General features: G+C 48.0%; 1 protein-coding gene across 1 annotated transcript; it reads right to left on the bottom strand.

The window, feature by feature from the left end:
* Positions 1 to 3682: 3682 nt before the first annotated feature.
* Positions 3683 to 61718, bottom strand: CLCN1 (chloride voltage-gated channel 1). The gene is given in 23 exon segments (XM_043543803.1): positions 3683 to 6650; positions 7207 to 7293; positions 8448 to 8552; positions 9066 to 9104; positions 10654 to 10739; positions 13295 to 13400; positions 13800 to 14026; positions 14998 to 15131; positions 15543 to 15756; positions 15851 to 15961; positions 17490 to 17559; positions 19748 to 19897; positions 20380 to 20464; positions 22871 to 22972; positions 26435 to 26519; positions 32480 to 32605; positions 32922 to 33000; positions 38594 to 38671; positions 40269 to 40402; positions 40513 to 40641; positions 41355 to 41501; positions 43265 to 43418; positions 61530 to 61718. Coding segments are annotated over 23 exon segments (3030 nt in total). The 3' UTR covers positions 3683 to 6257.
* Positions 61719 to 62584: the final 866 nt, after the last annotated feature.

Raw genomic sequence — 62584 nt, 5'->3', positions numbered from 1 at the left:
GTCAAACTCTGAGGCTTCCTGCAGAGGTGCCAACTCATGTACCTAACTTTAACCCTCACCCTGACCCCAAGCTCCCACTCCCGCTCCACCTCTTCCCACCCCTGCTCCGCTCCTGCCCTGCCCCCACTCTACCTCTCCCCCCAAGCCCCCACCTTCACCACACCTCTTCCTGCCTCACGCCACATTCCGCTCCCTCCCCCAAGCTGCCCAGCCCTCGCTCCTCCCCCTCCCCCCCAGTGCCTTCTGCATGCTGCAGAACAGCTGATTGTGATGGGCAGGAGGCGCTGGGAGGGAAGGGGGAGCTAGCTGCTGGTGGGTGCTCAGCACCCACCATTTTTTCCCCATGGGTGCTCCAGCCCTAAAGCACCCACGGAGCTGGCATCTATGGTTTCCTGTACAGCACACAGGACCACTTCTATGCATGGAGAAAGGTATCCAGAAAAAAACAGGTCTAAGGGAGTGTGGTGCCTTTACTGTGTGTAACGGGAAGCCTGGGCAGAGTCAGAGACCAGCCCTCAGGGGAATCCTTCACTGCTCTACAGCACCTGTGGGCTGGCTACATGGCACAAAGCGGCTGCAGAGCAGCCTTCAGCATTCCTGAGGAATACCCAGGTACCCTATGAGAGCTCTGCACATGCCCTGCAGGATTTGCCAGTGCTGGGGGCATTCTGGGCCAAGGGCAGGAGGAGTCATGGACAAAGGATTCCTACACCTGATTATTCCCCAGCTTCCACAAGGTCTTTAGGCACTTCATCAGCTGAGGTACATATTGAGGTAGATCTGGGGTCTGATCTTACTAGCTCAATGACTGAACTGGCCCCCAGGATCAAGCGGACACAAGCTTCCTTCCCTTGTTCTATTTGCTGGCCTCAGTACTTCCAGATGATGAATCCCCTTTTCAGCAGGGCATAGAAATGGCTTCTTATACTTTTAAGGCCAGAAGGAGCCATTATAATCATGTAGACTGAGCTCCTGCGTAACACAGTCTTAGAGAACCCACTCAATAGTTTCTGCATCGAGCCCATAACTTCTGGATGAGCTAGAATGTACCTTTTAGAAAGACATCGAGTCTTCATTTAACAACGCCAAGTGATGGAAAACTCACCAAATCCATTGGTAAGTTACCTTCAGAGTTAAAAATGTATGCCTTAGTTCTAGCTTGAATTTGTCTATCTTCAGGTTCCAACGACTGGATCTTGTTATGCCTTCTGCAAGATCAAAAAATCTCTTCCCCGTGAATCAATCAGCTCACCTCTTAGCCTTCTCTTGGATTAACTCAACAGTTAGCTTCTTATAGCTCTTACTGTAAGGCAGGCTTTCCAGACCTCTAATTATTCTTGTAGGTCTTTTCTGAGTCCTTTCCAATTCTTCAACATTCTTTTCAAAGTGGATAATAGAACTGGAGCCAGTATTCCAGTAATGGGCTTATCAATGCTGTATCCTGGGGTATATGAATCCACAACCAGTTCTACTTTTTTGCCCAACGGTTGAAGTGGAAGTCTATTTCAGGTGTTCAAATGCATCATAGGCTACTGTATTGATATAGCTATACCAGCAAATCCTTTGACAGAGATGCAGCTTATATCGGCAAAATCACTTTTTGCTGATATAACTGCATGTACACCAGAGCTTTTGTAGCATAGCTATCATAGAAATGTAGGGCTGTAAGGGACCTCAGTAGGTCAACTAGGCCAGTCCCCTGCACTGAGGCAGGGCCAAGTATACTTAGACCATCCCTGACAGGTGTTTGTCCAGCCTATTCTTAAAACCTCCAGTGTGGGGGATTCTACAACCTCCCTTGGAAGCCTGTTCCAGAGCTTAAACTACCCCTCATAGTTAGAAAGTTTATCCTAACATCTAATTTAAATCTCCCTTGCTGCAGATTAAGCCCATTACTACTTGCCTACCTTCAGTGGACATGGAGAACAACTGATCACCATCCTCTTTAAAACAGCCCTTTACACATTTGAAGGCAGTTAGCACATTCTCCCTCATGCTTCTTTTCTAAGACAGGACATGGCCAGTTTTTCTAATCTTTCCTAAGAAGTCACGTTTTCTAAAGCTTTTATCATTTTTGTTGTTCTCCTCTGGGTTCTCTCTGATTTGTCCACATTTTTCCTAAAGTGTGGTGCCTAGAAATGGACACAAGACTCCAGTTGAGGCCTCACCAGAGCATGACAATTACTTCTTGTGTCTTACATACAACACTCCTGTAAATACACCCCAGAATGCTATTAGCCATTTTCACAACTGCATCACATTGTTGACTCGTATTCAATTTGTGATCCAATATAATCCCCAGACCTTTCCAGCAGTACTAACATCTAGACAGTTAGCTATTTAAGGGCGTGAGTTTTTCACACTCCTAACCCACAGACAAAAACTCTTTAGTGTATACGAGGCCTTATTTTGAGCTGCCCCAGACCTTTGTGTGCATCAGCCCAAGATTCCCCCTCTTTGTATTTCTCGGTCCCCATCTTAAGACCATAAGAACGGCCATACTGGGTCAGACCAAAGGTTCATCTAGCCCAGTATCCTGTCTTCTGACAGTGGCCAATGCTAGGTGCCCCAGAGGGAATGAAAAGATAAAGGTAATCATCAAGTGATCCATTTCCTGTCGCTCATTCCCAACTTCTGGCAAATAGAGGCTAGGGACACCATCCCTGCCCATCCTGGCTAATAGCCACTTTAATGATCTGTCCTCTACGCATTTATCTATTTCTTTTTTGAACCCTGTTATAGTCTTGGCCTTCACAACATCCTCTGGCAAAGAGTTCCACAGACTGACTGCGTTGTTTGAAGAAATACTTGCAATACAATATTTGTTTGTTTTAAACCCACTGCCTACTAATTTCATTTGGTGGCCCCTAGTTCTTGTGTTATGAGAAGGAGTAAATAACACTTCCTTATTTACTTTCTCCACACCAGTCATGATTTTATAGACCTCAGTCATATCCCCCCCTTAGTCGTCTCTTTTCCAAGCTGAAAAGTGCCAGTCTTATTAATCGCTCCTCATACAGAAGCCGTTCCATACCCCTTTTCTGAACCTTTTCCAATTCCACTATATCTTTTTTGAAATGGGGTGACCACATCTGCACATCTGCATTCAAGATGTGGGCATACTATGGATTTATATGGAGGCAATATAATATTTTCTGTCTTATTATCTGTCCCTTTCCTAATGACTCCCAACATTCTGTTTGATTTTTTGACTGCCGCTGCACATTGAATGGATTTTTCAGAGAACTATCCACAATGACTCCACGATCTCTTTCTTGAGCGGCAACAACTAATTTAGATCCCTTCATTTTATATGTATAGTTGGGATTATGTTCTCCAATGTGCATTACTTAGTATTTATCAACATTGAATTTCATCTGCCATTTTGTTGCCCAGTCACCCAATAATGAGAGATCCTTTTGTAGCTCTTTGCAGTCTGCCTGGGACTTAATTATCTCTTCTCTGTCTGTATCTGTCTCTGTCTTGCTCTCATGCACACACCTCTCTCCCTTTCTCTGATTTTTGATTTAAAGAGCCAGCTTCAACATCAGCCCAAGCCACAGACCTTGCCATCCCAGAGAGGTAAGAACTCAGGCTTGGTGGCAGCTCACAGAGCCCTAGTGCTGATGGGGCATGACACACCAGATAGTTGCAGGTACTTTACGAGAAGATAAACCTTTATTGTTTTCTTTCTTTCCCACTTCCCCATGCTTTAAAACTTTAAGAAAAAGAGAAAAAAAGGGTGGCTACTCTGTTCTCCCCCCATGGGGGCAGGGAGGAGACAGGCCTGTCTGAGCACTGCTGCCTGGGGGAGAGGCAGTCTCTGTGAATTGGACTGCTGCCATGAGGCTGCCATGCCCCCTTCTATTTACTTGTGTTAGTCTTAAAATTATGTTGCCTCTATGTAAAACTGGAAAAAATAAACACCAGCTCAAAAAAGAGTATGAGAGAAAGCATCTGTCCCCAAAGGGGAGGGACAGACATAGAACGCAGAGATTCCAATGCAGAGGGAAGGGTGAGCTGGGCAGGGACCCTGGGATTGCCAGGGAATTAAATCAAACCCTTTCTTCCCCAATATAACTGCCCCCAGCTGGACACAGGCCAGGTCAGGTCACAATGGAGACCCCCAGCTTCAGAAAGGGTTCTTGTTTACATGTACAAGCCTAATTGTTAGAATTGAGGCCAAGGAGGAATTCTCACTAGTATATTGGCAGGTGCCCCAGGATTTTACCTGCCTCTGGAGCATTGCAGGGGAACCATCTGCTTAAATAAGCTTGGCAAACCCAACATAGTTGATGTCTCCCAGTTGTCTCTGAGATGTCTCCCAGAACAGGGAACAGGGCAGGAACTGCAAAACGTGCTGCCTCTGGCTTTGTCATAGTCTCCAGGCAGCCAGCTCGTGGAGGTGCACCTGGCCAGGCATCAGGACATACCATAAAGTGCCTGGGATCTCCTCTCCTCACAGCCTGATGAGTGGGATTGTGTCTGGCAGAGCCCCAAGGACTGCTCCTGGTTTCTTTTATGAAAATTTGACAGTAGAAAGCTGCACAATGGCTGGGGAAATCTGCCGACCCTACAGCATTGAATTTTGCCATTGTACTGAGAAAACCTGGCAGGGATAGTGAGTTAGCCTGGCAGTCTCTCATCTCCCAGAGTCAGGGTGTCACATGCATGCACCAAGCTGCTGCAGCGTCTCTCCTCCGGACACAGGTGAAGATGGAACTGGAATAGCAAAGGGTGCTGCAAGTTACAATTGAGCTGTATTGGCAGAGATGTGTGGAGGGTACCCACTCCTGGAGTAGCAGGAGAGAGCGGTGTTTAAAGACAGGGGCCTTCCTGTGCTAGCAAAGGGGAAGGCAGGGGAGTGGCTTCTCTCTGCCGTTTCTCATTTCTCTCTCATCAGCCTGCTCCCAGCCCACAATCCCCCTCCGTGGACGATCTTATATTTTAAGACTATAACTTCATAGAAATTGCTGATAGTGGTTCAGAAACAAACACATGAATATCTGAAAGATAAAAATATATATACAGTCTTACTGCCATTTGCCCATGCCTTTGTGACCTCTGACCAACCCACTCCAATCTTGGCCATTCTGCTTAAAGACTTCAGCAAGCCAACCGGACAGCAAGGAGTCTTTCCTCCCGTCCAATTCTTTTCTAAAGTCCTGAGTATATTAAAGAACAGTGACACAGATCAGGCAGCCTTTCCTCCCTCCCAACCATGCTTATGGGAGCAGTAAGAAACCTCCCTCTTTGTGGCAGTGCTGGCAGGCCCAGGAGAAGCCCCCAGCATTCCTCCCACCAAGAAAAATAACAGAGGGAGAATCCAGAACAAGACCCAGTGTTTCTGGACAAGAATGTTCTTGGTGCACAGGATGGGAGAGGGGCCTGAAGGGGCTGCAGGGGCATGGAGTGCTGGGATTCTGAGATAGAAAGTTGCTTCTAGGATACAAGTGTGGGCAGCGTGTGCGTGTGAGGTGTCTGGGAAGATGGCGACCACCCTTAGGAACTGCAGGAAAGAGTGTCGTGCTAATGAATGAGCCACTGTTTATAAAGCTATTATTACCCCAGGGATGCTGGGTATCTCTAGGTGCCAGGCTGGCTCAACCCACAATCTCAGGGGATACAGCTGTGGCTGGGTGGATTGTACAGGATGGTGCTCAGGGGTCTTGCCCTCTCCCCTCTCATTGCCTGCACAATCCCCCTGGCCCTGTAAATTTTCACTAGCCAGAAATCCTGGGTTGTGGGGAGGTTCCTGCAGGAACTGTTGGGGGGTGGGGGAAGCAGAGAAAGTCATGCTGTTCTGCAGGGTGTTTGGGGAATGGAGAAGAGGAAGGGCTGTGGCCCCCATCTGCTCCCCACCACTCTCTCACAGTGGCACAATCTATCCAGACCGTCTGCCCCTGCAGCAGGTGGTGTCCATGCCTCATTATGGTTCCTGCTGCATCTCCCCTACATGCTTACCATGAGTGCTGGGAAAGAAAGAGTAGGGGCCTTAATCCCAGCCACCCTCTTGCCACCTGGGGGAGTCCATCTCCCCCCTCTCACACACACACTCCCATCTGTCCCAGGTAGTACAACACTCCAGGCAGTGAGGGCAGCAGACAAAAGGGCAGTCCTGTGACTCCTCCCCCAACTAAGCTACTGCGGATGCTGGAGCACTGGCGAGAGAGTCCCCAGGCCTCTCCCTGAGGAGCATGTGTAGCAGGGCTGGCTCGCTGAAGGGAGTGGAGTGGGACATCCCCTCCTCCCACCGGTTATAGGGGCACATCCTCTTCATCCTCCTCCTCCAGGTCCGTGGAGCGCAGGCTCAGATCCTTGAGGATGTCTGAGATGTTCTCAGCAGCGGGGCCAGACAGCTCCATCTCCTCCAGCTCAGCGTCAGCAGCTGAGACAGAGCGCAGCCCTTTCCCCTCCTCAGGGAAGGGCGGAGGCTGTGGGGAAGGGGAGCTGGAGGGCAGTGGGCTCCCCATCCCTGAGTCCACAGCTCCTCTCACAGGCACCACACAGCTGTCCTGTCGGCTCCACACCTGTGAAACCTGGCTACTCTGGTCATTGCTGACTGAGGTCCTGTTGGTGTCACGGAAGCTGGCGAGGGGCGGACGGAGGCGGACACCAGAGCGCGTGGAGCCCTCAATTGCCTTCTGGAGCTATTGGAGGGGCACAAGGTTAGAGGAACAGAGAAGGAATTAAAGGGCAGCTGATAAACCACAGCACAACAGTTCAGCTACTCTCCAAAATAAGGGGGCAGGAGACTAGCCCCTGGAGAGATCAGATTTTGCATTGCTACAGTGCCTTTCATCCCACAGCACTTGGCAAACTCCATGCCATCTCAATGTAGCCACTTCTGGGAGAGACACTGGCTAAATGGATTCGGCACAAGCCAAACAGGTAAGAGCCTGTCTCTCACAAAAAGGAGTAGAGGATCTTTAATATCCATGTAAAGCAGACAGGCCCTTAGTTTGTTAAGGCCCCTTCTGAAAAACTCACATCCAGAAATGGAATTTCTCCCCTCAGAAGGGAAAAGGGCTAAGTCAGTGCTGCCAGGACTTGAAACTGGAATGCTAGGAAATGTACTGACTGCAGAGCTGAAACTTCCATCCCAAAGCTGGTTCTCGCCTGCTGTGGGATATTGCGATAACACAGAGAATGTCTGAGGCTGAGCAGGAGGTGGGAGTGTCTGCATGAAAACTTGACTGTATTTACCTCTTCCAAAGCCAGCACTCCCTTCAGCTTCCCCTTACTGGTCACATAGGCATGGCTGAGGCCCAGCAAGGAGAACAAGGTGTGTGTCTGTGGGAGAAAACACAAGAGAATCTCCATTACCAGTTGCATAGGGCTTGATGTCCTCAAAGGCTGGGAATGACAGTCTTGGCGCTAAGCCTAGGCCTGAGATCCCCTCTGGGCTCCAAAGCTAGGAGTGGGAATCCCAACTCAAATTCCTTTGGGTTTGGCACCACCCTGGTAAGAAGCTGCCCTAGGAGTGGGAAATCTAATGTTAATCCTTGGTGGGTAGTCTCATTGCACTTGCAGGGTGGTAGTGGGGACTCCAGAGGACCTGGAACTCCTGGTATATACCAGTAGTTAGCCCAGAGCAGCAGTCCCATACAGCTCAAATATTCCTTTTATTCCTGGGACTTCTAATCAGCCAGGACTCCCCTCAGGTCACACTGGTGCATGCTTGGGATGCTTTAGGGACACCCAGAACATTCTCACACTAACTCACATCCCCACACCTGGCATATGGCTACGAGGGATCAGATCCCAGTCTACCCAGCAGGGACCAATGCACAGTGGGGTAGATCCTGCTGTGCTCTGGGGCTGAGAGTGTGGATTCCAGCAATGCAAAAATCAGTGACAGACCCCTAATAAATACAATGATAAAGGCATTCTCAGGCAGGGAGGGTGAATCCCAGTATTCATGTGCTGGGATGGAGGTCCCTGGTCCGAGAGGAGCCAGGAGTGTGAATCCCACCCCCACTGCTGCATGTGGATCTTGCAGCGCTCAGACCGGCTAATGTATGAAACCCATCATTAGTGTATCATTGCTTTTACAAACACCTAAGGTGTGGCTGCTTCTGCACTCAGTGCCTGAGAGTGGGAATCCCAGTGCTAATGTGTGTGTAACTAGACAGCCCCCAGAGGCTGGGAGAGGGAATTCCAACACTAATGCAATGGCTGGCTAGATCCTAGTGTGGTTCTCTGAAGCTCTTTTATTAAACTAATCTGCTCATGTTCCAGGAGACTGCAGTCAGACGCTGTGCTGATGGGAGCTCAGTGAGCTCCTCAGATAGCAACGGCAACAGAGAGAGAGCAAGAGAGAGAAAAATGCAAAGCGAGGGGAGGGAGATGGGGAGAGGGGAGGGGATGAGCCCTGGGGTGGGCTAGCACAGAGACAGACAAGTTGGAGAAGGATGGACTGTAGCTGGGAGGGAGGTCCGACCCACCTTGTGCAGGGAAGTCCTCTCCACTAGCTGAAAAGGGGAGGGGTCTATGCGGCAGCTGTCAAAGCACACCTCCTTATTCAGCTCGTCCTGCTCCCAAGCATCTATCTGACACAGGGAAGAGGGGATCACAATCACAGTGACCAACACTGCTCCCAGCCCATACGCCAAGCCTCCCCAGTCTCCTGCTGCTGTTTCCCGCTCCTCCCCATCTGCCGCCCCCAATATATTATTCCTCTGAGGTTTCCCATCCCTCCAGCATGAGCTGGGGCCTCCCTTTTGGGAACCTGGTGGTGCTGCAGCCACTAGAGGTGCCATTGATTGAGATGCCCCCAGCAAGGGTGACACACAGTGACACACAGTGAGAAAAGTAGCCAGGAAGGTGAGGGCTTCCCCAGGCCTGCTTAGAGGGGATGAGAGCTCCTTGTCTCTTCTTCCTGCTTCAGTCACTCCAGGATAGGCTGCTCCATTTCCATTGGATGAAGGGATAGTTTCTCTCAGGATGGCCTCTCCTTGTAGCATATGAGCATATCCTGGCCACTGGACCTTTCCAGGAAAGAGACAACTTCCAAGGGTGAGAGGAGAGATCAGCCTGCCCCCGCTTTCCTCATCCAGACTTACCTCCTCTGGCTTCATTGTATCTGTAACCTCTACAGACTCCTAGGGAGAACAGAAAACACAGCCATGGTCAGTGAAAGAGTACACAGCTCTAGCTCCACAGGAGAACCCCGGAGTGCAAGACCCCCTTACTCCTAATCTCAGCTGTAACGCCCACTCTCTGGCAACTAACCCTCCTGCCGCCCCACCCCATCCCTAAGCCCAGAAAGTCTTCATTATACTCAGGATCCCGCGCTTCCTGTTCACCCCTAATCCCCACCGTGCACCCCCCAGATACTCAGGGGCCCCCGTCCTTCCCCGGGATATCATTGTCATAGAGGGTATAATCTGTGCACTGGGATGCTTCTGACCTGCACACTGATGCAGGTTCTGGTTTGGTGTGGGGTTTTGCTTGGGATGCCTTTTGGACAGCCCCCTTGGCCTATACTTTCTTTAGATCTGAACAGATCATCATAAAGCCTGCCTCAGTACCTGCAGTTTGCAGTCTGCTTCCTTTCCCAGAGCTAGTGAAGAGCTCTGTATAGCTCGAAGCTTGTACCTCCCACCAACAGAAGTTGGTCCAGTAAAAGATATGACCTCACCCACCTTGTCTCTCTCAGTACTGGCAGCACAGACAGCACCTAGCCAGCAGGATCCTCACTTCCCCATGCATGCCATAGCCATTCTCTTCTGCGGAAATCCCTAATGCTTTACCAGGAGCTCAGTATAACAAAGAGGGGATTTTCCCTTGTTATGTGGGCTGTGAACCTATGTGAGTCTTACTGTTTTGCATGAATACTGTGTGTGTGTCTCAGTTTCCCTCTGTGCTGCACCAGTGCCTAGGTGGTGGGAATAAGGCTGTGTGACTTTGACTGAGACCCTCAGAAGCAGGTGAGGCTGCTCCAGCTGCCAGCCCATAGGCTGTGGCCAGTGCCCTTCGTAACCTGAGCCCCAGGAGGGGAATGCAACCAGATGACACATTGCCTGGGAAGTGAGACAAAGACCAGGAAGAGGCGCAACGGGGGTCTCTGAGGTCGGGTCGCTGATAGCTGGCCGATCTGCTTGGAGGGACTGGAGCGGGGAGTCCAGGGCATCTGGCCCAGGATTCCCCCACGATGGACTTGGCTGAAAGTCACTGATTTCCGTGCTAACAAGTTCTGTTCTACGCTGTGTTCCTGTCGACTAATAAAGTCTGTTTTATACTGTTTTATGCTGGTTGAGAGTCACTGCTGACTGCGGAGTTGGAGTACAGGGCCTCTGGCTTCCCCAGGAGCCCCGCCCAGGCGGACTCGCTGTGGGAAGCGCACAGTGTGGAAGGGGATGCTGAATGTTCCGAGGTCACACCCAGGAAGGTCGAAGCTGTGTAAGCTTCTTGCCCTGGCAACAGTATGCTCAGAGAGAGGAGGCATGCTACCCCAGAGTCCTGACTAGTTTCATATGGAGTAGTTCCAGAGCATTGGCCCAGTGACGCCATGACACTCAGCATCATTCATGCATCTCCCTTTCTGACACCACTGCCCGCACCCTATGACCAAGACCTCTCAGAGGGAGCCTTCTTTCCTTCACCTTCCCTCCCTCATTACTGCGCAGCTGGGCTCTCTGGGTCCCTAACCTGGGCAACACTCTCCATCTCTGGTGGCCGGTTGTAATGACACAAAAGCTGCTGGATCAGCTGCCTCAAGCTCCAGAAACTCCTGGCTGCAGGAAGAGAATGAACAAAGAGGAGAAAAAACGAGGACAAGTGAGAGACTAAACACAAGGCACCAGGCCTCACCCAAGGCAGGCTGGGGAGAATTCGGTGTTAGTATGAAAGGGTCCAGCCAGTCAGAATACACCATTCCATTGCTGATGGGGCAAGATCTGAGACAGGCAGGAATCAACCACACTAATCCATGCAATATCCCCTACCTACTGAGGGGAACTAACCCTGCAAAGAGAGAGCCTTGGAAGGTGGCTATCCAGAGAGCAATGATTCCAAGAAGGGGCCAGAAGCAGAAGGTCACCCACATGCAAGGTCCCAGTGCCATGCTGTTCACACAGAAAGGATTGTGGAGACCCTGAGAGGACTCGTAAAGGAGGGGTGATGATGTCAGAGTGGTGGGTGAGGAACAGGAGTCTGGCAGCATTTTGATTAAATTAGAGGGGAGCAAAATGGGTGCGGCAGAGGCAGGAATGTGGTTTGGGCAGCAGGGACAGACAGGGCAGGATGGGATCTGGAGATGCCATCATAGACAAAGCAGCAGCTGAATTTGTCAACAGTCTGAATGTGAGGGGTGTAGGAGAGAGAGGGGTCAAGGATAACACCATGGGCCTGAGGCTGGGAATGGAAAGGACCATGGATTATTCATCCTGATAGGAACAAGAAGAGAGGAGACCTGATATTGATACGCAGAGTTTAAGCTGATGGTGACCCAGGAATAAAAATGAGGGAGGGGAAAGCCCTGTTCGGGCACATCTGCTCCATCCCCTCTTCCTCCCGCCTCCTCAGGATGTCTCCCTGCAATCTATTCTGCAGGGCTTTGTCTAGTCTTGTTTAAAATGGCTCAAGCAACGCCCCCCCCCCCCCCGCCCAAATTCTCTTGGGGTGACTACTCCTCAGACAAGTAAACCTTTGCCGTCTGGTAAGTAGGGGGATTAGCTGGTATACTGCTCTGCAACCACACTGAGCATATAAGGGACCCTATTGTGCCTTAAAGGCACTGGCCCACATTGGTGGTGCTGCAGAAAGGGGATTGTGCCCAATGCTACACCCCAATGGAGTGCAGCAAGGAAGTGCTCTCTTCCCTGGCCAGCCAGCTCCACTGGCCAGGATAGGGTGGAGAGTGAGACTATGGTCCCAGCTCCCCTCTTCCCTTTTGGACAGTTACAAACACTAGCCAGGAGCCCTGCCTTCCTTGCTCACCCTCAGGAGCTGGCCACCATTAGGCTCTCTCTGTGCAGTTCAGGAGGCACAGAGAGAAACTACAACACGGAGCAACAAATGTGATTCAGGGATCAGAGGAAAGACATGACTAGAGTCAGGAGAGCTCAGCTCATATGGTTCCAAACAGGGGAAGACAATATGTCACTGCACATACACCCCACGGACGGAGCTGGATCAGTAAAGATGTGTGTATATGTGGGGTAGGGAGGCCATTCCGCCTCAGGAGATGGCACTAAGGAGATAGTCTAAGCTATTAAGGATGAAAATGTAGGATAAGATGTCAGGACAAGAGTCTTCACAGGCAGGACAATGTGGAGCGGGCGGGCAAGTGGTGGTGGCAACTTCACCACAGGTTCTCTAGAGCTGGCTAGAAGAGATATTAGTGAGAAAGACGGTGTGATGAGTCCTGCAATCTGAGGGAGCCAGACTTGGTGAGCCTGATCTGCCCACATTACCACAAGTCTACAAAAGGCTACAGAGGAAGCCACATGCTCGTAGTATATGGTAACAAGGCACATTGCAGATAGTATTTCAGCACAATCCCCTTAACATGCGGAGAGCTGATAAGCTCACAGGAGCCAGCACCTCCCCATCATCACTCATACAAACAGACACAGTGTCTCAGCTACAGCTGGTCAAACCTCACAATTTCCATTTTGCAAGAAATTTCCACATTTTGAAATTTGTTTTCATTCTGAATTGGAACAAAACAAATATATTCAAAATTTGTGTGCTTTCCCCATGAAACAAATTTCTATACAATGTCCATTTTGGAAAATGTGCATTTCAGAAAGTTTTGGATTTTTATTTTGGAACTGTGAATCCTCATTTCAAATGTCAAATTTTCATTTTGAATTTTATTTTATTTTTCATCTGTATGCAATTTTTACCTTACTTGCTGACGTCAGTAGTAGTTGTGCATAATATTGTTAAAATCATTAAGAGCAGCTGCTACTTTTAAAAATAAACTAGCTCCACTATTATATTATGACATGTCAATAACAGTAGTGCATTACATGTACTATTCATATGGACATGTCAGGACACACTATAAGAAAAGCAAAAATAATGTAAAAATGAAAAAAATAACATTTGAAACAAAATTTCAAAATGAAACAAAAACATTTTTGTTTTGAGAAAAAATTCTGTAGTAAATTTTGTCAAAACTGACACAATTTGGTGAAAAAAAATTTTGAAATAGTTTTTCCAGTGAAAATTTTCCAGCCAGCTCTAGCCTCAGCCCCTCACACTCACACAAGCAATAGGCAGTGAGGCTTTCCCAGTGCTGACTGGGACGTGGCAAGCTGGGGCACTCTGGAGGTCACAATACCTGGGGTTTCCTGGGGCCCCAGTGTTTCTGGCATTGGTTTATGAGGCGCCACTGGGCCATTGGGTTCCTCAGGGTGACTGGGAGCAGGAGAGGGTTGCTGAGGTGGCTACAGAAGGAAAGGAAATAAAACAAGAATCACCCTGAATAGCTCCTTTCCCTCCCTTTCCCAGTGCCTCTCTGCTTCTCAGGGCTCGTGTACGCATACAGTGCTGCTGTAGCATGTAGTTAAGACTCTGCCTACGCTGTTGAGAGAAGCTCTCCCCTCAGTGTAGGTACTCCACCTCCCTGACAGCAGTAGCTATGCTGGCGATGGGAGAATCCCTCCCAGGGACATAGTGCTGTCTACACTGGGAGTTCAGTTAGTATAACTGCGTCACTCAGGGTGTGGATTTTCCATACCCCTGAGCGACAGAGTTATACGGACATGTTTCTAGTGTAGACCAGGGCTCACTCTCTCTCTCCCCCTCATCTCCCCACCTCAGTCTCTCTCTCCTCCCCTCCTTACCTCAGCCTTCTCCTCTTCATCCTCATCCTCATCCACAAAAGCAAAAGATTCGCGTTTGCAACTGGGCATGGCTGCCCACTGGCCTTTGCTGTGCCCGTCATAGGGCGCCTCAGCCAGCTTCTGCTGCATCTCCTTGATGATGCGCAGGCGCCGCTCCTGGCCAATATGCCTCTGGAGAAGAGCCTGCAGCTCTGACCGCTCCACTGAGCCCAGCAGGATCATGGACTCTGCAAGAGGAGATAACATGGGGAGCCAGTCGAAGGATGTGTGTGGGCCAACACTCCCTGCCCAAACTGGCCACATTAGCCCTGAGGATCCCAAAGATGGTGTGGCAAGAGGTCCTCCCCATACTCATCCCAGCTCAAGGCCTCTACAAAACACTCCTGACTCCTTCTCCCTCCTGCTACCCAACAGATGGCCCTCACATGACACCCCAGCCAACTGACCTCCCACAAGTCCGAATTGCTGCTGAGCCCCATCTGTGCCTGACAACGAATCAGATCAGCCTCCTTCTGAAATACAACAGCCATCCCTGCAGCCAAAACTTTCGGCCAGAGCCTCCTTCCCGCTTTCTGCCCTCACCCACTCACTCCCCAGTGCCCCACCCTGCCAAGCTGCCCTCACAACCAGCACAACAAATGCCTGTCCCTCTCCCAGCTGTGAAACCCTCCTTGCAATCCCTTCTTCTCAAAAGTGCTCAGGCCTGAGTTTTTTCCCTCCCAGACAACTAGAGGTATTATAGTCACCAGTCTCTTCTGTGACAGGGGAATCCCTGTGTGGTGAGAAAAGGCAGCTACAGAGCCAGAGAAAACAACAGGGTCTGTCTTCTCCAACAGCCTCAGCAGAGACTCCCCCGAGTGGCATTACAGCCAAATCCTGTCTCTCTACCATAATGGACAATTGACATCCATTCCAACCAAAGCAGAAAACTAATCATGCTCTTCATCCAAAGATCTCAAAGCACTTTATCCACGTGGATAAGGAGCATGATCATTCTCATTTTACAGATAGGGAAACTGAGGAATGGAGAGGGTGGTGTTTTTTTGGACAAGGTCATACAACAAATCAGCAGCAGAGCTAGGGTCACATCACTGGGTTCCCAGGCTGGTTCCCTGTCTTCCAAACTACATACCTCTGGAGACAGACTCTTTCAACCAAGGAAGGCTTCAGAAAAGGTCAGATTCCCCATACTGCATACCTGGTGAATCTACCAGAGGCAAGGTCTTGACAGTGGTGCTCTGAAGCAGGGTCTGCAGGTCCTGGTATGTACAAGTAGAGGAGATGAATTTCACATCACAGACCATAATATCCTCAACAAAGATATTGTATTTGCTAGAGGAACAAAGAAAATAAAGAGAGGGGTTAACATACCATTCAAATATGTCTAAAAGAAAAGCTTCCCAAAGAGGAAAGCAAAACAGGAGCTCCTTTCAGGTGTGTGCTTTATACAGCCAGATACATACTTGCATGTGGGAGTAACTACAGGGGAAGTGAGACCATCCACAAACCAACTGGGTTTCCACTAAGGCATGGTTCTGCTCCCGCCCCTCATGGATGAGCACCTCCTTCTCCACTGCCCTCCCGCTGTTTCTCTGCCTCATCCCACTCTATTTATGTGTCTGCCACCCCCCATCCCTGCTCCATTTCTTTGTGGCCTAGCCTATCCCCCTTCATTTCCCATTGCCAGACCCTCTTCTGCTGTGTTCTCCCTCCTCTCCCCAATCCCCACTGGTGGTACCACACCTTATGTAATTCCAGCCCAGGTCAGGCAGGTAAGGCAGCTTCTTCACCTGGATGATGCTGTCATAGAGACTGGGCTGCAAACTCTGGGCCACCATGTTGGCGAGGATGACGGCAACCATCATGGGCAGGATGTGGGAGATCTGACCCGTCAACTCAAAGCAGATCACTGCTGTGGAGACAGTGTGGCTCACTGCTCCTGTCAGGGCTGCTGCGCCTTTCCCAGTTGTGGGGGAAGAGGAAAGACAGTGTCATGTAGACCAGGGGATTCATGGAGGAGGGATAGAAAAAAGAAAGATGTGGAGACTCACCAATGACGGCATATCCTCCAGGTAAGATTTTGTAAACAATGCCATCAAAGAGGATCCCATCAGGGAAGAGTGATGCCATGATTTCACCAATGAGACGGCCGAATGCAGCCCCTGGAAAGCATCACATGAAGTCACTGATTAACACCCATCCACCCAAAATGGCTGTGCTCTTCTGCCGATAAAAGCCATATGGTAATTTACCAGTGCTTATATGTTAAAACAAAAACTACATTATGACGGAGTTAAGGTAGAGATTTTGTGTCAGTAATAAAAGGACAAAAACCACTCCAGGGAGGGTGTATTTATCCCAAAACACAGAAATACAAATCCAGGAAATTTAGAGTTAAGTTTACACTTAAAATAAATCCAAATATGTTCAAGTCTGAAAATGCACAGTTAAGGCACCCAAATAACCTTAACTCTGCCCTGTAGTGACACCATGCAATGACCATACAATTATGATTACTGTGAGTCTGTGGTCCCAGACTGGACAAAACTGGGTTTTGGATCATATTTTGGATGGTGTCCATATAGTGCAAAGTTAAGGGTTCTTTGGGTGTCCAAACTGTGCGTGTCCAGCCATGTTTGGATATCTTTTAAGTGCAACCATAACTGAATTTCCTGGGATTGCAATGCTTGGTTTTGGGATAATTACAACATTTTACTCTAAATTACAGTAGAACGTCAGAGTTATGAACACCTCAGGAATGGAAGTTGTTCATAACTCTGAAATGTTCGTAACTCTGAATAAAACATTATTGTTCTTCTAAAAGTTTACAACGGAACATTGACTTGATACAGCTTTCTTACTATACAGAAGAAAAATGCTGCTTTCTCTTTTTAAATTTTTTTAGTAGTTTACATTTAACGTGTATTGTATTTGCTTTTTTTGTTTGTTTTTCTTTTGTTTCTGCTTCTGCCTTATTGTGTACTTCCAGTTCCAAATGAGGTGTGTGGTTGGCTGATCAGTTTGTAACTCTGGTGTTCGTAAGTCTGAGGTTCTACTGAACTAATATGTACTCTCAATACAAATGACACTTTAACATAGTTTTTTTTCTGTTTTAGGATTAACAATCAATAATCAGTCATCAACCACTTGTCATGAATCACTTAATAATCCATGTCTGAGGTTGTAAGGTACTGGTTCTGAGTGAAGGCTGGATGTTGCTGTCTTGTAGCTGGGCCCACAGAGAGGACAGGGGACCTACTATTAGTACTAGTTAGGGGAGCTTTTCTTCAGCTCAAGAGGCAGGGACCTGAGTTTTTGGAACTGAAGCGTCAGGGTTCAAGTCCTGACCCTGTGTCTGATTTATCTAGTAAGTATGTCTGTCGTTTACTGTGCACAGTCCATTATGTGGAGAAACTGCAGGAATTTCCAGATCAGCATCTGTGAGTTTGGGGAGAAAGGAAGAGGAGCTGAAGGTCAGAGGCTGGGCAACTGGACTGTTAATGAAGCTCCTCATAGACAGCTTGTGGGAGCCATGATCCGAATTCCCTCTTAGAAACACCATTGTGAGCTTGCTCTCTCTGTCTCCCTGTCAATGATAATTTCTCTCTCTTTCTCTTTCTCTTTCTCTTTCTCTTTCTCTTTCTCTTTCTCTCTCTCTCTGAGAAGGCCAAGAAGGAGGTTAACACTCACCCAGTACAAAAACAGGCATGAAGCCTCCACAAGGTATCGGCATGGTAGTGGCGACGACAGACATCCAGAACTAGGACAGAGGGATATGAGGTCATAGTTAGTGTGTGGTAACAGCATCTCCTGCAGCTGCACCACATCCTCCAGCCTGCCTGCTTATGAGGAAATGCCTTTTGGGGAATCTGACAGACTCAGCAAGGAAGCCAAGGGCAGCTGGGTATGTGGGGAGCAAAGGAGAGTGGGAAGAATTCATGCAAACCACCATCACTCACAGAGACTGTCTACTGCACAGAGCTTCCCAGTGACTGTTGTGCTGCTGGGGAAGCTAATCCATAAGGGATGGGCTGAACATGGAGAATTACTTTCCCTTTGATCCATAGAGATGGCCCCCCCCCTTGCTGCAGGAAGTTTTATTTATTTATAAAATGGTGCAGGCCACAACCTCTGGGAGAGCCACAACAAACTATCATGCTGGAACTGGGCACCCCTAAACTTCTCCCTAGCTGATCTCACAGTCACCTTCTTCAGGAAACAGACCAACCTTGTCCCATGCCCTGACAGCCAACACACTTGGCCTTCGTCAGATTAAAAGGGTGAGTGAATTCTACCATTGATGGCTCCACAGAGAACTCTGCCACCCATCCCCAGACAGCTCACATCAAGGGATTCTCAGCAGGTGTGGCCCAGCAGATCTCAGCTGTTGAAGTGGTACAGTTCCTAGGGAGAGAGGCGCTGTCTATGGTATCCAGAGAGCAACACCTTGAATTTCCTCTAGGAGAGCTGAAAGTCAGTAAGCGCTTCAGAAAGTGGGTGTGACACACTCTGCATCATGTAGTTGCTGAGTGCCTTTCAAGGGTAGCTTTGTGCAGAGTAGTTGATGTAAAAGGGCCATAAAGCTAGTATATCCAGCTACACCCCCAGCAGATGGAGAACCTCCAAGTGGTGTGGAGCCAGCAGAACAGCTCTACAGCTTCTAGTGTAGAGACATGCTAGGGGTGAGTATCCATGGCCTGAGCACCTCCACACTCTGGCTATTCTTGGCTGCTGCAATGGCCCCTTGGGTCAGCAGCCCTGTGGCTACTCTAACACAGAGGACCTGATTGGTTCTTGGCTGGTCCCAGAATCTGGAAGCTGCAACAGAGGAGTACAACCAGCTCTGCTCCCTTTCCACTGAGCAGTGCCAAACTCAGCCCAGATGCAGCTGAGTATTGGGACCAAGGTGCAATGCAGTGCAGAATCAGGCCCATGGGCGACGGATCGCATAAACTGGGGGAGACTTTGCCTCCCCAAACAGCCAGGTGTGACCCCAGCCCCTGCTTACCACTGCTCCCTGTGTGCGGCTCCAGTCCTTCAGCCCCCAGTGCTCCGGCTGGGGAGGCTGGGGCCGCATCGTCCGCCTTCCCGGCACTCCGGGGCTGGGGCCGCTCATGCTCTGGAGCTGGGGGAGCTGGGGAAGCTGGGGCTGCGCGCCGCTCGCCCTCCTGGCACTCCTTTGGGCCTGGGGCCGGTGTCTGCGATGGAGGGGGGGCAAAGGGGCAGGGCCTTGGGTGGAAGGTGTGGGGCTGGTTCATGCACGACCCATGATCAGGCCCAACCTTTGCCCAGAGCCACAGAGGCAGGGCTTCTTTGTGCGGTCTGCTCCTCTTTAACACAAACCAACAGCAAAATAAGCAGCCTGAAACAGCCACTCTAGCAGTTTGTCACAGCAGCAAAGAATCTAGAGGCAGGAGTGACCTATAAAACTATATGGGAACATTCACATGACTCTAGAAGGATACACTTCTTGCATTGCAGATCAGATGTACACTGCACTGCTACTCCCCATTGCCCACCATCTCTCAGTTCAAATAATTAACCCTTTATCTGCATGACAAGCAATCCCAGCATTACCAAAGAAGCAGAACCTGTTAGCGTCCGTTGGAAGTACATACAGTCTGCCCAGGATGGTATATTGGGACCCCTGTGCCCACTGGCCATTATTGTCCAGTCCTGATCTGGGGGATGCTGTCTCTCTTCCTTCCCCCAGGATAACACACAGTTTGTCCTCATCATTATTTTTCTGTAAGAAAATCTCATTCTTGCTAGTTCCTATTTTGGTCACTGGAGTAGAAAATCTCTTTCAGTTTCAATCTCCTCTCTAAGGTAGAACTTTGTCATCAGCAGGTCTCAAAGCACTTTACAAACAGCAGGGTGGTGTCAAGAGCTCTGACCCCCACAAGAGGGGCGACACACTGCCAGGTCAGGATGGGTGGGCTTCCTACCTTCATGACGAAGAAAAGCAGGATGATGACGAAGACACTGACTTTGGGGTGGATCCAGATGGCAGATTTCCCTAGGATTTGTGGGTCCCCCATGTGCTTTGCCCAGGTGTAGTTATCAAACAGGGAGCTGATGGCTTCCCTGGGCATCAGCTTCAAGGAAAGAAGGCAAGAAAACAGTCAGTGATTCTCAAAAGATTAAATGGGGTCAATGTTATACCCAGGTTCCCCACCAGAGAGGAGAGAGGATACCCACATTTGATTCTCTTTGGATATTTCCTCCTAGAATATGAAGCGTTAAACCTTAACCCGCTCAGAAAAGAGAGAGGGCTTTGGATGGAGGATAATCTATTTAATCTCCTCTAGTGTTCAAGGGGTTACATTTCCCCGCCTAAACCCCCTAGGTGGGAATGGAGGGACCCTCCCCAGATCTGCCTGAAGGGGAGTGTGGAGATTATTACTCTCAGAGAAATCTCTCCTTCCAGCCCAGGAGAGGTCAGACTCTTCCTAAATCTCTCCCTGCCTCCTGCTCGGGAAGGGGAACCTCAGAGTTCTTCTTACTCACCATGGTGTGTGTTTGTTGATTTGGGGATTCTTTCAGAATTATACATTTACTCCTTTATAACTACTCTCACCTCTCCAGCCATGAACTGCCCAAACCCCGGCGGGAAGGTCACTGTTGCTATCAGGAAGGTTATAACTCCTGGGTATACAAGGTGGCTGAAACAAGAAAGAAAGAAGTTTAACAAACTGTAATATCATGTTCTTTTCCTGCAGTCTTATTTCCTTGGCTGTGACTATGTCAGATCATACAAGCAGAGGTGGGCCTGGGGAATCACTCAATAATTTGCACTGTTCTGTTCACGCCCTCTGAAGCATCTGGCACTGGCCTTTGTCGGAAGACAGGATACTAGGCTAGATGGACCATTTTTCTGCCCCAGTATGGCTGTTCTTATGTTCATAATGCTTGCAGAAGAGTCAACAACTAAGGTGCTAGACAGACTACAGAGAATAACTCAGTAGGGGATGCTCTCCCCTCTGAGTCAGCACTGACCCCAAGGTGCCAGTGTGGTGCTAGGGGGCGCTGTGCTGCAGGGAGTGGCGTGGGTGGCTTAGTAGTGGGGAGGGTGCTCTCCCCGCTGAATCAACGCTGATCCCAATGCCCCAGTATGATGCTAAAGGGAAGTATGTTGCTTAGCTGAGATGTAAAGTTGAGGCAATGGAATCCTTTGGGCAAAAATATGATTTCAGTGCAAGATATTATTGTTATTCATCACACTTTTCTGAATTCCTCTCATGCAGCTTTTAGTATTAAACACAGGTTACTGGGCTCAATACAGGAATAACTGGGTGAAATACAGGAGATTAGACTAGATCAGGGGTGGGCAAACTTTTTGGCCCAAGGGCCACATCGGTGTTGTGAAACTCTATGGAAGGCCGGGTAGGGAAGGTTGTGCCTCCCCATATGGCCTGGCCTCTGCCCCCTATTCGCCCCCTCCTACTTCCCGCCCCCTGACTGCCCCCTTCAGAACCCCGACCTATCCAACCCCCCCCCGCTCCTTGTCCCCTGACCGCCCCCTCCCGAGACCTCCCAACCCTAACCACCCCCCGGGACCCCACCCCCTATCCAACCCCCCCGCTGCCTGTCCCCTGACTCCCTCGACCCCTGACAGGCCCCCCAGGCTTCCATGCCTATCCAATGCCCCCTGTTCCCCATCCCCTGACTCGCCCCGGAACCTCCTACCCCTTACCCAACCCCCACACACACACTGCCCGCCCCCTTACCATGCTGCTCAGAGCGGCAGGAGCTCGCAGCCCCACGGCCTGGCCGGAGCCAGCCACACTGCCTGCGCTGCCTGGCAGGAGCGGCGGGCCAGGGCGCTGGCGGCACGCTGAGGCTGCGGGGGAGGCGGAATAGCGGGGGAGGGGCCGGGGCTAGCCTCCCCAGCTGGGAGCTCAGGGGCCAGGCAGGACGGTCCCGCAGGCCAGATGTGGCCCATGGGCCGTAGTTTGCCCACCTCTGGACTAGATGATGTAATGGTCCCTTCTGGCCTTAAACTCTATGAATCTATGTAAAAGTTGTTCACAAATATAAATTAAAATACTTGCTTCTCGGGCTCTGCTCTCCTTTTACACTTACTTTGTCATATTTTAGATTGTTCTCATGGTACCCCAGCAAAAGGCTCCATAATGAACAAGAGAGAGACAATTCTGCCTCATTAATCCAGTTCTTTTGACACTTAAAGGGAAATGTCACTATTTTCCTTTAACTAGGAGCTCCTCGCTACTCAGACCTGCAAATTGCTAGCTGTTGAGGCCACTCAGCAACTCAGAGGGTAAGGCCCTTAAAAATTTTAGGAGGCAATACAATATTTTATTTATTCTTTAAATGAACAATGCTCACTTAAAACACACATGTTGCAAACAGACATGTTTCTTTCTCTGTGTTGGTAATAATAATTTAGGATTTATTAGAGGTGAAAGATATTTCAAAATGTCCTGCACAAATGTCATTATTTTAAAGCTCTTTGTTATCTTTCTTTTTAATATGGCTTTCAGCTGGGACAAAGAACATCAACAGAATCAGTTTCACTGTTTGTTCTCAGGGATGCAATATTTGGGTTGATGTAAGGCAGTGTTTAATTGTTTTTTTAAAAATCACTTTTTCACTGGGATTTTTTTTAACATGGAAACATTTCTGTCAGCCCTAATTTTATAAATGTCTGTTTTACAAAACTGAAATACTGGGTCAGATTTCAACTGGCATTTTCTCTTTGATATATTCTAAAAATAAACTGTGGCTGTTATGAAGAAATTATTGATTTTCTACTTTAAGAACATTTCCTGTCTAACCAGTTATATTTTCTCCTCCTAATAAAAATTGCAGGGGTTGTTAGACTGTCTCTCCTGGACCAAGAAGCCATTTATGGCTTGTAAAGACAAAAGTTCAGCCCAGAAGAGATTTTCTTCCCTGCAGATAAAAATATTTTAACATGAATTAGACTCTTGGGGCCAGATTCTGATACTCTTACTGATGTTGAGTAGCACCTAACTCCACAGGTATTATCCAGTGTCAGGAAGGGTAATGGCCTCTAAGGCAGAGTACTGCTGCTCAAGCACACTCACTATTTGGTGAGAAATTGGCTCAGAGCCGTATGCCGTCGGACACACAGAACCACCTGGCGATTGAGGTAAACGAAAAAGGCTCCAAGGAACCCACAACAGATCCTAAAGTGGAGGAAATGAAATAAGGTAACATGAAGCACAACCCGCAAAATGCCATTTATCCACCAGGGAATAAAGTCTAAGTATTTTTCACATATGGATATTCACCAGCCTTTTAAATGGCAACAAATGGGCAGAATCAAAGTTTGCACCTAAGGCTGCATATCTCAGTCAGAGCAGCCACTTACTGATGTCACTGGGGTTTCTGGTAAAGGGATAAAAAATGTATTTGAACTCCCTTCTCCCCCACTTTATATCTTAAACATTCCCATGTCCAAAAGGGGATCCAGAACATGTGTGAGAAGGGGACGCCCAGTCCTGAGTGCCACAGGAACCTTCCAAGGGTGTTCTAGTCTTTTGTCTGCTGCTTTCCAGCTTTTTATTTATTTTTTGGAGGGTGCCATCTGTTACAAAGGCCTCCAAAGATGCTTTCTGGAGGCACACACACCCCACCGCCCCATAGGGAAACCCCACAGTCAGTCTGTGTTACGTTGGTTGCAGGGATCCGGTGCAATGGAGGGGATACCGCTTTTGCTCAGCTGTGGGATATAAGACTTGTCAGAGGTTCCACTTGGCATTGCCAAGATGGAGACCAACCACACTGCACATCATTGTAGCTATGTGTACGAGCAACTGACTAGTTGTTCAGATACCAGGGTGATGGGCGAGGTTTAAGAAACTATGAGAGTTTGATAGATCCAATGGGGGGATGAAAGAGGGGATCCGGGTCAAGGTGGAGGACCAATCTGGCCAGAAGAATTGAGAAGTCAGATTGGACCAGGAAATACAATCATACAGAGTATACAGAGACTCTGGCCCTGATTCAGCAAAGTAATGGTACCACTCATGTGCTTTAAGGAAAGCACATGCTTAAGTGCTTTGCTGAACTGAAGCGTATGTTCCTAATTATTCATTATTTAACCAAAAAGTGTCTCTGAGCTAGCATTTGCCTCTGTACTTCCTGCTGTAATCAGGACCAGGGAATGTAACCTGAGAGACAGGGTTGCATCTCATTCACCCAATGAAGTTAAAAGGCAACATGCTGGAAACTGGTAAAAGGAAATACTGTTTTCACAGCACATAATTAAGTTGGGGAATTCATTGCCACAAGATATCGTCAAGAACTCACTTTTCATTGCATGCATTTTCAAAATTGATGAATTTTTCATTTTATGAAATTTTCTATAGAATTTTTTATCTTTTTAATTTCCAACTCAGCCATTCCAAATATTATTTTTTATTTCAAAATTGAAAAATGACAAAAAGATACATGTCATTTTGAAAAATTCCAGCCATGTGACTGGCCCCACCAATCAAAACTGGCAATGGGAACAAAAACTACTCACAACCAACCTCTGGGCCTCACTGGCTGCACAGGCCACAAAAACCTCTGGCCAAGCTGCACGGGCCACACCTGCCACATCACAAACACCAACAGCCCGACAGAGAAACAAAGACAAAAACACCAGCAACTGAGTGTTTCACATACAGCATCTGTCCATATTTTTCAAAAGAAGAAAAACCCTAATGAGGAAACTTTCACCAAAATGTTCATTTTTAAAATAAAACCATTTTTCAATTAAAAAGAGTTTTGTTCAGAAAATGTTGACCAGCTGCCTTTACTCAAGAGAGATATATTTTTAAAACCAGACCTTTAACCAAGCTCTAAAATATTTTCTGGGTATATCCACAAGGAAAATGTAATCTTACTGCCAACCCCAAGCACTCAAACTCATGAGTCAGGCCCCAAAAAATCTTGAGATTGGCTTAAAAATCATGAGATTTTTAAACAATAAACAGGGGAGCTGTATTTCTTGGCCTTCCAGTTTTGGAGCCTTTGACATGCACTCAGGTGCCTTTTCAAGCTTTTCTTTGAAATCACAATGGCTAGAAACTTACTTTGTTTCAATGAAAGCTGAAATTCTAGTGAAATCACATAACTCCAGGACCTGGTGTTTTAACAGAAGTGCCAAACAGCATAAGACATGATAAAATCACATGTGTTGTCTACACTATGTTTGTAACATTTGTTCATTTTCTGGTTTTAATAGAAAAGAAATTCCCTTTGGTGGACTCAGGTGTGCTCTCTCTAATCTGACGTGGATTTCTGTGCTCTCCTCCCCACCACCCTGGCACTGAGGGGAGGCAGTGCTCCTCTTAGAACAGTCTTGTACATTTACAAGCCCAGGAAAACAAAATCTGTTCACTCGTGTTGCCTGGACTTGTGTCTTTCTTTGTGCTTCCTGAAAGTGAGGAAAGATGCTGGCTAGAGTGGGGGAAATGCATTTCTAAATGGGTGGAGGATTAGAGCTATGCTGCAATGAGCTTTGTGAGTTCCAAGGTGGCACCTGGCTTCCCCCAGGGGAGGTCGCTGTCTCCCTTTATACCACACCGATCGCTGTGATATTTGACACTCCTTTTCAGCTTCAGAAGGGTTTTTTTAGTGTCCCATCAGTACACCCCTTTCCCAGAGGGGTGGTGCTGGAGAAGAACAGAACTACAGTCTGAGGCAGCTCAAAAGACAGCTGCAGGAGCTGTCACAGTCCTACAGTTTCAAAGTTAAAAAGCAATTTCCCCTTGCCCACCCAAACAAATGGACTCACCTACAGGCAGTAAGTGAGTGGACTTTTGCAAGGCAGCCTTAGAAGCAGGAGAACAAACTGGATGAGTGGGATTTTCAAAAGTGCCTAAGTGACTTTCAGTGGGACTTGTGTTCCTAGCTCACTATGGTATGTCCACACTGTGAGCTGGAGGTGTAAATTCGAGCTTGGGTAGACATATCAGAGCTAGTGCACTACAAATAGAGTGTAGCCACAGTGGCACAGCCAGAGGTGCTGGAACAATTTGTGTAGTGGGGGTGCTGAGAGCCATTGAACCCAGCTGTAAACCCTGTATATGATGGAAACCACTTCAGCACCTCTAGTTCCAGCACCGATGGGCATGAGCAGTAGGAGAGGCTAGCTGCCCCCAGTATATGTCTAGCATCTCAAATGAGTACATATGTACTCAAGCAGCTAGCCCCTCCCATCGCTTGTGCCTGCAGCTACACTCCATTTTCAGTGTGCTAGCTCAATCAGAGCTAGCATGGATATATCACCTCCTGCTGGAAGGTACACTTCCAGCTTGAAGTGCAGACATTAGGTGCTTTTGAAAATTCCACTGCAGTTTTATACCCCCCTGGAATGGATTTGGGTGCAGCCTCCCAAAAGAAGGTGAAGAACCTGAACTGGATTTCTGCACTCTTCGAATGGGCTCTGGGCTCAGACCCTGTGAGCAGTCGAAGAACTGGGACTGGGTTTCCATGCTCATTCAAACATGGTTGTTCTGCAATATCTCTAAGGGCAAGCCTCCAGAAAGAGTCCTATGGTCTAAACAGACTGTCATTCCATTTTATGTGAAGATTTGCAATGGGGTCAGCTTGATATCAGTTTAGCACTGCAATTTGTTGAGTCCCTTTGGACTTACCCTATCACAGCAAAGGCTGGCAGCTCCTGCAGATCAAAGGGGAAATCCATTCGAAAGTTAGTTCTGAACAGGGCCGTGATGGTGACTGCGTGAGAGAAGAGAGAGCAAAAGACAGGAAGAGGGGGAAAAGGGTGAGAAAGTCCAGTCTGCATACTGAATGAGAATATGAGATAGGATCTGTGGGGAAATAGCAACATGGGCTTGTGTAATTAAAGACTGCATGGCAAAGCACACGCCAAATTAAGTGTGTGCAGACAGCTTTAACTTGGTGCAAACCCTTAATGTTCTTTTAATTTGTGTGGAGATGTAGGTAGAGGGTTAATGGAAATGATGTACTTTCAATCTAACCTCAGTTTGTCAAAGTTTTCTGCTTGGGAATAGTTTCTTATCCTCAGAAGATAAATGGGATTTTTCCTTTCTATTCACTGTATCTCAGTGAGCCCCTGATAAGATCATCCCTGTCACAAATTGACAAGATCACCTCATGGGGACAAAGGTGGGCTCCTCTCTGGGAACTGCATTTACCCAGTTCTCATAAGAGGTACAGAAGGAATTATCACAGTCATAGAAATCAAAGAGGGAAGAGACCAATTAGGTCACATCTTATCCATCAGCCCCTTCCTACTCTTCTGCTCCCCCATCCCCACTGTAAAAAGAAAAGGAGTACTTGTGGCACCTTAGAGACTAACCAGTTTATTTGAGCATGAGCTTTCGTGAGCTACAGCTCACTTCATCGGATGCATAGCATATCGTGGAAACTGCAGAAGACATTATATACACACAGAGACCATGAAACAAAACTTCCTCCCACCTCACTCCCCCGCTGGCAACAGCTGGCAACATCCCCACTGTGTTCCACTCTAGTTTTAAATGACTCAAGTGATGGGGTTACCACCTCTTCCCTTGGAGGCACCTACCCAAGAGTTAAAACTATAAACATCTATATACTAATGCAAGACGTTCAAAAGCTAAAATCAGTGAACTAAGAAGGTCTTGCAGCAGATGAGGATTTTAATACAATAGGCTTTACGGAAACGTGTTGGAATGACAAAAATTCATGTGATACTGCAACATCTGATTATAAACTATACAGGAAAGGCAAACTAGGCTGAAGAGGTGGGGGAGTAGTTTTGTGTCTGAAGGTTTCCATAGAATATGGTGAGATACAAATGTAGAGTGGACAGAACCACACAGCTAAATCTCTAGGGATACAAATTCCAAGATGTAAGAATGTACTACTGGCCTCCAGATCAAGCAAAGGAAATTGAGTACACAATGTGGAGAGAGATCAGAGGCAGGAAAACCTAATAAATGGTGATAATGGGGGGACTTTAGCTACCTAAATATAAACTGGTCAAACAGCACAACACGACCAAATTTAGAGAAACAATTTCTTGACACTGGGGTGATTGCTTCTGGGAACAGCTAGTTCTAGACCACAAGTTAAGAGAGGTTATTCTCAGCTTACGCTTATGAAACAGAGTTGCTAATTCAAGAAGTGACAGTAGACGAGTCACTAAGGGCATGTCTACACTTACCTCCGGAGCGATCGATCCAGCAGGGGTCGATTTATCGCTTCTTCACTAGTGAAGACGCGATAAATCAACCACCGAGCGCTCTCCCGTCAACTCCAGTACTCCACCGGAGCAAGAAGCATAGGCAGAGTCAACAGGGGAGCGTCAGCAGTCAACCTACTGCAGTGAAGACACCGCAGTAAGTAGATCTAAGTATGCCGACTTCAGCTACGTTATTCACGTAGCTGAAGTTGCATAACTTAGATCGATTCTCCCCCTCCCCCCACAGTGTAGACCAGGCCTAAGTAACAGTGACCACAGTATAATAAGGCTCAACATCCCAGCTGCAAGTAAGGTATCAAAAAGTGACACTATACTTTAAAAAGGGACACTTCAATAAATGAAATGGTTAGTCAAAAAGCCCTAAAGTTGAAAGCAAAGGAGGTAAAAGCCCTCCAGGTGGAATGGATGCAATTTAAAGAAACATTAGTATTCTCAGAAGACATGTGCACCGTTGAACAAAAAGACAACCAGGAAGGCAAAGAGTAAACAAATATAGCTTCAAGCAAGGCTTGAGAGCCTATTCAAGCCAAACAAAAATCCTTCAAAATTTGAAAATCTGACCCTAGTGAAGCCAGTAAACAGGAAAACAAACTATAGCAGGCATTAAGTGGGAGGGAAATTAGAAGGGCTAAAATGGAGTTTGAAGAGCAAATAGCTGAAGGTGTAAAAACAAGTATATGGGAAGCAGAAAACTGGAGAAAGAATTGGTGGGTCCCTTGGATCACCCCCAGGAGTTAAAGGGAGAAATTAAGGAAGATAAGGACTTGGCTGAGAAGGTAAGATGCATCTGTCTTTGCTGCTGAGAGTGTTGGGGAGATTCTGACCCTGATCTTCTCTTTCCTAGTATTAGAGATGAGGTCTCAGAGATTGAGGTGTCAGAGAAGAGGTGCTGGAACAAACTGATAATTTCAAAGGCAATAAATCACCAGGCTTAGATGGTTACACCCAAGAGTTCTGAAATAGTTTAAAGATAAAGTAGATGAGTTGTTAATAAAAAATACACTCTCTCTCATTAACAACAGCCACTGCTTCCAAAGATTGGAGAGTAGCAAATGTACCTATATTTTAAAAAGGTTCTAGAGGTGCTCTGGGGAATGACAACCCAGTGAGCCTCAGATCCATAAACTGGTTGAAATGATCATTAAAAACAATAACAAAGTTTATGATCTGACAGGTTGTAACCTGCATGGATTCTACAAAGGCAAGTCATGTCTCATTGATCTCTTAGAATTCTTTGAACATGTCAGTAAAGTAGGGGCCGGTTGACATAATTTATTTAGTCCCACACAAGATGGTAAGAGGCGAAGTGTTCTCATGGAGAAAAAACTGGCTATGAGACTGAAAGCAAAGAGTAGGAGTAAAGGGTCCATTTTCATCGTGGCTAAAGATTAACAGTGGGGGCCACAAGGTTCTGTAATAGGTTCTGTGCAGTTTAATATATTAATGATCTGGAAAAGAGGGTGAGTAATAAAGTAGCAGAATCTGAAGATGAGAGTTATTTGGGTTAGTCAGGACCAAAGAGGCCTGGGAGGAACTTCAGAGAGACCTAACCACACTAGAGGAATGAGCAACATGGTGGCAAATGAAATTCAGTGTGGATTAATGCAAAGTAACACACAGTGGAGGGAAAAATTTAAGCTGATACACAGTGTAGGGTTCTAAATTAACTGTATTAACTCAGGAAGGGGACCCAGGTCTCATAGACAGCAGTGGTGACCTTTCCTCAATGTGCAGCTGCAATCAAAAAACCAACAAGATGCTAGAATGCATAAGGAATGGGATGGAGAATGATATGGAGAACATTATAATGCCTTGATAGAAATCATGGTACAGCTTCATCTGGATTGTGTTTTCAGCACGGGTCACCTCATCTCCAAAGGATATTAAAGAGCTAGAGGGGGCTCAGAGAAGAGCAATGAGAATGATTGAGGACCTGGAAAAATTCTTGTATGAAGAGAGATTGAAAAGATTGGGACTGTTATCTTAGAAAGGAGACAAATAACAGGGGACATGATAAAAGTCTATGACTGGTCTAGAGACGGTAGAGCAAGAACTTCTATGCTCCTAGTCACTTAACACAACAACAAGGCGACATTCAATGACACCGAAAGGTGGAAAATTCAGAACTACAAAAGGAAATACTTTCCCACCCAACGTGGGATTACACTGTGGAAATCACTGCCCCAGGAAGTAGTTGCAGCCAAGCACCTAGTAAGATTCAGAAAGAGACTGGACAAGATTAACAAGAATATCAGCATGGATTCACCAAGGGTAGGTCATGCCTGACTAATCTAATTGCCTTCTATGATGAGATTACTGGTTCTGTGGATGAAGGGAAAGCAGTGGATGTATTGTTTCTTGACTTTAGCAAGCTTTTGACACGGTCTCCCACAGTATTCTTGTCAGCAAGTTAAAGAAGTATGGGCTGGATGAATGCACTATAAGGTGGGTAGAAAGTTGGCTAGATTGTCGGGCTCAACGGGTAGTGATCAATGGCTCCATGTCTAGTTGGCAGCCGGTGTCAAGTGGAGTGCCCCAGGGGTCGGTCCTGGGGCCGGTTTTGTTCAATATCTTCATTAATGATCTGGAGGATGGTGTGGATTGCACTCTCAGCAAATTTGCGGATGATACTAAACTGGGAGGAGTGGTAGATACGCTGGAGGGCAGGGATAGGATACAGAGGGACCTAGACAAGTTGGAGGATTGGGCCAGAAGAAATCTGATGAGGTTCAATAAGGATAAGTGCAGAGTCCTGCACTTAGGACGGAAGAACCCAATGCACAGCTACAGACTAGGGACCGAATGGCTCGGCATCAGTTCTGCAGAAAAGGACCTAGGGGTTACAGTGGACTAGAAGCTGGATATGAGTCAGCAGTGTGCCCTTGTTGCCAAGAAGGCCAATGGCATTTTGGGATGTATAAGTAGGGGCATAGCGAGCAGATCGAGGGACGTGATCGTTCCCCTCTATTCGACATTGGTGAGGCCTCATCTGGAGTACTGTGTCCAGTTTTGGGCCCCACACTACAAGAAGGATGTGGATAAATTGGAGAGAGTCCAGCGAAGGGCAACAAAAATGATTAGGGGTCTGGAACACATGACTTATGAGGAGAGGCTGAGGGAACTGGGATTGTTTAGTCTGCGGAAGAGAAGAATGAGAGGGGATTTGATAGCTGCTTTCAACTGCCTGAGAGGTGGTTCCAGAGAGGATGGTTCTAGACTATTCTCAGTGGTAGAAGAGGACAGGACAAGGAGTAATGGTCTCAAGTTGCAGTGGGGGAGGTTTAGGTTGGATATTAGGAAAAACTTTTTCACTAGGAGGGTGGTGAAACACTGGAATGCGTTACCTAGGGAGGTGGTAGAATCTCCTTCCTTAGAAGTTTTTAAGGTCAGGCTTGACAAAGCCCTGGCTGGGATGATTTAGTTGGGGATTGGCCCTGCTTTGAGCAGGGGGTTGGACTAGATGACCTCCTGAGGTCCCTTCCAACCCTGATATTCTATGATTCTATGATTCTATGATCCAGGGTTATCATAGTTAATGACAGTAAGTATTGGAAGGGATGTTAAACCCCATGTTTCAAGCCCTAATTTAGTCTCTAACTACTAGGGACTAGGATGAGGCCTAATGTGGGGGGGCAGATCTGCATACTGCAGTGCTCTTATACCTTCATCTGAAGCGGTTGGTCCTGGCTACTGTCAGAGATGGGACACTGGACTAGATGGACCATGCACAGTTTAACAGCCCCTCAACATTAGAAGATATTTTCCTCATATCCAGCTACTTAATCTCTCTCTGTCTCCATTACTGCAATATCTGAAACTTTCCCTTTACTTCCCTGCACCATCCTGAACAAGCCTCACCCCCTGTGGTGTTTGTGTCTGCATGAGAATGCATTTACCCTTTTCTGCTACCTGTAGAGTTATTTTGTCCTTTTTCATCATCATTAACCAGTATATTTTGCTCTTTCAATCTTTCCTCATAAATCAGTCCTTCCAGCCTCCAATCAGTTGGTTATTGCACTTGTCTGAATTCCCTCCAATTTGTTACCTTTCTGCTTGACAGGTACCCAACTGGAGCACAGCATTCCCAGTGTGAGGCTGCAAATACTGTCACCTCCCTGCTCTGGGATGGCATGCCTCTGTGTATGCAGCCCCACATTACATTGACCAACTGTGAATTCTCACCTCAAGAATCCTCCCAGTTCTTGGGGACTCACGTATCCGCATGGTGAATTTTTTGGGTAACCCCAGACACACTTAGGCCTCAGAGGAATCGGGGAGTTAGCTAATTTGTGACAAAAGTTTGCCACTCTCCTGCTTCCTTCCCTGTCTTTGCCTGTTATGTATGCAAGGAAAATGGTGGAGGAAATGTCACATCCCCACTGTATTTCTGAATTTGCGGAAAAATTGGAGATGAAGTAGATAATAGAGGCCTATGCACCAGACACAGAGGTCATGGTTCTAGCCTTACCTGCATCCTTGTTCCACACGGCGAGCACTCGGAAGATGAAGGCACTGAATGTGGCTGCGAAGAAACCACGCCAGTAATTGCGCACGGCAAAGTAGGTGGAAGTGACCTCAATGCTGAAGAGCACCCCTAGAGAAAACAGAGATGTTATCACCTGGACATATACTGAAAATCTCCCCAGAACGTCTAGAATCCCGTCCAGCCATCCTTGGCCACTGCTCCCATCAAGTTTGGATCAAAAAGAGTTTGCAAAGAAGGCAGAGTTGAAGGGATGGCAAAAGTGAGAGGGCAGAGTCTCTTGCTGATGGAGGGTGTCTCTCTGTGGGGAGGACATAACAGGGAATGAGTGTGGGTGAGGCTGAAACTATAGGGAATGGTCATTGAATTGGGGGTCGGGGATGAAGGTATCCTGAGGAAAGGCAGAGGAAGGGGAGCAGCCACTTGCCTCCAAGTGGTGTCCCGAAGCAGCAGCCAACCCCCACAGCACAGCCCACAGTTAGGACATCAGTGTAATAATACGGCTGCTACTGGTGGAAGAGACAGAAGAGAGACAGACAGACAGAAGACAAGAGGAAAGAAAAGGGAGAGTGAGTGACAAAATTAGACCAAGTGTCACAGCTTGTCACCAACCCGCTATCACTAATGCTTGTGGGGTGTATGTCCATAATCTCTCTCTCATTCCTCCCTCCTGGACACCTCCAAAATATCCAAAGGGGCTGAGGTAAAATTGGGTCTGGAATAAGGCATAGGCACTAGTCAAGTGATGAGGGCACAGTCTCAGCTCTCATTGAAGTACATGTATTTCTAGCCCTCATGGTTGTGAAAAAATGCCCCAGCCAGGAATTCTGTGTTGTGGGGACTCTCACAGCAGCCACTTCATCATGACTGCTGGTGTGGTGTCAGCGGAGGCCCCATATGCAGGCCAGTGGGAGCTAAGTCCTTCCTCTTCCAGTGCAGAGGCAACGCGTGGGGGAACATGGGGGGGGGGGTCAAATGCAGGCAGGGAAGGAGAGGGACTCTATCCTCCTCTCCCTGTGCCTCTCCCCCACCCCACCCCCTGGCATGTTCAGCCTCTCTCCCTGGCAGCCAGGCGGGGAGTGGGACGGAGCTGCAGCTGCCAGGGAGAGCAGCCGAACATGCACTGGAGCAGCGCAGAGAGCCCACCCCCTTACAGATAATGTGGAATGGGGAGAGTGCTGTGGCCCTGGGCTGGGTTCAGGGCAGGAGGGGTCACTAGGCAGGGAAGACATGTGGGGCGATCATGTGTCCTCATATTTACCTTGTGCCTCTCCAGTATGGGGAGGCACCAGTCATGTATTGCCTGTCTGAAGAAAGGGGGTGATGGTCTAGAGACAGGGGAGGCCCCAGTTTTCCCAAAGAGGAGTGCTGGTGGGTCAAACACCAATTCAGCAGACCGCTCTTGTGCGGATGGTCCCTGACACCCCAAGGAGGGTAGAGGCCATAGCTATAGTGCAGGAGCAAGGCCCAGGGGTACCCCCAAGTGGGGAAAAGCCTAGGGACCCATCTTGATTTAATCTTGCCCTGTGGGAACCCCTGAAATCCACTGCTTAAAAATGAGGAGAGAGGAACACACCATTCCGTGGTAAAATATATATCAAAGAGGAAATTACCTCAGAACAAATCCATCCAAACAGGAAATAACATTAAACATATATCTGAATAGGAAATAACCTCAATAGGAGCTAGCTAGGACAAGAAATGACCTCTACTTGCTACCGTGGCAGAAACAGGAAGCTAAATCACGGTTAGGGCCAGAAAAGCCATTATGAAAACATGGTATCTGGATATCTCTGCATTTATTTGCCTCACCTTCAAGGCTGGTGGGCCCAATCAGTTGGTGAGTCTGGAAGAAGGTTTCATCTCACTGCTGCTAGCACCCCAGCTCATTCAGTGTTTGCTTTGTGCATGCATATCTCTGATAAGCAGTGAGGGTCCCACAATTAGAGCAGACACAATGAGCTTGGCAAAAGCCAAATGAAATGCCTTTTGCTCCTTCTGTGAGTCTATCAGCTCCACATATGGAGTTTGGGGGGCCAGGAGACTATGGGAAGAGATTCTCCTGTGGTATATCTATCTTTGTAATTGCTACGTGCAACTCCTGTTTCCTCTGTGCTGCAGTTCTGCATGTCCAGGAATCTGCTGTTTGCTGAGGTGGCTACCATTTTTGTAAGGTGGAGTTTCTGCAGCCTGTTGCAAAGGAGAGACACACATTGGACTGTCCCATGGAGAGGCCACTTTCTTTTGTTTTTGTTTTGCTTTCTTTTACCACCTCCCCACAAAAATATTCCTATGGGAAGCACTGGATTCCTCCTCAGGTATTGTCACTGTTGGGCTGTGGTACCCCCGCCCCTTCTAGGGATCGGACAGCACACTCAGTGGCCAGCACTAGAGTTGCTCCACACACCATGCTCACATTCTGCGTGAGCAATGGAGGATTCTTTACTAAAGTTTGGAGACAAGAAAGAGTCCATGTACACTAGGTGCAAGGCTTAAACATGTATATTAATGGATGTTGCAGTCCAGTAGAGAGGTAATGGGCTGCCCACAGGGGTTAAAGTGAAGTGGGGTGGGGACATTTCTCCCTCTCCTCTGCTAAATGCGGAGGGAGCTCCCCCTCTTCCCCCTGGCTTGGGTAAGCAGTGCTCCTTCACAGCTCTCCCTGCTTCTTGGCTGATGCTGTAAGAGAGCCCTCTGCTGTTTTAATCTCCTTTAACCCCTAGTTGCTCCTCTAGTCCATCCCTCTCTTGGAGGTAATTAAGAGTTGGCCTGCAGACCCCACTGGCCCATCATCTGGTGGGAGCCCCTTTGCACTGTTCTCTTGTCATCCAGATAGTGAGAGTCTCATGCCTCGTGTTTGTAGAGGGCTCCTCCTGTGTGGTGTTGCTGGCCCTCAGCCAGTCACAGCCTGCTTCCCTGCTAGACACCTGGCTCTCATCCAGCCTCCTTGTTGTAGCTCTCAGGCTGCCTGCTATCTAGCCTTCCCTCTGAAGCCAACATCAAGCTGCCTCCGGCCTGCTGCTCCATTCTCACACACATACCTCTGTCTCTTTCCCTTAGAAGGATCCCCTGCCCTCTGGATGTCAGGTCTGTTACCAGTCTGCTAAGCATTCAGAAGCCCTCTATTGGCTAGATGCTTAACTGGCTGCTTTTTTGTTTGTCGGAGAACACTTCAATCTCTCTGGTCACGCAATCACAGACATGAAGGTCGCTATCTTACAACAAAAAAACTTCAAATCCAGACTCCAGCGAGAAACTGCTGAATTGGAATTCATTTGCAAATTGGATACTATTAATTTAGGCTTAAATAGAGACTGGGAGTGGCTAAGTCATTATGCAAGGTAGCCTATTTCCCCTTGTTTTTTCCTACCCCCCCCCCCCCCCCAGACGTTCTGGTTAAACTTGGATTTATGCTGGAAATGGCCCACCTTGATTATCATGCACGTTGTAAGGAGAGTGGTCACTTTGGATAGGCTATTACCAGCAGGAGAGTGAGTTTGTGTGTGTATTGGGGTGGGGGGGTGAGAAAACCTGGATTTGTGCTGGAAATGGCCCACCTTGATTATCATGCACATTGTAGGGAGAGTGGTCACTTTGGATAAGCTATTACCAGCAGGAGAGTGAGTTTGTGTGTGTGGGGTTTTTTTGGAAAAAGAGTGGGGGGTGAGAAAACCTGTATTTTTGCTGGAAATGGCCCACCTTGATTTTCATGCACGTTGTAAGGAGAGTGGTCACTTTGGATAGGCTATTACCAGCAGGAGAGTGAGTTTGTGTGTGTGGTTTTTGGAGGCGGGTGAGGGGGTGAGAGAACCTGGATTTGTGCAGGAAATGGCCCACCTTGATTATCATACACATTGTGAAGAGAGTGGTCACTTTGGATAGGCTATTACCAGCAGGAGAGTGAGTTTGGGGGGGGAGGGGGGGCGGAGGGTGAGAAAACCTGGATTTGTGCTGGAAATGGCCCAACTTGATGATCACTTTAGATAAGCTATTACCAGCAGGAGAGTGGGGTGGGAGGAGGTATTGTCTCATGGTCTCTGTGTATATAATGTCTTCTGCAGTTTCCACAGTATGCATCCGATGAAGTGAGCTGTAGCTCACGAAAGCTCATGCTCAAATAAATTGGTTAGTTTCTAAGGTGCCACAAGTAATCCTTTTCTTTTTGCGAATACAGACTAACACGGCTGTTACTCTGAAACCAGTAATGAAATGAACTCTTTCGGATGGCCTGAGCCAAGACTGGGCTACAGTTTATTACTCCCCTCACTCACTCCATCTAAAGACAGGAAGTGAAGTATTTGTCTCAAGGAAATAACACAGTATTTGAACAACCATCAAACTGTGAATACCCTCAAAATTACCCTGGGCACAGCGTCCAAGTGATCGGAGTAGTGCCTTGGGGTGGGGTGGGCACACTCAGACACCCGCTCAGGACTAATCAAAAGGGAAACATTCTATGACAAATGATCTATGTATCAGTTTTCTCCCTCTTGACTGGAGGCTGTTGCACCTTGTGTACTGTTGCCCTGGGCCTTGCCCATCTAGCTGAACAATAGATATATCTCTATATCTCTGTCATACGTGTTATTTAAGAGAGTGGCTCTGATTCAGAAGCAAAGATGTGAGTGATTAACACTCACATTTCTCTCCAAAGCCATATTATTCTCTAGCTTACTGATAAAGAATTTATTTTGTGCACTAAAAATATAACTTCCTGTTCATGAGTATTATCACTTGCTGCCCATGAGTGATGTCACTCCCCGCCACTAGTGTTTTTTGGTCCTTCCTCTCTATTGTGGAAGGTGGTCTTTACTGATTGTGTAGGCAGACCCATCTTTGGAGGTTCGGCCTGATACGTGGGGACTAAATAGGCTCAGCCATTAGTGATGACACTTCCTGCCCAAATTTCACTTCCTCTATGGCATTCCCCCCCCTTCCCCCCGCCTTGCCTTCCATCCTCCATGATTACATGAAAAAAGAAATAACATTTCACCACAGAACTGGAAAGGAGGTAAGTCTGTGCAGAACTTGTTTTCATGTAGGAGATTCACAGTGAGACAGTTGAGGTGATGTATACAAACTGTTGTATATAAGAATACACTTGCCTCCGAGAGGAGCCCCGAAGCAACATCCAACTCCAACCGCGCAAGCCGCCACCAGGAGTTCGAGCTGCCTGTACACATTCTGGAACAGAGAGCCCAGCCAGAGAAGGGCATGCCAGGGTTAGAGGGAGCACAGCCACAGGGTTAGTCCCCCCATCCTCCAAAATGAAGCAACAGCCAGCAGCAAATGCAGACGTCTCTGCTATGGTGAGCCGGGCTCTACACATTGCCAGTCTTTAGTACAGTAAGCTTGTCTCTAATATGGAGATCTGGCCACTAAGCACAGCCAAGGTCTACTGTACTGCTGTGATGTGGTGCCTGCATGCCACCAATCTACTCTTGTGCACCAGTCTCTATACAGATCTGGTCTATATAAACAACTGCTGTAGTTATCTTATATTACACAGCCAGTTTCTGCAGGGAGCCAGTCTGCACAAGCTGTTTCTATTACAGTGAGTCAGTCTCTCTATATAGCATATAGTTAGCCTCTAGGGACACTGCCAGTCTTAATAAACAGCTCATCACTACAATGATCTTTTTACTGTAAAGCTCATCACTACAGCAGATATATAGACCACTCCTATGATTAGCAGTGCTCTGTGCATGCACATTCTAAGACAAACTGGTCTTTATGCAAAGCTATTTGGCAAGTCTTTATGCATGGAGGGTGACTACAATGAGGCAGCTTATGGCTTCAGCACTATCAGAATACAGACTTGCCAGATCATATTCCTAGCCAGTCTGTTCTGTAACTTAGTATGCCCCATACCAGGCCAGTACTTATAACTTACTGGACTGTATACCTGGCCACTGTCCATAATCCTGGCCAGTGCATGTAATGTACTGGTCTGTAACATCTTGGTGAACTGACTGCGTTCCCTGTACCAATATCCTGCCCCCTCCCCCTGCTATGCCCTCCTCCAGAGAAGAAATCATGTTGCCTCTCCCGGGAGATGGAGAGCTTCAGGACAAGTGTACGCAGAAACCTGTGCCTTACCTCATACACGCCACAGAAGATTGACATGAACTTGCTGAGCACAGCAGCACAGATGCTGGCAATGTGCACGAAGGGACCCTGTCAGAGAAGAGAAGGGAAAAGATGATGAGGAAACAGGGTCAGTGCATTGTGCAACTGACATGGATTTAATAAACACAGAAGTTGGCGCACGCTCTCCTCTCTCTCTCTCTCTCTTTCTGTCTCTCTCTTTCTCTCTGGTCGTCTCTGTCTCTCTCCCCCCACCTCTCCCCTCTTTCTCTCAGGTAGGAAATCACTGATTTGAAGGTATCTCAGCATCTTCCTGACAGGTTTGGTCACAGAGACCCCCCTTGGGACTGTCACCTGATGTGCTGAGATTACCTCTGAGCCCATTTTCCCTGCCAGCTTGGGACTCCAAAACCCTGCCTTGTTGAGCCAGACACACTAGCCTGCTGCAACACAGACCCAGGTCTGGTCCCAAAGCTGCAGACTTTAACCAAAAATTGCTCAGCAGGTCATCTATCTCCAGCACCCAGACACCCAGTTCCCAATGGGATCCAAACCCCAAATACATCCATTTTACTCTGTATAAAGCTTATACAAGGTAAACTCCTAAATTGTCCACCCTCTATAACACTGATAGAGAGGTATGCACAGCTGTTTGCTCTCCCAGGTATTAATCACTTACTCTGGGTTAATTAATAAACAAAAGTGATTGTATTCACTATAAAAAGTAGGATTTAAGTGGATTCAAATAATAACAGACAGAACAAAATAAGTTACCAAATAAAATAAAGCAAAAACACGCAAGTCTAAGCCTAATACATTAAGAAACTGATTACAGATAATATCTCACCCTCAGAGATGTTCCAATAAGCTTCTTTCACAGACTAGACTCCTTCCTAGTCTGGGCCCAATCCTTTCCCCGGTACAGTCCTTGTTAGTTCCAGCTCAGGTGGTAACTAGGGGTTTTCTCATGACTGCAGCCTCCTTTGTTCTCTTCCACCCCCTTTTATAGCTTTGGCACAAGGCGGGAATCTTTTGTCTCTCTGGGTCCCCACCCCTCCTTCTAAATGGAAAAGCACCAGGTTTAAGATGGAGTCCACCATTCTTCCTGGGCTGGCTTACAGGAACACAGGAAGGCTTGCAAGTAAACAGAGCCATTTACAACCAATTGTTCTAGTCAATGGGAGCCATCAAGATTCTAAACGATCATCAATGGCCCACACTTTGCATAATTACAATAGGACCTCAGAGTTATACTTTATATTTCTAGCTTCAGATACAAGAATGATACATGCATACAGATAGGATGAACACAGTCAGTAGATTTTAAGCTTTGTAATGATACCTTACAAGAGACCTTTTGCATAAAGCATATTCCAGTTACATCATATTTACACTCTTAAGCATATTTCCATAAATCATTATGGAGTGCAATGTCACACTTCCTTTAACCCTTTCTCTAGCAAACCTTTTACAGAGTCAGAAAAATGACCAATGGGAGGTCAATGCTGTAGGGAAGTTCAGAAACAAAAGCAGAGCGGGGGGTGGGGGGAGAAATGGCCCCTTGTCCATAAAGATAAGATATTTATAGCCCCTTCCTCCCCAGGGCTTCACAGTGCCCAAAGAGACACCTATACCTGCCTCCCCCTCCCTGGCCATTACTCCACACAGACACAACAGCAACACTCACCTCTTTCCCTATAGGCATGCCACTCCCCAGCCCAGCTGTCAGGCCTACGACTTTGGCCACAAAAGCTTTGAGCGTGAGGTATTCCTTGAGGACCACTCCCCGCATGATTGTTTTCAGCTCAGGAATCCCAGACCCTGAAAAAAACCAGACCAGAGAATGAATAAATAAGCCATAGAAACAAGCAACATGCCATACAGAAAAAGAGACAGACAAAGGCAGATCTTCCCTTGCCCCCTGCTCTCACCAACAGCCTGTGGGGAGACAAGGTGGCAGAAGACAGCAGCAAAGAGGATGAGGATGAGGGGGTAGGTGACCCAGGCCAGGTACTGCATAGGGACACTCGGGTGCAGCTCCTTGTACATCCACTTGTAAGCTGTGGGCAGACAGAGTAGGAGTCAGCGAGAGCAGTACCTCCCCAAAGGGGCTGATGAGCATCAAACAAACCCAGCTCAAATCAGGATAGCCCAACCGAGAACAATCCAACCACGTTCAGGACTGAACCCCTCAGCAGAAAGGGGTCCTGCCAGCAGAGAGCAGGTGTCACAGGGAGCAGTGTGTATTAGGGGGATGTGAAACACAAGGCTGAATGAACCTGAAGACTGAATTCACCCCAGTATAAAGAGGACGTGGGGACTGGATTAGAGGAGCTCTGTGTACGTATGTATCTTGAGGGGAGAAATATAATATTAAATTAACACGATTTCATGGTCAAGCCATACCATTCTACCTTGGCCTGTAACTGTTAAATATCCTAAGCTAAGCAGAGGATGTCTGGCCTATATTTTGAGGAGCAACTTCCAAATAAAATGAATGTTCTGCAAGATCTAGTGTGACTCTTTAGAAGAGGATACTCTCCCCTCTAGGTCACTACTGATCCCAGTGCCCCAGTGTGGTGCGAGAAAAGCTGTACTCAGGGAGTGGTGTGGGTAACAAACTAGGGGATATTCTGCCCTGGGAGTTAGTACTGACCCCAATGGCACTATGGGGCAATGTGCTGCAGGGAGCTGGTGTTGAAGGATGAGGAACATGAGACATTAGGCATAGAAGTGAATTGTTCATGTGATTTCTGAGGCAGTTTCATAGCACCTTAATGGGACCCACCCTGCAGGCTCTTGGCGCTGGCATAATCCATTCCCCAGCTCACCAGTGCCATGACCAGACCCAACAGAACCAGGAATATCCAGTCTTCTCCAAGCTTCTTGGTAACATATTTCTGAATGTGTCTAGCACAGTCTGTGGATGAGAAAAAGTCTTGAGACAAGAGGGTAAGCCAGGGAGGGTCAAGAAATATTGAGGAAGCCCCCTGTCTGTCTCTTCTTTCCCTTATTGAGGATGGCAAGATAGCAGTGTGACATTCTATACCTTGGGGGAGCACCCTGTAACCCCCATATTCCTCATTTATATATAATTGTGATCTTGCATATAAAGCAAGCCATGTGAGGTATCAGGGGAAAGGTTATAATCTGCTGAAAGTCATTTTTCTATCCAAATATGTATATCATTAATGCCTATGAAGTTGTGAGATTGTGTATGGTTGTCACTAAACCATGCTGTAAGTTGGGGGATCAGCCAGATATTAGCTCCCCAGAGGCAACAGCAAGGAAAATAACCAATGTCCGGGTGGGATGTCAAACAACCCATCAACAACCATTGTCCAGCAAGGGAGCTACCATTCAATGACTCACCTGAATGAATCATGAGGCCACACCAGGGGAATTGCTCAACCTTGCCTGGAGACTCAGCAATGCCCCCAGACATGCCTGGACTTGTGCTCCCCAAGTACATGGGACTGAGGGTATAAAACAGAACACAGTGGCCACATGCTGGGTCTTTCCCCTGCCCCCACCTATGCTGCAAGCAACAAGGACACTCTGAAGACTCCAACTGAGGGGACTGGCCCAGATTTCAAGGGTGAAATCTGTATACTAGGGACTGCAATATCCAGTGGGGTGAGAAAAACTGCTTAATCTATATGTTGCCAAGTCTAATAGGGTTGAAAGTTTAGACGGCGTGCTTATATTTTATTTCTTTTAATAACTAACTCTGACTATTTGCCTATCACTTAATAACACTTAAAATTTATCTTTTGTAGTAAATAAATTTGTTTAACTGTTTATCTTTTCCAGCAAGTTTGTATGAAGTGTGTGGTAAATCTGCTTAGGTTTTGCAAAGGCTGGTGTATATCCACTTTCCATTGATGAAGTGGTGAACCAATTAATAAATCAGCATTGCTCGTCTTAAGCAGTGCAAGACAGTATATTCCTGGGGTATAGTGCTGGGAGCTTGGGGGATTTGACTCTGGTGCCTTTCTCTATGTGATTCATCAGTGGCTCTGGGAGCATTCATGCAATAAAGCTGGGTGTGGGGCTCCACATGCTGTTGTGTTGAGTGATCACAGTGCCTGGAGGGGCTTGCTGTTGGTTGCTAGCAAGGCATTGTGAGAGATAGCCCAGGCTGGAGAGAGTTCAGGGCACACAGCAGTCCCACAGTCTCAGGCTGCACCCTGGAGATCCCATCACAAGCAGCTCCTATGGAAACATCATGTCTGAGTGCTGGAGGCCTCGGCACATATCCCTGTGCTATACAGTACTGCAAAGTCTTCTGCAGTATGGGCAGGATGGGGTGTTTAACCTCTTGTGCACCGGAAGGAGAGATCTCCTCAAATGATCCCGCAAGTGTGAGAAAGGCCTCTTTCTACAGATCTCCCCCTACAGGAGATCTGTAGCCTACTGTGTGATGGAAGGAGAGACTGCTCTGAGAAAAACTATCCCTTGCTGTCACACATATTCCTGGGGGGCAGATGGGAAAGGAAATTTAGCCTCTGCTAGCTTCTCCTCTTCCACCCAGTGGGACTTCTTCCTCCTTCTCCTGGAACAGGGCGCACTTGTCCCCCTTTTGCCCCACTTGAATTCCATCCCTCTGCACCTCCAGCTTGAACTGTCCATCTTTTGGTAATAAAGTGAGCCTGTCTGTCCAGTGCAGCTGAGTGGTCCTACCTTGGCATTTGGAGTACCGCTCCTCTTTGACTTCTGTCTGGCTGTCTCGTTTCTGGGGGCTCTGGCTGTTCCCTTGGGTCTCTTTCTCACCCAGTAGTTTTGCCGCTTCCTTCTGTGCAAAGTCAGAGAGCTGGTCTGTGTACTGCCTATAGAGCTAGAGGAGCCAGAAGAGGGAAAGATGAGAGGAAAAAGCAAGGTTAATGTCCCAATTCACAGACAGAGACAAAGAGACAGCTCCACAGATGGACAGAGAGTACTACAGACAGTCAGATGCACAAACCCAAGCAAACCCAAACAGAGAAGACAGAAACACAGGAAGACCCAGACAGACAGAGTTTGTCTCATTGTCCTTCTCCTCTGCTGGTCCTTACCTATTGGGAGGAAACAAGTTCACACCCAGAGTAGCCCATCCACTGTTCCCTGCCTACAATCTCTCCCCATCATCTCCAGCCACTTACGACTGGGTGTGAGCTTTGTGAGCAGCTCCTCTCCACAGCAAGCGTGGTCTGGGATTGGGGGTGGCATGAATATTACATACTCTATGTGACTGATCTTCCCTCAGACATGTCTGTCTCCTATCACCATATTGCTGGGGCTAGGCCATCATCCACAGCCTACTCCAGGGCTACAGACTCCCAACAACTTCCATTCCTAGTAAGGACCAACAGGCTCATTTAGGGCAGAATGGGGCTTCTGCTGACCGTTCCATCCTCCCTCCACATTGTGCCAGAACTGGGTGATTGTTAATCCACCAGTGATAGAGCTCAGCTTGAATCTCTCAGTGGTGACAAACCATCTTTCTCCATTGCCTGGACTAAACTATAGTATTAAAGATGCATTTTCCCTACAATGGTTTGAAATACGGCCTTGCTTTCATAGAATCATAGAATATCAGGGTTGGAAGGGACCTCAGGAGGTCATCTAGTCCAACCCCCTGCTCAAAGCAGGACCAATCCCCAACTAAATCATCCCAGCCAGGGCTTTGTCAAGCCTGACCTTAAAAACTTCTAAGGAAGGAGATTCCACCACCTCCCTAGGTAACGCATTCCAGTGTTTCACCACCCTCCTAGTGAAAAAGTTTTTCCTAATATCCAACTTAAACCTCCCTCACTGCAACTTGAGACCATTGCTCCTCGTTCTGTCATCTGCTACCACTGAGAACAGTCTAGTTCTAGTCTCTTTGGAACCCCCCTTTCAGGTAGCTGAAAGCAGCTATCAAATCACCCCTCATTCTTCTTTTCTGCAGACTAAACAATCCCAGTTCCCTCAGCCTCTCCTCATAACTCATGTGTTCCAGTCCCCTAATCATTTTTGTTGCCCTCTGCTGGATGCTTTCCAATTTTTTCACATCCTTCTTGTAGTGTGGGGCCCAAAACTGGACACAGTACTCCAGATGAGGCCTCACCAATGTCGAATAGAGGGGAACGATCACATCCCTCGATCTGCTGGCAATGCCCCTACATATACAGCCCAAAATGCCATTGGCCTTCTTGGCAACAAGGGCACACTGTTGACTCATATCCAGCTTCTAGTCCACTGTAACCCCTAGGTCCTTTTCTGCAGAACTGATGCCGAGCCATTCGGTCCCTAGTCTGTAGCGGTGCATGGGATTCTTCCGTCCTAAGTGCAGGACTCTGCACTTGTCCTTGTTGAACCTCATCAGATTTCTTTTGACCCAATCCTCTAATTTGTCTAGGTCCCTCTGTATCCTATCCCTACCCTCCAGCTTATCTACCTCTCCTCCCAGTTTAGTGTCATCTGCAAACTTGCTAAGGGTGTAATCTATCCCATCCTTCAGATCATTAATGAAGATATTGAACAAAACTGGCCCCAGGACCGACCCTTGGGGCACTCCGCTTGATACCGGCTGCCAACTAGACATGAAGCCATTGATCACTACCCGTTGAGCCCGACAATATAGCCAGCTTTCTATCCACCTTATAATCCATTCATCCAGCCCATACTTCTTTAACTTGATGGCAAGAATACTGTGGGACACCGTGTCAAAAGCTTTGCTAAAGTCAAGGAATAACACATTCACTGCTTTCCCCTCATCCACAGAGCCAGTTATCTCATCATAGAAGGCAATTGGATTAGTCAGGCATGACTTGCCCTTGGTGAATCCATGCTGACTGTTCCTGATCACTTTCCTCTCCTCTAAGTGCTTCAGAATTGATTCCTTGAGGACCTGCTCCATCATTTTTCCAGGGACTGAGGTGAGGCTGACTGGCCTGTAGTTCCCCAGATCCTCCTTCTTCCCTTTTTTAAAGATGGGCACTAAATTAGCCTTTTTCCAGTCGTCCGGGACCTCCCCCGATCACCATGAGTTTTCAAAGATAATGGCCAATGGCTCTGCAATCACATCCGCCAAGTCCTTTAGCACTCTTGGATGCAGCGCATCCGGCCCCATGGACTTGTGCTCGTCCAGCTTTTCTAAATAGTCCCAAACCACTTCTTTCTCAACAGAGGGTTGGTCACCTCCTCCCCATGCTGTGCTGCCCAGTGCAGTAGCCTGGGAGCTGACCTTGTTCGTGAAGACAGAGGCAAAAAAAAGCATTGAGTACATTAGCTTTTTCCACATCCTCTGTCACTAGTTTGCCTCCCCCATTCAGTAGGGGGCCCACACTTTCCCTGACCTTCTTCTTGTTGCTAACATACCTGTAGACACCCTTCTTGTTCCTCTTAACATCCCTTGCTAGCTGCAACTCCAAGTGTGATTTGGCCTTCCTGATTTCACTCCTACATGCCGGAGCAATATTTTTGTAGTCCTCCCTGGTCATTTGTCCAATCTTCCACTTCTTGTAAGCTTCTTTTTTGTGTTTAAGATCAGCAAGGATTTCACTGTTAAGCCAAGCTGGTCGTCTGCCATATTTGCTATTCTTTCTACACATAGGGATGGTTTGTCCCTGTAACCTCAATCAGGATTCTTTAAAATACAGCCAGCTCTCCTGGACTCCTTTCCCCCTCATGTTATTCTCCCAAGAGATCCTGCCCATCAGTTCCCTGAGGGAGTCAAAGTCTCCTTTTCTGAAGTCCAGGGTCCGTATTCTGCTGCTCTCCTTTCTTCCCTGTGTCAGGATCCTGAACTCGACCATCTCATGGTCACTGCCTCCCAGGTTCCCATCCACTTTTGCTCCCCCAACTAATTCTTCCCGGTCTGTGAGCAGCAGGTCAAGAAGAGTTCTGCCCCTCGTTGGTTCCTCCAGCACTTGCACCAGGAAATTGTCCCCTACACTTTCCAAAAACTTCCTGGATTGTCTGTGCACCACTGTATTGCTCTCCCAGCAGATATCAGGGTGATTGAAGTCTCCCATGAGAACCAGGGCCTGTGACCTAGTAGCTTCCGTTAGTTGTTGGACGAAAGCCTCGTCCACCTCATCCCCCTGGTCCAGTGGTCTATAGCAGACTCCCACCACGACATCACCCTTGTTGCTCACACTTCTAAACTTAATCCAGAGACTCTCAGGTTTTTCTGCGGTTTCATACCGGAGCTCTGAGCAGTCATTCTGTTCTCTTACATACAATGCAACTCCCCCATCTTTTCTGCCCTGCCTGTCCTTCCTGAACAGTTTATATCCATCCATGACAGTACTCCAGTCATGTGAGTTATCCCACCAAGTCTCTGTTATTCCAATCACATCATAATTCCTTGACTCTGCCAGGACTTCCAGTTCTCCCTGCTTGTTTCCCAGGCTTCTTGCATTTGTGTATAGGCACTTGAGATAACTTGCTGATCGTCCCTCTTTCTCAGTATGAGGCAGGAGCCCTTCCCTCTCACGCTCTCCTGCTCGTGCTTCCTCCCAGTATCCCACTTCCCCACTTACCTTAGGGCTTTAAAAAGCATGTCCATATAAATGCCATGATAGGGCTACGTGTTTATCATTTCTCAGATCAAACGTATGCAGTTTACTAGTAAAAAACCATTTTCACATGCTGCCAACTTTGCACATTCAGCCTGGTATTTGAGAGTCAAGCTGGGCTCCTTCCCTCTTCATAAACCATAATAAAGGTTCTGCTACGCAAATTATGTCCTCACTGACACCTGTGCAACCGCATTGTCTTCAAAGTGTAGTCTTATTTGTGCCTGTAAACTGCCCCCCACCACCTCCCAAAAGGCACAGGTGTCACAGAGATCCTAATTATGTTGATGTTGTGCAGGATGGAAAGATCCCAGCTTGACCCTCACATCTCAAAGGGATGTTGTGGTGCTGCTTTTAAAAAGAAAACTTTTTTACTTGTAAATGGAGTACAGTTGATCTGGAATCATTGAGATGGTAAATACTAAGGCTATGTTTACGCTTTGAGCTGGAAGGTGTAATTAGCAGCTTAAGTAGACATACCTGCACTAGCTCAGACTGAGCTAGGGTGCTAAAAATAGAAGTACAGATGCAGTGGTGGGAGGGGCTAGCTGCCCACAGTATGTGCCTTGCATCTTGGATGGGATCATACTTGTAGCGGCTTGCCATTTGCACCACCATGGCTACTTCTATTCTCAGTGCACTAGCTAGATCAGAGCTATTGCAGGAATGTCTACTCAAGCTGGGAATCACTAGGGTGACCAGATGTCCCGTTTTTAAATGGATAATCCCGTATTTAAGCCCCCCTGCAGGTGTCCTGACTTTTTCTTTAAAATGGGTAAATTTTCCCATATTTTCTGTCTCCCCCTACCCCGCATCAGTACTGGCGGGTCCTGCTGCTGGCCAGATCCCTGCTCATCAGTCACCAGCCCACCAGCAGGGAGCGGGGAGGGGGTACAGTAACTGATGATGGGGGTGCATGTGCAAGGCTGGTGACGGAGCAAAGATGCAGCGCGCAGGGCCAGCTGCTCCCCCCTCTGGTCTGTCAGCACAGCCCCTGCTGCGTGCTGGCTTTTGGCCCTCAAGACCCGTCCCGCATCCCATTTATGGCTGGCACTGGCTGTTCATTGCAAGCTGTGGTGGTTGGTGAGTGCAGGCAGGCACCAGGCGGCGGCCAGTTACGTGTCACCTTTATGGACTCCCCCTCTCACTGTCCTCTCCCTGCTTTGCCCCTTTACCCCCTAAGCCCCGCTGCTCCTCCATATCACCCCGGGTGGGGCACATCCTGCTCCCAGCACTGTGCAGAGAACCAGCTCCTGGTCAGAGCTCTGAGCTCATCACAGCCTGGCTCTCAGGCTCCTTCCTTCCCCCACTGCCTCTGGCTGGGCCAGCACCCTGGGAAAGCTCAAGACCCTCCGGCCCAGTCACTGGCCAGGAGGAGCCAAGCCCTACATATGCCAAAGCCCCGCACAGCACTGGCATGGGAAAGCCTCTCCACCCCTCAGCTAAGCTCTGGAGTTGGGGGGGGAAGCAATTTCCAGCTTGTTCCTGCCCCAAACCTGTAGGCTCCACAGCAGCCCCCGAGGCAGGGGCTTATCACCCTCTTCACCTCCCCACCCCCACTGTCCTGCCACCAGGACTGGGGGCCTGCTCTGTCCAGAAGGTATCCTCCCCTGCTGAGCCACCTCTCTGGCTGGTTCACTGAAGGCCCTGAAGTCAGGTTCCCTGGGCCCTGGTGCACAATATGTCCTTAGGGCTTAACCCCTTCCTGCCCATGCTGGAGCCGGGGGACAGGAGGCGGCTGGGTTTTGTCAGTGCCCAGCAGCAGCCTGGAGGTATTAGCTGCCTGATCCTGCTGCTGTTGGAGAGGGTTAACGTTGTTCTTCTTGTGATTATTCAGATTTTCTCTTTAGAGAATTATTTTTGTAGAGCTCTTCTTGGCAGAAATATGAAATGTGGGGGGACTATTTTCAAATAAAAGTTTTTATTCCTCTTGTAAAAAAATAAAATAAATACAAAATTAAAAAAAAAAAACAATGTGCAGGGAGGAAGGAACAAGCTGCTTCCAGCTGGGAATGGGGGGCACGAGGGGAGAAGAAAAAGAAATGAACTCTGCAAAGACATGGCCAGGTCATCCCTTCCTCCCCTCCTCCCCCGCTGCATCTGGAAGTAGCTCCTGTCCCTTCCCTCCTGCACAGTGCCAAAAGGTTGCTGCTGACCATATTGTGGTGTGAACCCTGGCAGAAATCTTGGGGGGTGGGGGTGGGCATGTGACCCTGCATGCCCCCCCATGTGTTGTCTCGGCAAGATGTGGCACCAGGTATCGGGAGAGCATTGTCTCATTCTGTAAAGCCCATGGGGATATTGTTTTGAGCTTAATAATAGTAATAATACAGTGTAAAGGTGTAAACATCCTCAGATCCCTCTCCAGAGAGGCCTGACTCCCCTGTCAAAAGTCTTTAGTGTTTCCACTCCTGCTCACCTTGCTCGCCTTGTCCCTATGTCCCAGCTGTGGATCCACTCCACCTCATGGGGCTGACTAGTGTGACCCTGCTTCCCCTATTAGAAAAGATGGGCCAAATTCAGATCTCATGCAAAGCAGTTGGTTTCACTGGAGGAGCACACATTTACACCAGGACTGAATTTAGCCCTCTATATTTTAATCTAAATGCATGGTCTGCACCCATCCCCCTTTCAGGTGCTATTACTTCTGCAAACCCCATAAACTAAATTGGACTATGCCTGGTAATAGTTGGAGGAGAGACCTTCTGAAAAGGCCAGGTTGCACAGAGTGGTGTGGGTAACTCAAATAAGCCAGTAAATATATAGAGATGTACAGTATGGTATAATCAAATGTGAAATTTCTTCTGATTACAGACACTCCCTGGAATTGGTGCAGATGTAAGGGGACTGTTGTAATGATGCTGCCCATGGGAGCCAGCTGAGGTCACTCAATTAGGGTGAACTGCAAACAGAACGGGGCAGACAAACCCCAAAACCTGGCAGATATTCCAATATTTAGATATACCAAGCCAACACAAAACAGCTTCTATAGTACAGTAACTCCTCACTTAACGTCCTCCCGCTTAACGTTGTTTCAAAGTTACGTCGCTGCTCAATTAGGGAACATGCTCGTTTAAAGTTGTGCAATGCTCCCTTATAACATCGTTTGGCTGCCTGCTCTGTCCACTGCTTGTAAGATTTTGTGGAAGAGCAGCAACTTTACAAGGGAGCATTGCACAAGTTCCCCTTCTCCACCTCCTCCCCTTCCCTCCCAGCGCTTCCCCCACTTTCTGGGAGGGAGGGGGAAGAGCAGGGACGCGCCGCATCTCTGCTCCTCCTCCACCCTCCCAGAAAGTCCTAAGCGCAAAGCACTGGGAGGGAGGGGAAGGAGCAGGGAAGTGCCACGTCTCCACTCCTCCCCCTCCCCCCCAGAAAGTCCTAAGTGCCGCCAAACAGCTGTTTGGCGGCGCTTAGGACTTTCGGGGAGGGGGGGAAGGAGCAGGGATGCGGTGTGTTCCAGAGAAGAGGTGGAGTGGGAGTGGGAAGAGGAGGGCCTGGAGTGGAGCGGGGACAGGAAGAGGCGGGTCTGGAGCATCCCCTGGCAAAGTCGACGCCTATTCTTCTCCGGGTAAGCTGCCACTGCTGCTGCGAAGGTGCTTCCTAGCGTCCTTGCCTGCAGTGGGCTGTGCCTGTGTGGGGTAAGCCAGGGGCACTTCCCAACCACAGTACAGTACTGTACAGTATATAATGCCTTTTGTCTGCCCAAAAAATTTTTCCTTGGAACCTAACCCCCCGCATTTACATTAAATCTTATGGGAAAATTGGATTCGTTTAACATCATTTCACTTAAAGTTGCATTTTTCAGGAACGTAACTACAACATTAAGTGAGGAGTTACTGTACCTCACTGGTTACTCAGAAGTTCAAACAATGCAGTTCCCTTAAAGTACCAAGCCTCAGGCATCTATCCAGCCACACGTCAACCATATGATGATGACTTGGCGAGGAAGGGATAGCTCAGTGGTTTGAACATTGGCCTGCTAAACCCAGGGTTGTGAATTCAATCCTTGAGGGGGCCATTTAGGGATCTGGGGCAAAAATTGGGGATTGGTCCTGCTTTTCAGCAGGGGGTTGGACTAGATGACCTCCTGAGGTCCCTTCCAACCCTGATATTCTATGAATTCTGAAAATCTTACTTCATCATATAAAAGAACAGGTTTTCCCAATCCCAAAGGATCAGGCCCCAGACCCAGGTACAATTATAACTTAGATCTTACCCAAAATACATGCTATAGTCAATTTTTGTTAACTAAACTAAAATTTATTAAAAAAAGAAGAGAGAGTGTTGGTTAAAAGATCAATCTCCATACAGACTTGAATTCAATTCTTGAGGTTCAGATACATAGCAGAGATGAGCTTGTAGTTGCCAAAAATCCTTTTAGAAATAGTCCATAGGTTATAGTCCAATGTCCATATTCAGAGTGACTCCAGTCAGTGACTGGGGATCTCAATCCTTATGGCTTAAGGTTTCCCCCTCTTGAAACCCAAAGTAGATCTGAGATGAAGAAGGATCATGTCCCAGGGTTTTTATAAATTTCCAACAGCCTTTTGGCCTGAGAAAACAATAGGCTTAACTTTCCTTCTCCTAAACATCATGGCAATTAGCACAGGGTAATTTATCCATTAAACAGTTCAGATACAGGTTACCACAACCTTCAAAGAGACATATAGACAACAATACTATTTCACTCAAGTGTCTTCATAAATGTTAATATTCCTTTTTTGATCTTTGAATCAAAGCTATAGCAATAATCAAGACTTGTTTGCTTATATCACAAGACCTGGGCACACATCTACCCTTCTATCTCTAATAATGCAGGCTTGCATTTTAAAGCTCTATTCATTTACATATCTTCCTAACCAGTCTGTAAAGTTCACCTGTGGGTCAGGTCAGTCTGTGAGTTAATTAACTCTTCCTGGCCTTATCTCACCTTTCAATGAAATATTATACTACACTCATAACGTCACAGGGGGTGTTTTGGTTGGCTAGCTCCTAGTACCAAAAGAAAGGGGAAGGGTCGATGGGAAATCAGGACCCTGGGACTGAGAGTCCCCATGAACAATGGGGAGAGGCCAATGCTCCAGGTCAGCCTGATTGACAGGGCCGGCAGGCTAATCAGGGAGTCAGGAGGCCAGTGGGGACCTATCCTCCGTGTGAGCTGGAATTGCCTGGGTCAGACAGAATGGGGCTGAGCTAAGAAGAAAGCCTGGGCCCAAGCTGAGCTAGGGAGCAGAGCTGTGTCAGATCCAGAGGGGTCAGAAAAACAGCCCAGGAAGCAGGTCAGTGCTGGGAGCAGAGTGACAGAAGCAGCCCACACAGCAGATCTGCGCTGGGAGCAGAGCTGCAGCAACCAGAGCCAGAGGGGCCAGAGAAGCAGCCCAGGGAGCTGGAGGCAGAGCAGCAGCAGCAGTGCTGTGGCAAAGTGGAGCTGGGGCTGGACCAATCCGGAGCCAGGTGCAGTGAGCAGCTGGGGAGAGCGAGGGGGACCCTGGGCAGCGGTCCCAGTGCAGGAAGACACCCATTCAGGCCAGACTTCGAGGGGGATCGTAACCTCGACGGGGCGGGGCGACACTGGGAAGAAAGGTCCTGCCACCTACAGCCTGAGAGCGTATGGCCACCACCAGAGCAAATGTCCGACCCGCAGCATCCCTGCAGCACAGCCAGGGCCTAAGAAGGAGGCCTGGGATTTGTGAGGAACAGACTGTGAACTTCCCTTACATTCCAGAGACGCTGGTTGTGATGTCCCCGTGCCACAAAGCAGGGTTATGTGTTTTCCTTTAACCTTTCCCATTTTTTCCTTATTTTTTTAATGGATTGCTGTTTAATAAATTGTATTTACTTTGAACTGTATGAAATGATCAATGGGTCAGGGAAGCATCCAATACAGAGAGAGCACCCCGGAGTGGGGACACCCTAGCCCCTGCCCTAAGTGACCACAACAATGTTGGGGATCAAGCCCCCCAGGAATCCTAGGCCCAGCCTTGTTGGGGTTACGAGGACTCTGCCACACAGGAAAGTGGAAGGGGAGCCCTTGAGGTCAAGCAGGCCTCTGGTTAAAGGAAGTGGGAGCGAGAACTCAGATCCTTTCTCTAGCCCACTTCACCAGGGTAGTGGATAAGCCAGGAAAGTTCCCTACAATAGCAGGACCATTCCCCCGCTTACACAGATGCCCTCAGGTATTGACATGAAATCCCATGAGTTGCAGTGGGGCTTTCACTCACTGTTGCATTGTGATGCCATGAGAACACAGCATTCTCCCCAGGGAGTGGAGGCTGCAGCAGCTGTGGGTGTGCATGGGACTCTTGAAATTATTTTACCACTTTAGTTATCCCACAAAGAACTCATAAACCCTGTGGGTGTCCTGGGAATTTGGGGATAGGTGGAAGCTCCACCCTTCGCTGTAGACATTGCAGGTGCCTAAAGCCAACTCTACCTCCTTGAATGTGCATTTTTTAAATGGCATTTTTAAAAATTTGTCTGAAGGTGGCAGGGGATAGGGATTTGCTCAGTATTTCAGTCTTTCTTCCACCACCTGCCAGCCAGCCCTCAATCTCCTCTGAGACCCCCTTCTTTGGGTACCAGATACAGCCACAAGTATGTCCAGCTCTCTTCAGCCAAAGAGAAATATGGGCTGAGAGATACCATTTGGGGAATCTCTAGGGAACACATACAGGGGGCTGGTGCAGCTCACAGTAGGGTGATGCCCTCAGGGCTGCCTCATGCATTAGGCATCCCTGTCACACCTCCCTGCAGCCAGCTGGGATCTCTCACATCCAGATGGCTGCAAGAATTGCCTCCAACTTCTCTTCCAGCCAGGGTGGGTGGCTATGGGACTGCCCTGCAGGCAGTGTGGCAGCCACTCTGCTTCCCCTCTCGCAGCTACCCGTGCTGGATTCCAATGGGGAGGGAACAACAGGCAGAATCAGCAGAGACATGTGAGGCAGACCTAGTGCTGGCCTCAGCCACTCCCTCAAACAGCCCTCTCTGAGCACATAGCTACCAGACCTCAGACCTTAGAAACAGCAGCCACCCAACCTACCACTCTCCAGCACCCAGACCACTACCCAGCACCCACACACCTCCACACCTCCTCCGCCAGAGATGCCTACTTCTGTGTGGCTCCACACCCTGTCTCCATCACTGCTTGAAAGTATAAGGCTATGTGCAAATTAATTAAAATATGCAAATTAGGTCATTAAATAATTTGCATAAAATGTCCCACATGGAGCTGCACCAAACTTGGCAGCCATGCCACCTCACAGAGAGAAAGAGCGAGAGCATGAGAGATCTCTAGGCAGGGACACACCTGAGCTGAGGGAGACAGACCAGCTCAGAACAGTATGACTTCCCCACCCTTTAATGTCCTCAGAGACTAGGTACTCCTAGAAGGTCCGGGGTTACATGGAAACTCCAGGGATCCTGGCTGTGCTCTCTTGTAGGGTATCAGGCTCCAGAGGGAGTAGCTGCCCTCCCTCCTTCTGGGCTCAGCAAGTAGGGTGGGGAGTGATTTGTTTGAGAAGCTGAGAATAGGCGGCTCCTCGTCACATGCCCTTCAATGACCCGACGTTGGCTTGAGGGCTCATTGAAGCTCGTGTTCCCCTGCTGGTGGCATGTCCTGAGGTCTTGGCACTTCACACCTCCCAGAATGTAGCCCTCCCCCCCCCCTCTCAGCCCACACACACAAGAGTCCTTTAAGATTTTCTGAGTGCTAGGAGGGGGATGGGCCCTGCTTGGAACAGCAGAACCAGACACTTCAGCAGGAGAATCACAGGATATAAAAGAGGGAGACATAAAGCATCATGAGTTACCCTGAGCTCCATACATGAGGGTTTGTCCAGACTCATTTGTAAGTGCTGCAGGAGATGGGGCTGCCATCTCGTCCCTTGGGGATTCTAACCAGGCCAAAATGTCCCCCATTTGCTGAAGTTCAGTTATCTCCACTTGTACCAGCCTGAACAATCCCTCTCTAGAGTCTTTGGTGTTTACACTCTGGAGATACTTGGAAGCAGTTATCACGCTCCCCTCACTCAGTCACTGCTTTTCCAAGGCGTTTTCCTGGCTGTCAGAGACTGCCGAGTTCCCCCTGCACACTGTATGGTCCCATACCACCTGCTGGGCATGCTCCTCAGCTAACTACCCTGTTGTTGGAAATGCTCCTTATCCCTCCTCCACCCTAGAAATGCACCTTGCCTGCTGCAAGGCTACTGTAGGCCATCCAGGGGTAAGGAGGGAACTAATGGGCAAGGAGTAGAAGCTGGAGGGGTTAGTATGTATCTTGAGTACTTGGAGGGTGTTAGATCATTTCTGTAGTGGGGATGTTGTGTAACTGGAGAACTCAGCATTATAGGAAGGGAGTTGGGAACTGAGTGAAGGAAACCTGCAGTGGTGGGGCCAGGTTGGGCACTTTTGGGAGGCAGAGGCAGTCTGTACACTGAGATGGAGCCAAGTCTCTGTCAAGGGGAAAAAGGGACAAAGAGTTAGAACAAGGGATTTCATTCTTAATGCCAGTCTTTTAGGATAAATCCATCTCCCCCGCCATTAACACGAGCAGGAGTTACCCACACTGAGTTACATAAGAAGATCTCTTCCTCCTTTTTGTTCTTCCAGACCCCAGCTGGTGGTCACAAGGACAGCTGCCCATACCAGGAAACCTAAACGTGCTGGGCAGAGGAGCTCAGAGCTCACTGCAGGCAGGTCTGGGAAAGAGAGGGTCAGTTTCGTTTAGTTACTAACTGCTTCCCTGGTCAGACATTTCCATCCAAGGATCTCAAAGCACGGAAGACATTAAGCCTCACAGCCTCCTGAGGCGAGGTAGGTAATATTATTATGCCCATGTTACGAAGAGAGAAACTGAGTCATCAGGTAGGAAAGGGACTTGCTCACATGGCAAATAAGTGTCAGCATCATAAATACAACCCAGGAGTTCTGACTCCCAGTTATCTGCCCTGGCCGCCAGACCATGCACCATCTCTCATTCGTGATGTGGATTTCACCCAGCCACTGCATTTGAGTGTATCTGGATCACCTCACCTAATGTTTGCTCCATTATCACACATGGACCAGGGATGGACTGTCATTAGTTCAGGTCAAATGAACAGCATCCAAGCTATGAACTGGAATCTGAGTGATGTATGATGCTCAAACAAGACTGCTTTAACTCGTCTAAAGAGGCCTGAAAGCAGAAACTCCAGGGGACCACCCAGCTGAGTGCTGCTGCCAGCCAGTCAGCCTCCTGCTGCACTTGCAGCCTCATTTGACAGGAGGATGAAAGAATCAGGACCTGGAGGAAAATGAGTTAGTCCCAGGGGGCAGGGAAAGAACTTGGAAGAAAGGTCTGTCCAGTGAAGACAGGTTAAAGTCTGTATGGAGCTTGTGTGTGAGTGTTTGTTTGTTGGGGCTGAGGGAAGAGTCTCACAAGAAAGAGGAATCTGAACTAGAAGAGGCCAGGTGAAAAAGCCTATCTGGAGTAGCTAGAAAAATTTGTTGATTCAGGCTGGTTAGACTGGATCCACTGGAAGGGTTGCAATAGCCCAAGTGAAAGGCCATTCATACAGCAGGTCCTGCCCAATTGGAAGCAGGGGATACCAAAAATCACATTAACTGTCCAGTTCTGATGGCAGACCAAATATCCAGGCTTCTAGGTGCTTCTAGACCGCTGGAATTGTCTGAGATCATAAGGAGGAAGGGGTAGGAGGAAAGAGTAGGACAGAGCCTTGAAAATTAAAGCGTCTGGCATTCCTAGTACTTAAGAAAACTGGGATATGCCAGGAACTCCCCATTCTGTCAGGGGAGAAGAGATGTATAACTAAAAAAATAGCACAACAGGTTTCCTGCCATTGACTGGGGGTGGGGTATGTGTGTGAGAGACAGTCCCTCTCTTGATGGGACTAGTTCAGTGACTTCACTTTTTCAGCACAGGGAGCAATCTCAGTACCAGAAAAACCCAGGAAATTTGCAGAGGATCCTGAGAAGCAGCTGGAGGGATGGACCTGAAAGGAAAGATTAAAGGGGCTAAGTACGTCTAGCTCGGCTAAATGATGACTAAGAGGGAACATGATAACAGTCTCCAAATATCTGAAGGGTGTAAACACTGAGGAAGGAGAAGAAGCTAAGAGTAAAATAAATGAAATTGGGCAATGGTAAATTTCAGGCTGGATATAAGAAAACATTTCTTAATGGTGAAATCTAGTAATCTAGTAGAGCACAGAAGAGATTCCCAAAGGAAGTGAGGGAAGCCTCATGCCTTGAGTTATTCTAAGGGAGGCTGGAGAGAGCACCAGGTAAAATGTATGTACATAGTGATGATCTCACAAGACTTACCGATTTGCTATTCTTGTCCTGGGCAACTGCATGCAGTTGCCAGTATAACTCAGTCCAAAACACGAACTGCTTCCCATTCACCTTAGCCTTAACAGCAGCCTCCTCATCCCCTGCTGTCCCAGTGCTGGGCTGCCCACACAGCCCTGCCAATGCCCCTCAGTCCTGCCCTGCAACCCCCATGCTATTCCAGTGCTGGGCTCCCCACACAGCCCTGTCAATGCCCCTCAGTCCTGCCCGGCAGCCCCCTGCTATTGCAGTTCTACTTCAACTAGCAGTGTGATGTGGCCACAATTCCTCTTGGGCTTGATGTTTGAGACCTCACTATATTCATTTCATGTGTAATTTTAAATGTCAAGATAAGTCTCTAGACTTAACAGATGGGACATAAAGTCATTGCCTCATCCACCATATCTCCCACAGCAATCTCCTGGTAATCATTGTACCTCCAATTCCCCTTTTGCTCGCCCACCCACTGCTCAGAGAACCCCCTGCTGCGGGTGGGGGACTCAGAGTGGGAGACTGTTCTAGTGTGACTCACAACCTGCTTGCTGCACTCCCTGCAGCATCTGGAACTTCTTTGGGAAAGCATCTTATTTCTGATGTAGAGATAGAATGATCCAAAACTCCACCGTGCAGCAGCGTTCATGTATAGATGATTCTTTGTGGGTATGCATCGGACAGTGCATGTGCATGAGGGTCTCTCTGTGTGTGTATGTGGCACAGAGCAAGAGAGAGAGAGATTCTGTGAGTGGCAGGTTGGGAGGCTGTGTGCATTCACATATATGCACAAGAGGTTATGTGCGTGCATGTGTGTCTGTGCAAGTTATGTGTGTGAAGCTGTGAGTGTCCACATATGTATTTATGCTGGGGGGTTGTGCACATGCAATATATGTGCATGAGAGATGTGTGTGCAAGGCATGTTTGTGCATGAATGTATCTTTTTGTGAAGCTGTGTGTGCATGTGCATGTTTGTATGTTTGAGACCTATGTACATATTTCTGTGTGTCTGAGTGTGTGCATGTGTTCAGTGAGTGTGCAAACATCTGTGTGACTGCATGTGTATGGATGTTGAAGGAGAATGTGTGAGACCATGTACGCATATATATGTGGGGGGGTATGTATGTGTATGTGCGTGCACACCTGTGACTTCATGCTGTTTTTTGCATGAGGGCGTGTTTATGCATGTGCACTCAGGTAGAGGACATTGAGGGAAAAACATGTGTTTGACTACTTGAGGTATGTGTCTGCTTATAACTCCATGCAGTGTCTGGGAACCAGGGCATGTGTGTAGGGTGTTTGGTGTCATTGTTTGTGGTGTCTGTGACCCTGTGTGCTTGTTTGTGTGTGAGGGTGGGTGGACAGGGGGGTGGCATGTGGCTTTGTGTGTGTCTAGGTAGCTCTGCTTGTGCGTGAGGTTGTGTGTGTTAGTGCACCTTGTTTGTATGGATGTGCTTTGATGATGGAGCATGCATATATTATATATTATCTGGGTATGTGTATGTGTATGTGTTTATCCATCTGTCTCTCATTCTGTGTGTTGTTAGGCAATCTTTAGAAGAGAACAATTTATATATAACAAATTTAGACTACTTTTCTGTTTGCAGACACTTTCCAATTTTTCCATTTTGGCTGGTTCTTCCAAATTATTCAGCAAATGGTTCTTGTGAATATATTTCAGTCTAGGGGCCACTTGTAACTCTTTGCTGTGGCTGCTATTGCTGATGAAAGTTTGTTATTTTTGTCCGTGTGATTGGTCACCTAAGCCACATGATCTGCCATTTTGCTCCCCGATTGGATGGCTGACACCTTTCTATACAGGAGGATAGAAATCAAAGCATTCTCAAGATGGGAAGCTGTGCATGAATATTCACCAGCTTGTCACTTTCTGATACCAACAAAAATCACTCATCCAAATATTTATGAAAAACAGCTAGAAAGAGGCTGTAACGGGTTCGGTCACAGAGACCCTCCCGGGACTGTCACCTGACGTGCTGGAATTACCTCTGAGCCCGTTTTCCCTGCCGGCTTGAGACTCCAAAACCCTGCCTTGTTGAGCCAGACACACTAGCCTGCTGCAACACAGACCCAGGTCTGGTCCACACCCCAGAGCTGCAGACTTTAACCAAAAACTGCTCAGCAGGTCACCTATCTCCAGCACCCAGACACCCAGTTCCCAATGGAATCCAAACCCCAAATACATCCATTTTAATCTGTATAAAGCTTATACAAGGTAAACTCAAAAACTGTCCACCCTCTATAACACTGATAGAGAGATATGCACAGCTGTTTGCTCCCCCAGGTATTAATCAATTACTCTGGGTTAATTAATAAACAAAAGTGATTGTATTCACTATAAAAAGTAGGATTTAAGTGGTTTCAAATAATAAGACAGAACAAAGTAAGTTACCAAGCAAAATAAAACAAAACACGCAATTTTAAGCCTAATATATTAAGAAACTGTTTACAGATAAATCTCACCCTCAGAGATGTTCCAATAAGCTTCTTTCACAGACTACACTCCTTCCTATTCTGGGCCCAATCCTTTCCCCTGGTACAGCCCTTGTTAGTTCCAGCTCAGGTGGTAACTAGGGAATTTCTCATGACTGGCAGCCCCCTTTGTTCTGTTCCATCTCCTTTTATAGCTTTGGCCCAAGGCGGGAACCCTTTGTCTCTCTGGATCCCCACCCCTCCTTCTAAATGGAAAAGCACCAGATTTAAGATGGATTTCAGCATTATGTGATATGATCACATGTCCTGTGAGACCTCATTCTTCATTCTTCTAGGGCTGGCCCGCATGTACCCAGGGAGTTTTGCAAGTAAACAGAGCCATTTATAACCAGTTGTCCAAGTCAATGGCAGCCATTAAACTTCCAAACCACCATTAATGGCCCACACTTTGCACAATTACAATAGGACCTCAGAGTTAGACTTCATATTTCTAGCTTCAGATACAAGAATGATACATGCACACAAATAGGATGAACACACTCAGTAGATTATAAGCTTTGTAATGATACCTTACAAAAGACCTTTTGCTTAAGCATATTCCAGTTACATCATATTTACACTCATAAGCATATTTCCATAAAACATATGGAGTGCAACGTCACAGAGGCCAGAAAAAACATCCAGACAAACCGGCAGCATTTTATTCAAACAAATGTTTGCAAATACTTTCCAGCTGTTCACTCTCTCACTCTGTCTTTCACTCTCTCACTCTTTCTGTCTATAATCACTGGGCTAAATTCACTGTCATTGTAAAGCCCCTTTGTTGCCAGCCAAACCTGAGCAAAGTGGCTGAAAAGCAGACATAAGGGCCTCCCCAGGGAAGGGGAGGCCTTTCTGTCAGGCACAGAGCTAGCAAAACCAGCTCCTCATCTGCCCCCGCTGGAGCCTCTGGTGCAGGGAACATGCCAGGGGCAGGTCATGAGCATGGCAAGGGGAGGGAGGTTGGCATGGGTGCAAATCAGAGCAGCGTTAGGGGTTGAATAAACCTTAATCTGCACGAGGAGTCAAACCAGCCCCCAGAAGCCCCAGGATCAGGGAGGGGGTGGTGAAAGCTGTCTCTTGTTGGTCCCTGTGCTGGGCTCAGCACTAGTGCAGGGATAAATCATGGCATCGGGTGTGTGTCTTTGTCTATACATCTATATGTGTTCTCTCTCTTTTTCTCTCTCTCCAGATCTCTCTAAATATTATCACAGTGGTGTGTCAGTGTTATGCTATTGTGGTAGACTACATTTCTCTTATCACACTATACATGTGTTATGAGGGCAGTTTTCTTCCCCCCACCCCACTTTCCCCATCTCCACTAAGTACTCTGCGTCCCCTGAAGGTGGGAGCAACCCTGGACAGCACTATTCAGTGTTCCTGAATGTAAGTGCCACCACAGAAGCCTGGTGGATGGGCCAATTCCAGCTCTGTGGGCCAAGGAGCAAGGGGAGGGAGAGGTTTGGAAGGGTACTCTGATAGGGCTGCATGCTCCACAGCACCTCCAGGAGGACTCCCCAGAACCATTTCAACCTCATCCGCCCATGTCACCCCACAGAGATCTATGCTGCCCCAACATCCCCATTGCCCAGCCCTACCTGTGGATGGCTGAGGGAGTTCTCCAGATAGTGCAGGTCATCCCCCGTACCCCTTGCCTCGCACCCTGCCTCCGACGGGATTCCGTAACTGGTGCACTTCTCAAAGTGGACATAGACGTACTGAGGAGCACCACCCCACAGGGTTGAGTCCGATCTGGGCTCCGCCATCTTATGTTCAGAACTCTCCATGATGCTACTGCCCTGCCCCACAAACACACACTCTCAGCTGTGACGATGGTGCTGGTCTAGGCCCAACCCTGAACCACCTAGCCGGCTGGCCCAGAGCATGGCCTCTGCCTGTCATGTACTCCTACTCCTTATCTCTGTCTTTCTCTCTCTCTCTCTTTCCCCCCCTCACCCTCCTCCTTGTGTCTCTCTTACTTTCTCCTCTTCCTGCCCAAAGGCGTCTGGGGCAGTGATTGCAGGGTTTAACTATATTTATAGCAACCGTCCTCTGTCACATGATCCCCCCCAGTGCCACATCTGATCTGAGCGAGAGGCATTAACTCTGCCAGGATTGAGTATCAGGTGTGTGCGAGGGGGGAATCCTGAAGGAGAGGGAAGGGGGGAGAAGAAGGCACTGAGGGAGAGAGAGATACACAGTGAGAAAAAGACCCAGAGGTACAGAGACACAGAAGGAGGAAGTGTGAGAAGGAAGGAGTGCCCGTCCAATGGCTCCCCTGTCCCTGCACATCTTTCCTGTCATGAGTGTGCCACATTTACAGTACCCCGTTAGTAGGTTGTTTCTTTCCTATGTTTCTCCAGCTCCCAAGAGAGCCTGGGGAACCAAAATTAAAAGGTAAAGGGGACCATGGGGCCCAGTGTGGAATCATGCAGCTAGGACAAGCTGGGAATGTGCACAAAGCCCCATAAGTGTTCAAGGCCCTAGTGGCTGTGAGAGTAGCAGCACATGGAAGATGGGTCCTAGAGCACCTCCTGAAGGTACTTATAACTAGTCTTTAACCACATCCCTGCTGACTGCCCCAAGGATTAACTTGCTGTAAGAATGTAACTGAACTGAGTTTTGTGGGTGCTCAGCCTTGGCTCCTTTCAGA

The sequence above is a fragment of the Chelonia mydas genome, chromosome 1 (genome assembly GCF_015237465.2).
Source record: "Chelonia mydas isolate rCheMyd1 chromosome 1, rCheMyd1.pri.v2, whole genome shotgun sequence".
NCBI lineage: Eukaryota > Metazoa > Chordata > Testudines > Cheloniidae > Chelonia > Chelonia mydas.
The sequence above is the reverse complement of the archived record's forward strand: the minus strand, read 5'-3'. Positions and strand labels throughout refer to the sequence as shown.